Source organism: Nuphar pumila, chromosome 5 (assembly GCF_984573655.1).
Source record: "Nuphar pumila chromosome 5, dmNupPumi1.hap1.1, whole genome shotgun sequence".
Taxonomy (NCBI): Eukaryota; Viridiplantae; Streptophyta; class Magnoliopsida; order Nymphaeales; family Nymphaeaceae; genus Nuphar; species Nuphar pumila.
Window position 1 is genome coordinate 100,031,624 of NC_143253.1, and position 72,089 is coordinate 100,103,712.

Consider the following 72,089-nt stretch of genomic DNA (forward strand, 5'->3'; position numbering starts at 1 on the left):
AATCTTTTTAACAAGATTTGGCGAACAAATAAGATGCCTAATGAGTGGAGAAAGAGTACTTTGGTGCCTCTATATAAGAATAAGGGTGATATACAAGATTGCATAAACTATCGTGGTATAAAATTCATGAGTCATACTATGAAACTTTAGAAGAGGGTGATTGAGTCTAGGTTGAGGAAGGTTGTCATGATATCGGAGAATCAATTTTGTTTTATGCCTGAAAGATCAACTATGGAAGCTATACATCTTCTTAGACAACTTATTGAGAGATATAGAGAGAGGAACAAAGATTTGCATATGGTTTTTATTGATTTAGAGAAGGCATACGATAGAGTACCTAGGGACGTTCTCTGGTGGACAATGATGAAGAAAGGTATTTTTCTCAAGTACATTAGTATAATTAAAGATATGTATGAAGAAGTAGTAACCAATGTCCGCACTTATGAAGGGGTGACAACCAATTTTCCTATAACTGTTGGGTTACATCAAGGATCTGCTTTAAGCCCTTTCCTATTTGCTATAGTGATGGATGAGCTTACGAGATCTATTCAAGAAAATGTGTCATGGTGTATGTTGTTTGCTGATGATATTGTTTTGATTGATGAGTCTAGAGTTGGGGTTAATGCTAAGTTAGAATTATGAAGACAAACATTAGAAGCAAGAGGTTTTAAGTTGAGTAAGAGTAAGACATAATATATGGAATGTTGGTTTAGTAAGCAACGAAGTAGTGATGGGAGTGTAGTGAAGATTGGTGAGCAAGAAATATTGGTGGATGATTGTTTCAAATATTTGGGATCTATCATTTAAAAGTTTGGATAAATTGATGGAGATATAAATCATAGGATAAAGGTTGGGTGGATGAAATGAAAAAGTGTAACTGGAGTGTTGTGCGGTCGTAGAATTCCATTGCGGTTGAAGAGAAAGTTTTATAGGACGACTATTAGGCCCGCTTTACTATATGGTACGGACTATTGGGCTGCCAAGAGACATCATATTCAAAAAATGAGTGTAGCTAAGATGCGTATGCTTAGATGGATGTGTGGAAATACAATAAAAGATAAGATTCGGAACGAGGAGATACGTAAGAAGGTAGGCATTGCTCCCATTGAAAATAAGATGAGAGAGAATCGTTTACGGTGGTTTGGACATATTCTGTGAAGGCCTAATGATGCTTCAGTTAGAAGGATGGAGAAATGGGAAAATATATTAGTTAAAAGAGGTCGAAGTAGGCCTAGGAAGACATTGATGGAGATGATAGGAAAGGATATGAATGCTTTGAACCTCACCGAGGACATGGCATTGGATAGAAATGATTGGAGAAGGATTTATGTGGAAGACCCAAAATAATTTTCTTTTTTGGTTCATATCGCCGACCCCAATTGTTTTGGGATAAAGGTGTTGTTGTTGTTGTTGTTGTTTGTTGATGTGCACGGATGTTTGATTTGTGCTCTCTTGTGGCCTCATTTTTTTTGTGATGACCCTATCTGACCAATGCTAGTGATATCTCTTTGTTTCTCAACTTCTACACTTTTGTATCCAAGATTTCTTTGGGTTTTTCACTCATACTCAGATCATTCTGGATTTCCAATACTTACTCGACTGTATCCAATATGTGGAAGAGAGCAAGCACATACTTTTGCAATATAGAGACATAAAATATGTTGTGAATTCTAGATAAGGAAGGTGACAAATTCAATTGATACGTTGTCGGACCAACTCTTGCGAGTATCTCAAAGAATCTAATATATCTTGGACTCAATTTTTCTCTTCAACAAAAGCACATCACTCCTTTAAAGGGAGATATTTTCAAAAATACATGATCGTCTTGCATAAATTATAACTCGCAATGTCTTTGGTCAGCATAACTTTTCTGTCGACTTTGCGCTACCAGAAGACGCACTCGAATAAATCTCGCTTGGTCTGTCATGCACTCTAATTTAGGCTCTAACAATCTTGTTTCTCTGGCCTCATCCCAATGCAAGGGTGTTCAGCACCGTCGACAGTACAATATCATAAATAGAGTTATGCCTATGCTTCTGTGAAAGCTATTGTTGTAGGAAAACTCCATCAGAAGTAAAATGTCATTACATGAATCACTATACTCTAAAGTACATACTCATAAAATGTCTTCGAGCATCTAAATGGTTCACTCTGACTGTCCATCTGTCTGAGGGTGAAATGTCATGCTCATTTTTAACTGTGTCCTCAATGCCTCCTATAAGCTCTGCCAAAATTGCGATATAAACTTAGAGTCTCTATCTGAAACAATCAAATCGGGTACTCTGATATTAGTTTTTATAAAATGATTTTGAAAGATATTTTTATATGAAAACAACGTGAAAGCTAGACACCAAAAATAAAACTGGCTCGCACGAGTGGTGAAGTCCAGGTCGATCTCAGGGAACGGAGGATACTTCGTATTCAAACACACAACTAAACTATGCTTTATTGCCAAAAATAGAAAAGTATGAAAAAAGGAACTACTTAGCTATTACATCAAAATTACCCTACGCAAAGGGTTTAAAATAGTTTTATTACAATTTTAAAAATTAAATGAAAAATTAAATTTTTGATTCTAAAAGAAAAATAAAAACAATCTTCTATGCTTGTGCCTCGTGTTGGATGCACGCCACCATGTGTCTCGCTCGCTTGCCTTCACTCCATGCTATCCTGTAAAACACGAACACATAAGCAGCGAAAGACGAAAGACTAACACTATGCTAAAAATGTAAGATACGCAAAAATATGCAAAAATAAAAGATATGCAAAATGTAAAAATCAAAAATACCTAAACTACCTAAAATGCAATGCCTGAAATGTCGTGAAGATACAGAATGAAGTGTTGCTATGAAATTGAAAAAAACCACTACCGTGAAAATCAAAGGAACAAGCTGACTTGAAATTCAAACCATTGCCATGAAATTCAAAATGAAATAGCCTTGCAACTCAAAATGAAATAGCCTACCATGAAGTTTAAAATAAAACAACCATGAAACTCAAAATGATTTCACGGCAAAGAATTTTCATGGCAAGTCCAGGTAATGGATTCCGGCAGGCCTGATTCACGATGGATGATGAGGGGTTTCGACAGAAGAGAAGAGGAAATGTTGGACCGTGAAATCGTATTTTCAATTCGATTAGAGAATTTTAGAGTGAAATCCAACAGACGCAGGTTCTGATTTCACAACAAATCAGATCCAATACTGGATTTGATCTGAACTCACTGCAAAAATGGATTCACGGTAGCTGCAGAGTGGAATCCAGCAGATTCATGGCTATTTTGGCAAAAACAAAGGGCAAATATGGCGGAGCAAGAGGAATCTGGCCAGATCTATAACAACGCCAACGATCTAAAAATTTGATTCCAACGATTTTCAACGATCCTGGTCGATTTGATTCTCATGGCAACTGATTCACCATGAAATCAGATGATTTCACGGTGACTACGCAACCGATGAATATGTTGTGCATAGATGCAAATGATGTATATGCTAAATAAAGTAAAATGCAATGAAAATGTAGGAGGAAGCAAGCACATGATGCGAATGAATTACACTAAATAAATAAAAAAATTACAGAAAAAAAAACTCGTGAGATGAGAAGGGGGAAAAAGAAAGAAAAAGAGAGAGCTTACCACACGTTTCAGACTTGGTTGAGAGGAGAATGACCTCTCCCTTGCGTCGATGTCGCTCGTTGAGGAGAAGTCCATCGACAAAAGAAGGGTTGAGAGAAGAGGAGGAAGGAAGAAGGAAGAAGAAGCAACCGGTGGGGAAGAAGGGTTGAGAGAAGAGGGGCTTGGTTTCTTCAAGGGAGGACAACCCCTCTCAAACCCTATGTGACTATTTAAAGAGAGGGGGTTTTGCTCTAACTCTTACTATTTTTACAAAATTCCAAAAAGAGCTTAAAAACAAAACATTTTCTAAAAACCTCTAAAAACTTACATTTTACCTAAACTATTTAAACTTTCTAAAAACTATTGCACTAATTTATTTTTTCGAACCTAATTTGCTAAAAATCTAAATCCTAAAGAAAAATACAAATGCTAATTTCTATACAACCTAATTCGCAAAATTAACTTGCAATTTATGCTTTTTCCAAATTTTATCATTTTTGCGTGTTTTCTCAAAACTAACGATAAATGTAGGATTTTAATACAATTTCTTATTGGATCATGCATGAATTAAATGATTCAAATTCTAAAATAAATGCATGATCAAATACCCCCATACTTATTATTTGTTAGTCCTCAAGCAAACTAAAGCATAATGCAAGAATCAAAATTACTCAAACTAACTCACTTTCGTAGGAATCACGGTTGCATTTAGCACATGGAACAAGCCCTTTCAACCCCTGGGTTACCCCAGTGGATGAATAAGGTCTCGTGAGGGTTTGCAGTGATGCTATCCACAAACATCTCTATCATGTATGCATAATATTACACATCTTCACAAGCAGTAGATAGTAAAAGACTTTGTTTTCACAAATATTTCATGTTATTACATAATTAGAGTCTTTTATGTACCACCATAGAATAAAAAGATTTCTTTTACTTTTCTAGATGTCATAATTATTTATGTTTTATTCTCGAAAAATCAAATAAATACAAGTTATTATTTACTTATCCTCACTCACATGTTTTCTGCACAGGTTTTCTCAATCATACTTCTAAGCAGTGAACTTTTTCTTTTTAAGCACTTTTCTTTTTTTTAATTTTTAACTTTTCACAGTTTTTCCTTTTGCGCATTATTTTTATTTTTATGGCTTGCGTATGGTTTGCTTTTATGCCCTCTGCAATGTCAATATCTTTTATACTTATAGGATCAATATAGGGCAAAGATATTGACTAGGACACAAAAGTGACTTTCTTTATTCACCTTTTCGACATGAAACTCAAAACACTTCAACTTGTGTCTACTCCCAGCTATTAGAGATCATGAATACTTTCACTCTCCTTTTGAAAATGAAACTCAAACGCTTCAACTTGCGTGTGAGCCCAACTACTCAGGATTGTGAAATATATCCAAACAACCTAATGCATGCTCTTTTACACTTTTGAGCTCATTTTTGCAATTTTGTTTAATTGCTTAGTTTTTCAAAAGTAACATTGTGCATATTCATATTTGTGATTCAAAATAAACTCTAGCATGCATTTATCGTCATTTCTTTAAAATCCACATAAACAACCACAATTTCTAGATCCATGTCAGAAAAAAAAATTGTGGGGCTTAAAAAATCTTCTAAAAATATTAGATTTTGAATAACATTCATATAAGTTCAAACTCTTTCTTTAAAGACCTACTTTTATGACTGATATGTAAAAATATCAGGGTGTGCAAACTACATCCTCCCCCGTGCTTGAATGACATTGTCCCAGTGGCACTCCCCCATGCTTACATGAAACTAAGTGAATGCACATGAGATGCAGTAAATGAGAAAAAATAGTAGAAACAACCTGACATAAAATATGAATGCACGTTCTATGACTGCACTGAATGTAATGCGCATATGACATGACATGCAACTCATGAATGAAAATAAAAACAGAACCTAAGAAAATCTATAAATCCTAAAGGCAAATCTAATAATATACAACATATGGGCTGCCTCCCATAAAGCACTAAGTTTCACGTCCTTAGCTACACAGATCTCTGAAAAACTCTTCACTGTCCATGAGATCAATGGACGTCAAGTCATGCTCAACCAGGCTCTTTGAGAAAAAGAGTGTCATCTATGACACTGCGCACTATGTTTCCGCCCACTCTACCCCTCAAAGTGATAGCATGACTCTCGACACTGAATGACAGGAGGTTAATCTTCTCATAGAGACTACTCTCGAAAGAAGAGTCAAGGACCGATCGACTATCAAGGTATGTAACATCAAGCAAGGGATGGATGTGATCCTGCTTGACTAGGTCAAACATCTTGTGCATGTGCACCCCTTTTTTGCTATAAGCAGTCGGTTGCCCTAAGGCTTGGAAAATAGGGGCTCGGGAAGTATATGATGAAGATACGAGTTGCGGGTCTTGCCTCTTTTCCTAGGGCCTAGTGGAAGAGATCGATTGGTCAGTGGGTATGACAATGGGCTCATCAGTGGATTCCTGAATGGGGTGGCATGCCTTCTCACTCAAAAGGGATATAATAGAGTTGACATGTGTATGATCTGAATCTGTGGGGTGTAGGCCAAATGACATGGGATCCTTTCCCTTGGGGTTGACAACAAGCTGACTAGGTAGGCTCCCCTCGTTGCGCCTGCTCAAGGCCTGAGCCAACTATCCCATTTGAGTCTCTAGCTTAGCTATCGACTGTGTATGGGAACAAAGAGTGGCCTTAATGTCAGAAACTGTCTCTAACATCTTCTCTTGAAATGATGTGCTCGATGTAGGCTCCTACAGAGAAGGCAGACTAAACTGGGGGTGGACCTGTAAAAATATGGGATGCGAGTAACCTTGTGAAAAGGTACTTTGTCTATGTTGTGTTTGGGAGGGCTGATGGAGTGGGTCAAAATTGGAGTGGTTTTGCCATCTCAGGCTATATGTAGGTGCAAAAGGATCATGCATGGGTATAGCAAAACCTTGGGTAGCCTTCACCTGCTCTTGAATGAATTCAAGATATAGCGGTGTTGTCGGACACTCAGAAACAAAGTGTGCAGAGCTAGCGCATAGCTCACACACTTTTTCTACTTGACTTCTCGAAGATGAATTGGCTAGAAATTGATCTAACTTCCTAGTCAACAAGTCAACTTTGGTATACAAATTGTGCTCGAACCCTACTTCGAAAATCCCAACTTTCCTAGGACCACTAGGCACAGATGTGGTCCTATCGAGCCGTGAAGACAAGGCATGATGCATGGCATTTTCACTTAAAGTCTCAAATAAAGATCACGCCTCGTCCTCACTCTTGAGCATGAATGTGCACCCACACGACGAATCAACCATTTGTCTGTCCTTCTCGGTCAGGCCATCATAAAAATATTGCACCAGTTGCCAACGGGGCACCTGGTGGTGGGAGCACTTGCGGAGAAGATCTTTCATCTTCTCCCAAGTTTTGTGAAATTATTTTCTCTCAATCTGAAAGAAACTGGTTATAGCTTTACGAAACTGATTCATCTTACCAATTAGAAAGTAATTTTTGAGGAACTCGTGTTGCATTCCTTCCCAAGTGGTAATTTGAATCGTATCAAGAGCCTTTAGCCAGTGCTTGGCTTTGTCCTTGAGAGAGAACAAAAACAACGTTAACCTCAATATGTCATCTCCAAAGTTATTAATTTATTGTAGAGCAGATCTCAATGAATTCATCGAGATGACGGTATGGGTCTTCATTGCTAAGTCCATAAAATGATGGTAACATTTGAATGACGCTGGCCTTTATCTCAAACTGGTTTGCTTCTACATCAGGTCTCATGATACACGAGGTGGGAGTGTACTGATTTGGCATAAAATACTCTCAAAGAGGATGAATCAAAGGTTGATCGTCGGCCATGGTGATGGGACGAGGGGCTCTCCTAACGAGAGACTTGGAGTCCTCAATAGGCTCAACAAGATTGGGGATGAGTGATCGTCACCCTTGCATACACCAATGGAGTAGACTGATGCGACAAACGTGCTAAACTTTGGGGTTTTCAACCCAACTAACACGCTAGTGGCCAAACCACAAAGCGAGTAAAAAGGAAATCAATACTAGAAAGCAAGAAATGACAAGCACCACACACTTACACTGTAGAATTTTTGCGAAAAGCAAACTATGAGTACGATACCACTCATGCACAGTTACCTCTAAGGGTATCCTAATAGGTGGGTTGTGTAGGAAAAGTAAACTGGTTTCTACGTTGTGCAAAACTGAAAGTGTAGTAGGATCGAGGCAACGAGCACTAGAGGGGGGGTGAATAGTGCTTTTAAAAATTGTCTGTGAAATATTTAAGGATTTTGCAATTTGAAAAGCAAACACACAAAGAACACAGAATTTATCCTGGTTCGGTCTTTCCCGACCTACATCCAGTCCCCAAGCAAAACCAGCTTGAGATTTCCACTATCAACCTTGTGTAACTACAAGATCATACAGACCAAATTCGGTCCCACTTTCAGTAACACACCTACTGAAAGCAAACAACTCATTTAAACCAAGGAGTCCTTCCTTTTACAGAAAATAAGTAACAACTTACAATACAACCTATGAGCCCTTCTTTTGAATGCAAATGAGATGCAATTGGCTTTTGAGGTTGTTGAAATACTCTACTCACGAATTCACTATCTCTCAAAGGAATTTGAGTGAAAAACTGAAGTGAAAAATATCACGTGAGTGAGAAAAAAAATTTGAGTGAAAAGCAAAGAGTAATTGATTCAAATTGATTGAATTTTTATTGTTTTGAGTGTAAAATGCACTCAAATTTATAGTTGAAATTTTTCATACGTTGAGGGTATGAAAGGTTATCAAAATAGTCCATTTTGAACGATCAAGACGTTTGAAAAATGAAAAGACACGCCTTTTTGAAGTTTCAGGAAAAACGACAAAATTAGTCGACTGAAACAGTAGTTAGTCGACTAATAGTTAGTTATTAGTAGGCTGACAGTTATCGTCGGTCGACTGATCTGTTTATCGAGCCGTTTGAAAATCTAAACTTTTGAAACTTAGTCGACTAGAGATAAAATTAGTCGACTGATAATATCATCAGTAGACTGATAAACCTTTCAGTCGACTGCTGCTAAAATCTTCTGAAAAACATACATTCTGTCCGGTCGACTGATAAAAGCATTAGTCGATTGCTGCTAAATTTCCAGAAAACACATGTTTTGTCCAGTCGACTGATAAAACCTTCGGTCGACTAATTTGACAAAAATGACTTTTTAGAAAATATGGCGCGAAAGGATTAGTCGACTGGTGAGTCTATTGGTCGACTAATAAACACGAAAATTTAAGAAAAGAGTTTTCTAAAAAGATTTTCATGAAGGGTTCTTTTAGAAAAGTTTTTCTAAAGACTTTTTAGGTAAAATGCAACCTAAATATGCACTCTAAGTAAGGCTCTTACAAGAATCTAAGACTTTTAATGAATTTAACATTTGCACACTAGTCTTCAAAGATTCTTTATCGAATTCTTCAATGTCTTCATTGCCTTAGCTGAAATGCAGTTGATTTCACTTGCTCATCATCAAAACCTTGTACTTGGAGTATCATGTACGGCTTCAGTGTCGTAACAATCTCCCCATTTTTGATGATGACAAACTTAATCAAAGATGAAGCATTTAGATGCATAGATGGAGATTTTACTCCCCCTATCAATATGCTGCAAAACATTAAAAGTTAGTACATTCAAAGCACATATATCGCATATTGATTGGTTTGCATTTCCATCATTAGTTCATGCATTTTTAAATCTTTTTCATAAATGAAATTTTCAGTGCTTTCACATGATGTAATTTCCATGTCATAATGCAATATGCAATTCTTATCTTCTTTTTTTTTAATTTCACATTTCTCATGCAAAATGCTATCTTTTTCTCATTTCTTATGCAAAATGCTATCTTTTTCTCCCCTTTTGTCATAATCAAAAAGAGTAAGAGCAGAAATAGCATAAGCAAAATGTAAATACACGTTTAAAATATTACAACCCATAAAGTATCAAAGTTTAGTAAAGACAGAACATAAAGATCAGAAAAGTGAGTTGAGCAAGTCCTTGATTGCAGTAACATCTTTCTGAATCGAAGAAAGTTGTTGAGTCACATCTTCACGAAAAGTGCGTTGATGCAGCTCCAAAGCTTTCAGTCGTTGCAAAACTTCATCATTGTCTTGACTTATAAAAAATTTCTTTCTTTTTGCTTGAGATGAAGGTGTTGCAGAAGACGGTGAGGGTTCAGAAATTGATGGTTCAGTAGGATCAGATGGTTCAGTTTGATCAACATTTAAAAAAGGCAGATATTTGATTTTCATCCTTTTAAAAATAGTTTGATCAAAGAATTCCTTTTGCTCAATATATTTTTCATTAGTTAAGGGAACTTTGAAATGTCTGAAAATACAAGTTAGAAGACATCCATAAGGAAGAAATGGTTTTTCTTTCCATAAATTTGTTACACATTGGCCCAATTTACAGAAATATTTCCAAATAAAACATAAAGAGTCGTAGAGAGATCTGTGGAATAGTAATCAAAAGAACTAGTTTTAGGTAGAACATTGTGGGCAAGGATTCGTCCAGCAATGCGTGCATGAGTTTGAAGATTAGTATTTTTAAAAAGAGGGCAATGAGGTGCTCCTGGAAGAAGAATTTGTTCAAAAATTCTCTCATCATTCAGTTCAACAGTATTGTAAAGAGTGTCTGAAGATGTAATTTCTAGGATTTCTCCAAGTAGTTTAGAATCAAACTCGATTTCAACATCACGAACAAGAGAGGAAAGAACTCCAGTTTTTTGATCAAAATGTAAATTTGTATAAAACAAGTGAATCAGAAAAGGATAATGAAGGGTGTTTACACATGCATCAAAAAGATGTGAAATTCCTAGAAATAATTCTCTTATTTTGTAACAAGAAAATAGGTGAAACAGTATATTTCGGCCTGGTAAAATAGGTAGTGCAGAAATTGATCCAAATGTATCATATAAAAGAGGATTTCGTAGTAATCTGAGAGAAAATCCATGTCTTGAAGAAGGTGTAGGAGGAGGAGAACCTAAACCTTTTGCAGATGCAGTCTTCGAACAAGGCATGGTTAAAAAATAGATTCACCTCAAAAAATAGTTGCAGAGAATGATGTTGACTTCCAAATGGCGTTCGGCGGGAGGAAGATGTTGTCGTGCGTCGTGCAACAGAAATAGAGGAGGATACGGTGGCTGACGGCGGGTGAGAAGGCTGTCACAAGAGGATTCTGGCGAGGACCGAAGATACACCGTCACAGCAAGAGGATTCCGGCGAGATCTGAAGATGCGCCGGTTACTGCAAAAGGATTCTGGCGTTTCCCTGTCACGGCCAGAAAATTCCGGTGAGGATAGGTTCGAACGGCACTCTGAGGGTTTTTCGGAAGAGAGAGAGGAGAGATAGAGAGAGGGGGTTTCGTTTTAAGGGTTTTGTTCCTTTTAAAAAAAAAAACAAAAGGTACAAAAAGGAAACGATGCCAAAAAAACGGGTGTTAAAAAAAATCCAAGGGGTATCGGGTCCCTTCAGTTAAAATTTAAAAAAAAAAATAAAACATCAGTCAACTAGAAATTTATCGGTCGACTAATATGGTGCGATTCATTCTAAAAATTTTTAAAGCATCAGTCGACTAAATTTTATCAGTCGACTAATAATGTGCGATTTTGAGATTTTGTTCAAAAATCAGCATTTTTATAAATCCAAAAATGAGCAAATGCCTAGTTCTCTCCTAATTCTCATAAAATCTTCATTTTTAAGTGGTTTAGTGAAAATATCGGCATGTTTTTCTTTAGTGGAAATAAAATTTAATGAAATATCTTCTTTTAACACATGATCTCTTAAGAAATGATGTCTAACTTCAATATGCTTAGTTCTTGAGTGCTGAACAGGATTTTTCGAAAGATTTATAGCACTAGTGTTATCACAATAAATGGTTGTTGTGGAGTAATTCAAACCAAAATCTTTTAAGGTTTGTTTCATCCATAGTACTTGTGAACACTCTAAACTAGCCGCTATATATTCTGCTTCAGTTGTTGAGAGTGACACTGAATTTTGCTTTTTACTAAACCAAGAGACTAAGGAATTTCCTATGAAATGACAAGTTCCGCTAGTACTCTTGCGATCGGATTTACTTCCTGCAAAATCTACATCACTATATGAAACTAAATCAAAGGAAGATGATTTTGGGTAAAACAAACCAAAATCTAAAGTATCTTTCAAATATCAAAGAATTTGTTTTACTGCAGTTAAATGAGATTCCTTTGGATTAGCTTGAAATCTTGCATACATATAAACACTAAACATAATATCAGGTCGACTAGCAGTTAAGTATAATAGAGATCCGATCATACCTTTGTAGAGCTTAGTATCTACACTTTTATCATTTTCATCTTTATCAAGAGAAGTAGTTGTACTCATAGGATTCCTTCTTGATTTTGATGAGTCCATTCCAAATCTCTTGAGAAGTTCTTTTGTATACTTAGCCTGATTGATGAAGATTTCTTCTTCAGTTTGCTTTATTTAAAGTCCAAGGAAGTAGTTTAATTCGCCCATCAAGCTCATTTCAAACTCTTCCTGCATAGCTTTAGCAAATTCTTTATAAAGAAAATCATTAGTAGAACCAAATATTATGTCATTAACATAAATTTACATAATAAGAATATATGAATTAAGATTTTTAATAAATAAAGTGGAGTCTACTCGACCAATGGAAAAACCAGATTTTTCTAAAAAAAATCATAGTCTTTCATACCACGCTCTTGGTGCTTGTTTAAGTCTGTACAAAGCTCTTTTTAATTTGTAGACTTTTTCTGGATATTTCTCATTTTCAAAGCCTGGAGGTTGCTCTACATAAACTTCTTCATTGATGTGTCCATTTAAGAATGCACTCTTAACATCAATTTGATATAACTTGAAGTTCATGTAACTAGCAAAAGCAAGCATCATTCGAATTGACTCTAATCGAGCCATTGGTGCATAGGTTTCATCAAAATCTATGCCTTCTTCTTGATTATAGTCTTGTGCTACTAGTCTTGCTTTGTTTCGAATGACTTTGCCATTTTCATCCAGCTTATTTCGGAAGACCCATCTTGTTCCAATTACTAGATGATCCTTTGGTCTATCAACTAGATCCCAAACATCATTCCTAGTAAATTGGTTAAGTACTTCAGACATGGCCAAAAGCCAAAATTCATCATCACAAGCCTCATTGATATTCTTTGGTTCTATTTTAGATATGAAAGCAACATTTGCAATATATTTTTCTAATTGCCTTCTAGTTTGGACACCACTCTTTATTTCTCCAATAACTTTTTCATGTGGATGATTATGATCTTCTTTCCAAACCGGTTGAAGAGGAATATTTTCTTGAGAAGCACTCTCTATCAAGGGTTCTTCTTGAAGTATTATTTTTTCTCCTTCGCTTAGAGGTATAACTTGCTCACAATTCTCATCAAATGCAACATGTAAAGATTCTTCAATGCAAGATGTTCTTTTATTAAAAATACGCTAAACTTTATTTCTAGAAGAATATCCAAGAAATATTGATTCATCTGATTTTGAATCAAATTTATCAAGATTATCTTTGGTATTTAACAAGAAGCATTTACTACCAAAAATTTTGAAATATGAGATTTTTGGTATACAATCATAATACAATTCAAAACATGTTTTATGTAAAATTGGTAGAATAAGAACACGGTTGAAAACATAACATGTATTTATAGCTTCAGCCCAAAAGTATTTTGGTAAATTTTTATCTTGAAGCATGATTCTAGCACATTCTTGCAAAGTTCTATTCTTTCTTTCAACAACTTCATTTTGTGGAGCCGCTCTAGGAAAAGCAAAGTTATAAGATATACCATGTAAATTACAATACTTTAGAAAAGATTCATTTTCAAATTCACCACCATGATCACTACGAATTTTAATTGTAGATGTAGTTTTTTCATTTGTAATTCTTCTACAAAGTTTAGAAAATTCCGAAAAAGCATCATTTTTGCTTTTTAGAAAAATCACCCATGTAAACCGAGAATAATCATCTACTATAACAAAAGCATACTTGCTACTATTCAAACTTTGAATTCTAGATGGTCCAAATAGATCTAAATATAAAAGTTCAAGAGGACGTTTTGTTGAAACTATATCTTTTGCTTTAAAAGAACTCTTGATTTGTTTACCCCTTTGGCAAGCATCACATAAGTGATCTTTCTTAAATGGTATTTTAGGTAGGCCTCTAACAAGATCATTCTTGGATAACTTGGAAATAATTTTAAAGTTAACATGTCCAAGTCTCTTGTGCCATAACCATTGAATTTCATTTGAAACAATAAGACATTTTTCATTAAAAGTGGGTAACTCATCTAGATATAGTTCATACACATTGTTCCTTCTTTTATCTTTAAAAATGATCTTTTTAGATTGAAAATCAGAAATTAAGCATAAATCATTTTCAAAAGAAACATGAAAACCTTTATCACATAATTGACTAATAGATAATAAATTATGCATTAAACCATCTACTAAAAGAACATTTTCTATCAAGGAAAATTTTGGATTACCAATACCTATTACTTTTCCCTTGTTATTGTCACCAAAGGTGATGGTTCCTCTATCCTTATTTTAGAGGGTGAAAAATAACTTCGGCCTTCCAGTCATATGTTTGGAACAACCGTTGTCCAATATTCATTTGCTCCTTATTTTGTGTACCTACAACAAAATTAGAAGACAAAGCATTTGACCCCTTTCTATTTTTGGGTCCATGAGAGTTAGTCTTAGGAACCCATATCCATTTGGATTTTGGTTTCCTTTGATAAAAAGTATTCTTTCTATAACAAGATTTAGCATTTCTCGAATAATCATGTCTAGGCTTATAAGCATTATAAGTTCCATGATTAGATGCATTTCTATTAGAACTGGAAAATTTAGTTCTATGAACAAATGGTTGAGAATATCGTCTTTGATTCTTCACAACATAGTTTGGTCTATTTTGAGTATCAAAGAAGCTATATCCCAATCTGGTTTTATTAACCAAGCATCTTTGAGAACCAAGAAGTCTTTCTAGATTCTCTTGACCATTTGTGAATTTGGTCACTATAGAAAGAAGATCATTTGATTTTTCTTTTAGACTAGTTGTTTCTATTTATAAGAGATTGGTTCTTGTTCCAATTTCTTTTATCTTAAATGCTTGACAAGAGTTTTCCTTCTTGAGATCTTCTATCTCTTGAAGTAACACTTTGTTTTGAGAGTTAAGAGTTGAATTCTCAGTTTTTAACTCTTTGTTTTTAGAACTTAGACTCTTAAATTTAGCATATAAGTCATTAAATGCTTCTAATAAATCATCATATTCAAATTGACTTACCGAATCTTCTTGTGCTACAAAACACATGTTAGCGACTTCTTCATTTGATTCTTCATCGGAAGAGGAGTCACTATCATCCCAACATGCTTGAAATGCCTTTTTCTTCTTGAATTGGTCCTTGGGCTTGATTTTGAGAAGAGGACAATCTTTCTTGATATGTCCTGCCTTTTTGCAGTTAAAGCACTTGACTTCATTGGGATTGAAAGAATCTGCTTTCTTTACCTTTCTTTGAAATCTTTCCCTTTTGATGAATCTTTTGAATTGCCTTGTGATGAGAGCAATATCTTCATCTTTATCTTCCTCTGAATTTTCAAAGTCAGAAGTAGCCTTAAAAGCAAGAGATTTCTTCTTGGGTTCTTCTTCTTGTCTGTCTTGAAGTTGAACTTCATATGTCATTAAGTTACCAACCAAATCTTCAAGAGTGAGAGTGTTTAAATCATTTGCCTCTTCAATAGCAGTGGTTTTTCTCTCCCATTCAGGAGTTAAACACCTTAGGATCTTTCTGACTAAATCCACTTGTAAATATTCTTTTCCAAGGGATTTCAGAGTGTTAGTTATATCGGTCATTCTTGTTACCATGTCCGATATAGATTCATTTTGCTTCATTTTAAACAATTCAAATTTATGAACCAAAGAGGCGATTTTAGATTCTTTTACCTTTGACGTACCTTCGTGAGTCACGAGAAGAGTATGCCAGATTTCATTTGCTGTAGAGCATTGGGAGATGCAATTGAACTTTACCTTGTCAACAGCACAATATAATGCATTCATTGCCTTGGCATTAAGTGAAGCAGTCTTCTTTTCTTCATCAGTCCATCGGCTGAAATCAATTGATGGAGTTTGGTATTTATCTGAAACAACTCTCCAAATATCGAGATCCATGGATTGCAAGAATATTGTCATTCTCACTTTCTAGTATCCATAGTTTGTTCCATCAAAGAGAGGAGGACGAACAGAGGAGCATCCTTCTTTGTGTTGAGATATTGTAGTTGCCATGCTAGATGATGATCAAATCAAAAGAATAGCAAACCGGCTTTGATACCAAATGAAAGTGCAGTAGGATCGAGGCAACAAGCACTAAAGGGGGGTTAATAGTGCTTTTAAAAATTGTCTGCGGAATATTTAAGGATTTTGCAATTTGAAAAGCAAACACACAAAGAACACAGAATTTATCCTGGTTCGGTCTTTCCCGACCTACATCCAGTCCCCAAGCAAAACCAGCTTGAGATTTCCACTATCAACCTTGTGTAACTACAAGATCATACATACCAAATTTGGTCTCACTTTCAGTAACACACCTACTGAAAGCAAACAACTCCTTTAAACCAAGGAGTCCTTTCTTTTACAGAAAATAAGTAACAACTTACAATACAACCTATGAGTCCTTCTTTTGAATGCAAATGAGATGCAATTGGCTTTTGAGGTTGTTGAAATACTCTACTCACGAATTCACTATCTCTCAAAGGAATTTGAGTGAAAAATTGAAGTAAAAAATATCACGTGAGTGAGAAAATGATTATGAGTGAAAAGCAAAGAGTAATTGATTCAAATTGATTGAATTTTTGTTGTTTTGAGTGTAAAATACAGTCATATTTATAGTTGAAAGTTTTCATACGTTGAGGGTATGAAAGGTTGTCAAAACAGTCTATTTTGAACGATCAAAACGTTTGAAAAATGAAAAGACACGCCTTTTTGAAGTTTCAGGAAAAACGGCAAAATTAGTCGACTAATAGTTAGTTATTAGTAGACTGACAGTTATCGTCGGTCGATTGATCTGTTTATCAAGCCGTTTGAAAATCTGAACTTTTGAAACTTAGTCGACTAAAGATAAAATTAGTCGACTGATAATATCATCAGTAGACTGAAAAACCTTTCAATCGACTGCTGCTAAAATCTTCTGAAAAACATACATTTTGTCTGGTCGACTGATAAAAGCATTAGTCGACTGCTGCTAAATTTCCAGAAAACACATGTTCTGTCCAGTCGACTGATAAAACCTTCGGTCGACTAATTTGACAAAAATGATTTTTTAGAAAATATGGCGCGAAAGGATTAGTCGACTGGTGAGTTTATTGGTCGACTAATAAACACGGAAATTTAATAAAAGAGTTTTCTAAAAAGATTTTCATGAAGGGTTCTTTTAGAAAAGTTTTTCTAAAGACTTTTTAGGTAAAAAACAACTTAAATATGCACTCTAAGTAAGGCTCTTACAAGAATCTAAGACTTATAATGAATTTAACATTTGCACACTAGTCTTCAAAGATTCTTCTTCAAATTCTTCAATGTCTTTATTGTCTTAGCTGAAATGCAGTTGATTTCACTTGCTCATCATCAAAACCTTGTACTTGAAGTATCATGTACGACTTCAGTGTCGTAACAAAAACATGTGGTTCTAATCTTAAGTATGAAAAGAAAACTAAACAATCCTAATTAATCAACAGAAAAGTAAACTAAGCAATCCTAATTAATGAACTAAATTAAACTAGTAACCTAAATTATGAGAAAAAACACAAGACAATAAAGTAAATATTCGTATTTTGTTGTTCCCCGACAACGACGCCAAAATTTGATGTCAGTTTTTATAAAATAATTTTGAAAGATATTTTTACATGAAAACAACGTGAAAGCCAGACAATAAAAATAAAACCGGCTTGCACGAGTGGTGGAGTCCAGGTCGATCTCAGGGGACGGAGGATACTTCCTATTCAAACACGCAACTAAACTATTCTTTATTGCCAAAAATAGAAAAGTATGAAAAAGGAAACTACTTAGCTATTACATCAAAATTACCTTATGTAGAGGGTTTAAAATGGTTTTATTACAAACCCAAAAATTAAATGAAAATTAAATTCCTAATTCTAAAAGAAAAGTAAAAACAATCTTCTATGCTCATGTCTCGTGTCTCATGTCGGATGCACGCCACCACGTGTCTTGCTCGCTTGCCTTCACTCCACGCTATCCTGCAAAACGCGAACACACAAGTAGCGAAAGACGAAAAACTAACATTGTGCTAAAAATGTAAGATACACAAAAATATGCAAAAATAAACGATATGCAAAATGTAAAAATCAAAAATACCTAAAATACCTAAAATGCAATGCCTAAAATGTCGCAAAGATGTAGAATGAAATGTTGTTATGAAATTGAAAAAAACCATTGCTGTGAAAATCAAAGGAACAAGCTGCCGTGAAATTCAAAGCAGCCGATGAAGTGGTTGTCGTGAATTATAAAATGAAACAACCGTGAAGTTGCAAAACCACTACCGTGAAATTCAAAATGAAATAGCCATGAAGCTCAAAATGAAATGGCCTGCCGTGAAGTTTAAAATGAAACAGCCATGAAACTCAAAATGATTTCATGGCAGAGCATTTTCATAACAAGTCCAGATGATGGATTCCGGCAGGCCTGATTCACGGCGGATGATGAGGGTTTTTGACAGAAGAGAAGAGGAAAAGTTGGATCGTGAAATCGTATTTTCAAGTCGATTAGGGAAATTCAAAGTGAAATACAACAGATGCAGGTTCTGGTTTCACAATAAATCAAATCCAATATTGGATCTGATCTGAACTCACTCAGAGATGGATTCACGGCAACTGTAGAGTGGAATCCAGCAGATTCATAGCTATTTCGGCATAAACATAGGGCGAATCTGGTGGAGCAAGAGGAATCAGGCCAAATCTGTAACAATGTTGGTGATCTAAAAATCTGATTCCAATGATTCTCAATGATCCTAGTCGATTTGATTTTGACGGCAGCTAATTCACCATGAAATCAGATGATTTCATGGTGACTACGCAACCGATGAATATGATGTGCATAGATGCAAATGATGCATATGCTAAATGAAGTAAAATGCAATGAAAATGCAGGAGGAAGCAAGCACACGATGCAAATGAATTACACTAAAAAAAACTCGTGAGATGAGAAGGGGGAAGAAGAAAGAAGAAGAGGGAGCTTACCACACGTTTAAGACTTGGTTGAGAGGAGAATGGCCTCTCCCTTGCGTTAACGTCGCCCGTTGAGGAGAAGTCCACTAACGAAAGAAAGGTTGAGAGAAGAGGAGGAAGGAAGAAGGAAAAATAAGCAACCGGTGGGGAAGAAGGGTTGAGAGAAGAGGTGCTTGGTTTCTTCAAGGGAGGACAACCCCTCTGAAACCCTACATGAACTATTTAAAGAGAGGGGGTTTTGCTCTAACTCTTACTATTCTTACAAAATTCCAAAAGGAGCTTAAAAACAAAACATTTTCTAAAAAACTCTAAAAACTTACAATTTACCTAAACTATTTAAACTTTCTAAAAACTATTACGCTAATTTATTTTTTCAAACCTAATTTGCTAAAAATCTAAATCCTAAAGAAAAATATGAATGCTAATTTCTAAACAACCTAATTCGCAAAATTAACTTGCAATTTATGTTTTTTCCAAATTTTATCTTTTCGCGTGTTTTCTCGAAACTAATGATAAACGTGAGATTTTTAAATCAATTTCTTATTGGATCATCCATGAATTAAATGATTTAAATGCTAAAATAAATGCATGATCATACTCCATGAAGTTTGACTATCTCTCTTATAAAAAGTTGGGCCAACTGGTTACAAGTGTCAGTCGTCTTACAAGCCAAGAAGTGAGTCGACCTAGTTAGCCTATCTACAATCACCCATACTGAATCCATCACATTCTTAGTCTTTGGAAGTCCTGAGACAAAGTCCATAGTAACATATGCCCATTTCTATTTAGGTATGGGAAGTGGTTGTAATAGTCCTCTGGATCGTTGGTGCTTAATCTTCACTTGTTGGCTTACTAGACATTTGCTTACAAACTCAGAAATGTCTCTCTTCATTTCGCTCTACCAAAATGTATCTTTAAGATCTTGATATATTTTGGTAATACTGGGGTGAATGAGATATCTAAAGTGGTGTGCCTCATCCAACAGTTGATTCCTGAGCTCATCGTCTTTAGGAATGCACACTCTATGACGAAATCTAAGAAGATCCTGATCGTCAACCTTGAAGTCTGACTTCTCACTTTCTAAAATTCTTTTTCTAACTTGGGCCAACTCTGAATCTAAGGGTTACTTTTCCTTAATTTGCTCTCACAATTCCAGCCTTAATGTGGTTTGCAAAAATAATAATCGACCTGACAAGTATCGAGCTTCTGCTTTTTGATGAGCGATTAGAGAAAACAAATCTCAATCTATGAGTTTGGCCAATGCTCTTGACTTTCTGTTAAGAGCGTCAACGACTATATTAACCTTTTTTGGGTGATATTTTAGCTTGAAGTCATAATCTTTTAAAAATATAAATCATTTCCTCTGTCTCAAGTTCAAGTCTCTTTGTGAAAACAAGTATTTGAGGCTTTGATGATCAGTAAAAATTTTAAATTATTCACCGTATAGGTAGTGTCTTCATATCTTAAGGGTGAATATCACCATTGCAAGCTTTAAGTCATGCATTGGATAGTTAACTTCATGTGTTTTTAGTTGACGAGATGCATAAGCTATTACCTTACCATACTGCAGCAGAACGCAACCCAATCCCTTATAAGAAGCTTCATTGTAAATAGTGAAGCCTCTAGATCCAGAATGTATGACCAAAATAGGAGCAGTGGTCAAACGCTTTTTTATCTCTTGAAAACTTCGCTCACACTTGTTATTTCACTCAAACTTTATATGCTTCTTAGTGAGTTTCGTAATTGAAGTTGTCAACATAGAACATCCTTCTATAAATCGACGATAATACCCAGCAAATCTCAAAAAACTATGAATCTTTGAAGGATTCTTAGGTCTAGCCTAATTGGTGACTGCTTTAATCTTCTCAAGGTCTAACATAATTCCCTCTTTAGATACAATATGTCCAAGGAAGGTGACCTGCTCTAACCAAAACACATACTTTAAAAAATTTTCATAGAGCAGATGTTTTGTGAGTGTCTGCAGAACAATCATCAGGTGTTCCTCGTGTTGTGCCCCTCGTGGTTGAATTAAGGATGTCATCGATAAATACTACTACGAACTTATCTAAATATATTCTGAAAACTTTATTCATCATATCCATAGAGGTTGTTGGTGCATTAGTCAGACTAAAATGCATGACCAAAAATTCATAATAGTTGTATCTTGATTTGAACGTTGTCTTAACCATATCTTCTTCCTTAATCTTCAGTTGATGATAATTCGATCTCAGATCCAACTTCGAAAAATATGCAGCTCTTTGAAGTTAATCGAATAAGTCAGCAATCTGAGACAAAGGATATTTATTCTTTATGGTCACTGCATTCAATTACCGATAATCTATACACATTTGCAGTGATCGGTCCTTCTTCTTGACCAACAAAATTGGAGCACCCCAAAGAGATATTAATGGTCGTATAAAACCTTTCTTCAATAATTCTTACAGTTGCTCCTTGAGTTCCTTAAGTTTTACAGGTCATATCCAATAATGAGCTTTTTAAATGTGTGTTATTCCTGAGATGAGATCGATTTGGAACTCAATCTCTTGATCAGAAAAGAGATATCGTAGTTTTTTTTAAAAAAATATCTGCATATTCTTGAACTATGTCCACATTTGATATGGTGAGGTTCTCTCTCCTGTCGATCTTCATGTAAGCCAGAAATCCAATTTATCCTTCTTGAATGTATTTATTGGCCTTCAAGCATGATATGATTGTTGGCCTAGATAGTTTTCTAACACCTTGACATGTGAAAGTTGGAGTCTGGGGGTTTTTGAAAACTAACACACTTCTTTCTGCAATCAATAATAGCATTGTGGTCCGACAACCAGTCCATACCTAGGACAACGTCTATATCTTTAAAATCAAGTTGCAACAAGTTTATCGACAACTCACGGTTCTCTATTTTCACTAAACTGTTGTTGTACACAGTATCCACTATAGTGGACTCGTCTATAAGTATTTCTATCAAGTAAGAAATAGTGAATCGTAAAGATGCAACTCGTAATCGTTTTCTAAAGGTTAAGGTGGTAACATTATGCGTAGTTGTAGAGTCAAACAACACATGTGCTACATTAAAATTATCACGTAATTAATTTATCATTATTTGAGTCAATTAGGTTATATTTGCATGAAATTCCATCACATGCAAGCAATTATGACTTATTTAGTACATTATTTTTTTCATTAATCATCCTAGTACAAATAAAGAAAATAATATTAGACAAGTAAGAAAGAAACAAAGCAAAACAAGAGATAATTGAAATAGACCAAATAAAACTAAGCATTACTAAATGTGACATCATATCACTTTTCAATCCAACTAAAACTTGCTTCTCTCCCTGAACTCCTTTGCGTCTGCTGAGGGTGAGGCATAGAAAGAACATTCAAGTTATATGGGGGCGAAGCATGAGTGTAGGTATGTGACGCGAAATTAATAGTGAGATCTTCAGGCACAGGAAGAGTACCCACATTGTATAGAGGAGAAGCGTGAGTGTAGGTAGGTGAGGTAGGCGTAAGAGTGTGATCTTCATTCTCGCCTCCTTGTTGTTCATCCATGTACTAGTCCTGGGCCACTTTCATTCACTTGTGGATCATGCCATGCTGCTACTGTGGCTTGTATTGTCACTCTCTTGGTTTTTTCAGCAAAAAACTCCATAGTCGAATTTAAAAATCTTTGATTTGTTGTGCTCATGATAGCCATATGGCTGGTTCAGGACTTATGTCATCCTTGTACACTAGTCATTCTACACCCTCCCTAAGACATAGAGTTCACACTGGGAGATGCTCTTCTTGAGACTCTTCCTCGAGCCACCATCCAATCCCTCATCATTCACCCATGCACTGATCGAGCTCTCTAACAGTGGGACTAGTGAGTCCCTCACCTGTAGGGCTAGGGCTGTCACCTGCAAGACTATGATCGTCACCTTTAAATAGTGCCAGGGTAGTCCTATTGGTATTCATCTCTTTCCTCTGCTATTATATAAATCGGTGGGGGTTGTGGTGTTAATTCTCTAACTATTTGATTTATACTCGACATGACTCTAGTACCCATTGTCATTGCAGTGACAAACTGATCTCACCCTAGGACTGAAAGCTCAGAAGATACTTGTGCCCTAGGGTCTCTCTTATTATCACTTGTGCTAGCCATTTCTAATCATAAAGCAACTTAATCACTAATGTGTATTTAGCGAGCAATGAGTTATATCATATTCTATGTCATTGAACTTGTTATGAATGATAAACTTTTTTGTGTGAACCTAGCTGTGATACCATTTTGTAATACCCCGATCTGAGACCTCAAGAATCCGAGTCTGGTTGGTATTACTTCCCAAAGAGAAAGCATACAAAGTTCACATAGAAAAGACATGTCTATAATTTTTTTTATTCTTTTTCCAATAACTCACTTTCTTTTACAAAGTTCGTTATTCATAACATAAGAAAATAACAAGTACATGAATGTTAAATGATAAGAAAATGAAAACTGCCAAGCACTCTGCTAAAGTAGTCGATCACGTCCTTCGTGGGCTAGTGTGCTTGTAACCTATAGTTGTAATTATATAAGGGGGGAGCCTACAACCTAGTAAAGAATAATTATAAGCAAATAAAGACTTTAACTTACAACTGTAGTGGGCTCTAAGCCCCTAATCTGAGTTTAGCTTTCTACACACTACACAAGGTTTGTATATTTTAATTATCTCCCTTTAAACTCTCTAAATACTCACTCACACCAAAGTAAAATATTAGGCCAGCCATATCGATCATAGTTGTCTATGGGTATAGCAACCCGTGTAGAACACTTCAATTATATATGTTGACCAGACTATGAACCATATACTATCAGTGATCCCCGGACCATCAGGCACTACAGTGCAACAAAAAGGGGACCCACCGATAGTTGGCTAAGAGGTCAGGCTTAATCTAAATCTCGTCATGGGTCACGATACATCCTAACTATGATGGCTTTCAACCATTCATGGTTGTCTAGAGTCTCAAACACTGTATGAATATAACCCTAAGTGATATCTTAAGTTCATGTATTAAATTATATTCTCAAACTTGTGTTTCACTCATTCTCTCATGAGTGATATCATGAAATGATTACGACAGATCTTACTCTCAATTTTATAATGACATTAGGGTTCACACTTATCTCATACTAAGCACGCAACGATATAGAGTTTCTACATTATTAAATCTATCACGACCCACTCTCCATGGTGGTTGCACTCTCACTGCGAACTAGGTAGCTATTTCTACAGGTCACCACTTTTGAGATTTAAGGGGTTATACATGCTAATCTCAATGTAAAAGACACATAATATGATTAGATTAAAGGGACTCAAGTCTAATCACAATCTTACCATGATGCATGTTATTTGTAATTTATAATATAGATATGCTATCACAAAAATAATATCTTTCTAATATGTATGATATATCAAGACTAACATGTGTATGTAATCATCTCATAATTTTATGCATGGTCATTTTATGCATATTATGTTTACACTCAAGAGCTATCTTTCTAATCATGCTAATACACAACACCAGCAATAACATGCAACGCAAAAATATTCATGCACAACTAAAATTTTTTATAATATCCCTTACCTCAAATACGAATGATGTGCACTTATTGTAATCGAGTCTCGTGAGGCTCTAATACTAGGATCTGATCATCATAAAAGCATGTTCATATTAATATAGATAACTTCTCATATTTTGATAAAATTACCAAAATACTCTCAAGTTGACTCATCAAACCTCAATTTTTGTGCCTCTAATTTGATCAGAACCAAAGGACACAAATATTTTTCTCTATGATATGAGTCCAATACACCAAACCTCACTCAATTATGAGTTCAGAGTGCAAAGTTATGCCCATTTTACTTAATCGGATCTTGGGTACACACAAGGATAATTTAGTTATTTTGACTCCTATGATTTGACCCAACTCATCCTAAGTTAAAACAGGTTCGATCTGAGCTTAGAGCACTAGGTTTACCAAACCTATTCTTGACTCATCTAGGTTAGGTTAGAAACTCAATTGGATTATTAAAATTCATAATTACTCACAAATTGGATCCAAAACTATCAGATTGGATCCAGACTTAGTCCTGATCTGAATCCTGAACTGATCAATCCAGTTTGGATCTGAATCTAACTCTGATTCAGATCCAGAACTATTAGACTGGATCCAGACCCAATTCTGATCTGGATCCAAAACTGATCCATTAGTTGGATCTGTATCCAAGTTATGATATGGATTCACTACTGATTCGAATCAGATCCAGTTTTGATCCAAACTAGATCTAGTTTTGATTTGGATTCAGATCCAAATCCAAACCCAACTCTGTCTGGATCTAGTTCAATTTGGATCAGTCTAGGCTGACTAGATCAAACTGGATCTAGATTCGGACTGATCCAGATCAAACTAGATCTAAACTAAGAACCGAGACCCAGTCAGACCCGACTTGGTCGGGTTCACACCCATACTGGTTCGGTCTGTATCGGTTCAACCTCGTACATAATATATATATATATATATATATATATATATATATATATATATATATATATATATATATATATATATATATATATATATATATATATATTCTTACCTGATTCGGTCTGGTCGTCCATATAAAAAAAATATGATGGAAGGGGCACCACCCCTTTTGTCCTTCCTTTTCTTCTCAAACATAGGGGGGTCGGCTACCGGAGCTGACTCTCTCTTTGTTGTAGAGGGGCCAGCCACTGGCGACTGTCATCTCTCTCTCTCTCTCTCTCTCTCTCTCTCTCTCTTTGCAGCTCTGTTGGGGTTTTCCCCATTTTTTTCTACACCTGTAACCTGCCGGCAGCCATGGCTACTGGCCCTATGTTTGATTGGAAAAAGAAAGGAAGAAAAACCATACCCGATATAGCCAATGGAGTTCCTATAAGCTTCCCTCCTCTTTGCTACTCCTCTCAATTTTTTTTTGTGCCTCTCTCTCTCTCTGTCGCTCAATGTTGATCATCGAGTGGAGGATCAGGCCCTCACAGTGGGTGAGGATAACCTCACCCCCCCCCCCATCCATTATGGGGGTGAGGTTTACTCTCATCCCCCCGACACTTACAGGGAAGGCAATTTCTCAAATGGGGGAACTGTCTCCCCTTACCTTTCTATTTTTTATTAAACTTCTCCCCCCCCCCCCCCCCCCCTCTGATGATTTCGTCGGGAGTGGTTTTATAATGGTGGTGGTCGGGTGTTCGATGACATCAGAAGATCGCAGTCGGCCATCAGGGTGAGGTGAGGGGGAGGTCCATCTGAGGAGAGATCAAGCGATGGCATGGGCCCCGAGAGTGTGGTGGTGGACTGATGAGCGAAGACATCAAAAGATCGTCGTCGAGCCAAACTAAGGGGGAGGTCCATTCAAGAAAAGATCCATCGAGCGAACTAAAAAACCTTAGTTCCATTGTTCGAAAAGTGGTAAAGGGGTGGGGCGGGTCCAAAAAGCCTGTAAAATGAAGAGAGTCTTATTGAGATCAATAGGCCGATCAAGCTCGGCTCGTTTGCTCATATGAGCTAAGCTAGTACAAGTTTGACTCATTTATGACATGGACAAGCCACAAGCCGAGCCCAAGCTGACTCAGTTGATTGTGCATTCCTTATGAGAGTCTTTTAGACTAATAAATGCTTAGAGATCATTCAAAAATTTAGGCATCATGTTCCAATATATTGACCTTAAAAGAAAAAAAAATTAAGCCCTTTTTTTTAGGGAAACAGAAAAAATTATTGTCGAACCACAAATTGTTGACGTTTCATACATTATTGTTTTTTGCTTTTTTGTTTTTAAAAACTAGCTGGCGTTAGGTAGACCCCTACCAGTTAAACAACTATACCATTAGGTTTTGAATCTGCAACGTCCCAATACAAGGTGATGTGCACTATTTATTCCTACCAGACAAAGCCAGTGCGGTGCGAAGGAGTTCATGTTGATATATTATTGTTATCACCATTGTCACAGGCTTACTTTTTTTAATAAGCTAATGCGGCACGATGGTCCTTCCTTACCGCCACAAGCCTTTCTATCGTTTTATCACAAGTATAGAATGCATCGCAAACCCGCGATGTGTCAAACTACTCAAGCTGGCTAGCCTAACGGCCAAAGGCCGCGTACCAACATCTTTTCATGTGTTGAATCATTTTCATTGGCCTTGTGCACCACCCTATGCGCAGTTGCCTAGCAGAAGCTGATCAAGCGCATTTTCAAATGTGCATTCCATGTAGTCCATGCCGCTTAGTGCATACCTGTCTCATACCCAGCTATCACTTCTGAAAGAGGCACAAACTTTGCCTTAGCTTTGCTTGCCATGAACTGTATTGCAGCTCCATATGCACGACATAGCACAACCTCATCACTGAAGGAACATGACCTTGCGGCCCCCAGTCCGAAGACCAGTTGATGATTGAACACCATAGCGAGGAGCACCACCCAGACTCATTCATCGATGCCTAGGCATTCACTCGCCTAGCCTCGAGTCATCATACTTAGTTGGAATCACCTAATGTGATCCTTGAGGGAATTAGCCCTAAGCCACACGCACTCACGTGCATCCAACCACTACTCGTGGGAAAATCCTGCAAGCCAAGAGGTCCTTAACCAAATCTCCAAAGGCAACATCCTTTGATCCACTGACATTGCTTAACGAACAATGTTTCATGTCTGTGTCGCCACACAACGATGATACTGATGCCTATCGCATGTCGTGCTACCACCGCATGTCACCGATCAAGCGAACGCATACTGCATGTTTCTACACTCGATGCATTTTCCACTCAGTAGAGCTTCGCATTGCACAAGCTCCATTTCGAAGGATCGGCCCGAGACAACCACGATGATGAAGCAAATACAATTTGACTAGATCTAGAGTTATTGGGTCCAAACTCAGATATTGGACCCAAGTTCGGTGAGGTTTAGCTAAGATCCGATCATTTTTTTTTCTGTGTAGATAGAAAACCGAAAGGCTCTCTATCTGGTCCATTTAACTAATTGGACCTAGAAGGTCAGAACTGAAACCAACTCATGTTGTTGGATCTGGGTTATGCATATCTAAACCTGAGTAGGATACAGTCGGGTCTAGTCGGGTCCATGTGAGATTTTTGTGAAAATATGGTTAAACACGAGTCAAGATTGGGTCTAATCTAATTGAGTTACCTTTTAACATGAAAATTGATAGATTTTACTCATTTTCAGCAGATCCAGTATCACAAGGCCTAAAATGTCTTTATTATGAATTTAGCTTTCATTGGTTCATGCCCCCACAACTTACCTAGAGAATGTCCAGTCAAAGTTCTTTGGAAAATTTGGTTTCTCCGTTAAGGATGTAAAGGATCTGGCTCCCGTCAGATATCCAACCAGATCAAATTCTGTTTAGTCGGATTTGGGGCGAGAAAGTCAAGTATGATAACTTAACCAACTCGAATTTGGTTCTAGTATTTTCACATCCGAACACAAATCCTGAGTTCAAGCCCAACTCAAAGCCTGACATGACATGTAAATAAGGATACAAATGGACTGGATTAGTATGCCACTTTTATGATTTTTTACTGTTCTGACCTGATCCTGATCCTGATCCGACTTTTGTATGTATTTAGCTGATCTGGATCTTGCATCCCTACATGTAAATTATACCTCACTAGCACTACAAGAAAATCGTGGATTAGCGACAGCTTATATCCATCGTTAATTCGTCGCTAAACTGTTTAGCGACGAATTAGCAATGGATAGAGACCATCGCGAATTTTTGCTCGCTAATTAGCGGAAAAAACTTATATGTCGTTAAGTCTGTCGCTAATTTGCAACAGATTAGCGACGAACATTATCCGTCGCTAAATTTAAAAAAAAAAAAAAAAATGATCCCTGTCGGGCGGTATTCCGGCAGCAATAAGCTGGACTTATACCGCACCCGACAGGCATTGCACAGAATGATCGCTCTGCCTCGTCGCCAGACTTATATCGTCCTCTGTGAACCGGTGCTCTCCGGCATCGCCGTCCTCCGTGAACCGGCGTTGTCGTCCTTCGTGAACCGGCGTCGTCGTCTTCCGTGAACCGGCGTCACCGTCCTCCGTGAACCGATGCTCTCCGGCGCCGTCCTCCATGAACCAGCGCCGTCATCTTCCGTGAACCAGCGTCGCCGTCATCTTCCGTGAACCAGCGTCGCCGTCCTCCGTGAACCAGCATCGTCGTCCTCCGTGAACCGGCGCCGACGTCCTCCAGCGATTGCCGACCGTCCTCCGGCGTCGCTGTCCTCCGTGAACCGGTGCTCTCCGGCGTCGGCGTCCTCCATGAACTGGCACCGTCATCTTCCGTGAACCAGCGTCGCCATCATCCTCCGTGAACCAGCGTCGCCGTCCTCCGTGAACCGGCGTCGTCGTCCTCCGTGAACCGGCGCCGACATCCTCCAGCGATCGCTGACCGTCTTCCGGCATCGCCGTCCTCCACTCTCCAACGCGCTCTCCGACGTCGCCGTCCTCCGAAGAAGTCGGTTTAAATCAAGCACGATCGATTTAAATTTTGAACGGGGAGAGAAGGAAAATTTCGCGCTCGGTTTAAATCGAAAATTAGCAAGGGATTTAGCGAGGGAATTTTTCTGTCACTAATCCATCGCTAATTAGCGACGGATTAGCGACAGAAAAATTTCCTCGCTAAAATATTTTTCTTGTATTGAGAATTAGTGACGAAACAATTGTTGTCGTTAATCCGTCGCTAATTAGCGACAGATTAGCTAGATAAAACTTTCATCGCTAATCTGTCGCTACATAGCGACGGATTCATGAAGAAAGTTTTCTCTAGCTAATCCGTCGCTAATTTGCGACGGAAAAAATCTCTCGCAAATTTCCATCGCTAATTAACAATTTTCTTGTAGTGTAGGTTATATATCCTAATTGGATCCAGATTTGTTGTAGCTTCTCTATGTCCGAGTCTGAATCTTTCTCCAAACCTGTTACCTTAGCACCCGCTATATACAACCTGCTTGCATCCTTAAATTGGCCGTTAATAACTGGATCTGGAACTTTACTATAAGATCTGATCGGGTTCCGAATCACACTCACTCTGCAAATACAATGTGGTGTCAAGCATGACCCGACGCAAACCCTTTCGCGTCATTAGCTAAGTGTTGACTTGAGGAGAGAATAACTGCAAATCTAAAGAATGCAAGGGTTCGAGCATAATTTGGAAGCTGGGAGGGACTCACCAGGAAAAAAACAAAAAAATAATGTCTTTGGTCTTCCTTGTATGCGAAGGAAAAACCGAGGCCTTGTTTGTGGCCCCATGTAAAAGATCGATCCGAGACGTCGTTTGCTTGTTGTTTCTCATTCGATCCTTCTTCGAGCACTCGATTTGTTCTTCTGAACTGGGTGTCAATTTTGTTGAAAGAAGTTCTTGGTAGTGCTTCTTTTTGGGGGCAAAACTTGAGGGTTTTACAATAAAAAAGATGAGGAGGATCTTTGGTTCGAAGAAGGAAAAGGAGCCCCCTCCTTCTATCCATGATGCTTCTGATAGGGTGAGCCTCTATTCCTTGTGTTTCATTATCATTCATTCTTTCTTTGTTTTCTTATTGGATAGGTTGGTTTGGTTATTGGTAGTCTAGCGATTAGATTTGAAGACATGTAGTTTTGAGATTAGTGGTACTTGTTTTTGATAGATGTGGGTATAATAAAAATCTTAGTGGGGAGCGTAATTAGGCAATTTGGAATTTTACCCATGTAAGATTTCATGTGGGTTTGCTTTTCCCTCACTCCCTCATTTGGAATTTGTTTTGTTTTTTAAGCTATTATACCGAATCATTGCATCAAACATCAATTCATGGCGTCAAAATTTTTGTGGGCTTGAAATTAGGTTAAGTTGAGGTGTGAGGGCATAGCTTAGCCCCTGTTGGCTCAATTAGTTGCACCAGAGATTTCACTTCACGCTGAACGTTGGTGGAATGGTAGAGTAGTGAGCGATGATTAGTTTCCTTTGTATTTGAGGAAGAGATGTTGACATGATACAAGTGGAAGGAATTAGGAAAAGAGGAAGACCATTGAAAACTTGGTAGGAGGTGGTCAGAGGCGGTAAGGAGTGTAAATTGACCGGAGTTGTAGCTCTAGATAGAAAGCGATGGAAAAATAGAACTCATAAAGCTGACTCCATGTAGTTGGGATAAGGCATGATGATGATCATATACTGTATCCAATTAAACATTAATCAAGCATTCAGTGCAGTATCATCTGTCAAAAACATAACCATATGGAGTCAACATGGGTTTCTTGTGTTTGGAGTAGATGATGTTTTGGTTATGAAAAAACAAGGGAGTTGACCATGGCAGGGTAGAGGTGCTGGTACTCTAGTCCCTGAATAGATTATTTTTCGCTTTATTACTGGAAGGCTGGTTTTGTGGGATAGGCATGCCATTTAGCATTTATCAGAAAATATCTTCAGAATGCAATTCTCCTCATGATGGTTCACAAGCTTGATCCTTTTTACTGTAAGAGAAAACAAGCAAGAATAAAATATTCAAGGTATTCAACTAAAAAAACTGCAGATATAATTTTACGCTATCTACAAATCAAGAGACATGTCTATGATTCCTCTTTGATACCTATTGTAAGTCAGATTGATGTGTTAGAAAGACAAACAGCTTTGGGTACCCGGCAAGGCTAAACCTTCATGAATGCATATTGTTCTTAGCGAGGTTGATGTTCTGGAAATTAGGTGAGTGGCCTTGAGTTCCCAGCATGGCTAAAACTCCAACAGTGAACCTAATTTGTGTTAGATATTGGTATGGAGACATTATCTTGTCTTGGGGATAAGTCCTTGGTATAATTGTTGCTTTCCTGATCCATGTCATAAAGTCGCTGTCACACATGGATATGAAGTCATCAGTACGGGTGCACATGAGCCAAGCTGAAGCCACTGTTTGAGCTCAAGTCGATGAGCTAAGGCTCTACTCAGACTTGACTTGAAATTTACAATCTATGCACGAGCTCGGCTTGTCAAGTTATGAGAAGCTCAAGCTTGGCTCTGCTTGGATACTTCTTTATTTTTGAAGTGTCCATACACTGCACATGAAGTGTCTAACACTTGACACGCTGTGTCTATCATATCGAACAATGTTGGATACTTTGAAGTTCAAAAATAGCTGCTGGACCTCTAGGAGTGTCCAGGTAATATAGTTTGTGGGCGTCCTTGTTATGCTGCATGTTTATATTTTTAGCAGGTGTGTTGCCATCATTTGTTACTTGTTGAGAAAATTGTTCTATCTATGGATATACAAACTAGTTGACTTTAGGTTTAGGGCATGCTACTAGGTGTTTGCAAAGTCACCTAGCCGTAGTTGAGAGCAGTGATGGGGGATTCATGAAATCCCCATCAACTCCATCGGTTGGGAACAACGTTTTGGGAGGGGAGACGTAGTTGAGAGCTGCATTGGGAGGGGAGGCTACACTAAAAAATAGCATATTTCAACAATATCCTTGCAAGGATGTTGTTGCCAAATCCATCAATTTGGTCACCCCTCCCAATAACGGCTCAACAGATCCTTAGAATCATTTCTAAATCTAAATCTCATAGAATCAGAGTCACAGGATCAATCCGTGTCTCCCTTTCTCCAGGAGTTGGAGAATCGTTTTCTGTTTCGCAATCCCCACATTGCATATTCCTGTGTACTTTTTCAAATTCTAATAGGAAGCATTGGCATATTATTAGCAGTTAGGACTTTGCCGATCATCCATTTTATTGGCGGGTTAGGACTGTATGCTTTTATGAATTATTCACTTCAAATGAAAAAGCAGTATGGTTTATTGTAGGATTTATGGAAGCTGTGAATAACTCGTTGATTTTGCGGTATGAGATGGTGAAGCCACAGTCATAAGATTTGAAATTATTTTTTAAATAATATGCTAATAGTTGCCCCTGTAAAAGATTGCTATGGTTCATGTTTTTGATGATTTCTGGAACATGTTGGGTCTAGGAAATATTTTCGACTTCCATTCTATGTGAGAAGATCAAATGTGCATCAAATAATACTTTGCATTGTTCTCTACATATGTTGCATCCTTAAAATTTATGGATATGACTGGTACCAGTAGTTCAGAACTTGGATTTATATCCGCCAAATTCTACCTTGGATTGTATTTTCTGTTTATATGGTACATTGTTTTCAGATTATTGTTAGGTATTGTGTTCTTATTAACAGATTTTTCTAATGCTATGCATGTGATTTCCCATTGGTCAATAAATGTTTTCTTGTCAACTGATGCTGTCGCACCTTGGTTCTTGTTCTAGTTTCTAAGAAAAGTAATATATTTTGCTTTTTCTGGCAGATAACAAAAAGAGGAGAAAATGTTGATGAGAAAATAAAAAGACTTGATACAGAGCTAGCTAGATACAAAGAGCAGATCAAGAATACAAGGCCTGGTCCTGCTCAAGCGGCTGTTAAAGCTCGTGCCATGAGGGTTCTCAAGCAAAAACGAATGTAAGTTTCTTCATGCATGCACTCTTCCCCAAAAATATGTTCTGTCCTTTAGTATGACACAAGTTTGATGTAAATATTTTGGTTTAGTCAGGCATCACTTTTCAGTTCATGAATTAATTAAGTGGGAAATATTTAACATCTTATTCATCACTTTCACAACTTCTAATTAGTAACTTAAGATCAAAGTCAATTGTGCCAGGATATTCAGCAGCATTGTTAAAACCATTTATCTTCAAATGTATGCCAAATGAATATATCATTTATTTATTAGTATTTTAATTAATCAATGCTTAAGGAGAATATATGATACTGTTGTAGAGGACACAGATTTCTATCAGCTTGAAGTGGCTTTGTATAGTTGATGGTTGAAACCAAGGTTGTATCATACGATATGATATGTATCGTTACTGTGAAGAAAATCGATACGATACACACTCGTATCGCGATATGAGTACATATTGTATCTGTATCGTAGTACTGTATCATACGATACAACCATGTATCGTACTGTATCATACGATACAGGGTTTAAAGACCTCTTAAGAGCTGACTTCTTTATTTGTGTAGAGGCCATTAGAGGGGTATCCACGCACCCTAGGAGTCGTGAGAGCGATTTGGGGACCGAACCGTGTGCAAGGGAGAGGGCTTTTGCGGTTTTCTCTAGTAAGAGTGCATTTCTACCATTTTTTCACTCAAGTGGATTAAGGTAAAAAATCTCTACTATAAGTAAAATTGCAAAACTACCTTACAAAAATCAGATGATTAAATGACATCAAATGATCCAACATGGCGATCAGAAGTTGGATCTGTGAAAATCAGGGATTTATATTAAATTAGAAATTAGGCTCCACACTCCTTTAACAAAGATGGCATCAGATGATCCGGCATGGCAATGGGGCACTCAAGTAATGAGTGAAAACCAATTGAAAATCGAGTGCAATTATTGCCATAATATTTTTATTTACGTAATATGAAATTATGAGTCCTGTGGCATGTTCTTAATTGTTCTTGTTAGATAGTTGATGATGTCTTATGCAGCTCATAGAGACATAAATGTTTCATATGTGATTTTATGGTTGTATTTTGTGCAATTCATTATTGTTTTATGTGTTATGATTTTTTTATAATTTTTGCTAATCTTTTGTGTTTTTTCATGATTTTTTTTGGAATGTTTAAAAAAAATTATTCAAAAATTATGATTTTTTATAATACGATATGATATTTATCTTATTTTGGGCCCGACCAATACGGGTAACAGTACGATGCTTACAACCTTGGTTGGAACCACGTAAACCCGATGTGTTTGATCAAATTGGATCTCTTCTTTTCAAGTTTTAGATTTCTCCCCTTTACAAAATAATTTGATGTTGAGGTATATTACTTTGGGTTATCATAAGGTTGTTGTAAGCCTTCATGTGAATCAAAGTTGTTCCTGGATAAATGCCAATTGGACCAGCATTATCAGTTTGGCTTTGCAGTACTTTGCTATGTGTGAAAGACAGAGACACGAACTGCGACTCAATATGAGTTTGAGATGCATGTTCACAATTCTTTTAAAAAATAGGACATGAAGACATGGATTTTTATTATTTAATTGATTAAAAATATATTCTGATATTTTAAAATATATATAATAGATTTATTATTATATGAAATGTGAAAATTCTTACTGGTAAACTATATCAGTACATTTCATGGGATTGTCATGTACTGTGTCACGTCAACACTGGGCCCAAAAAGGGGTGTCCCTGTACATAGCTTCTGTGGATTAGAGACAATGCTTGTACATCTCTTTTATGAACTAATATGTTATGCTGACAAGGATAGTATTTGATCCCTAAATCTGTTGTTTCATCTCTTTTTGAAAATTAATCTTTCGTTTTCTCTTTTTCTCACAATTAGTGCCACATTCTAATACTCCCCCCAGGTATGAAGGACAGCGTGACATGCTTTACAATCAAACGTTTAACCTAGACCAGGTTTCTTTTGCAGCTGAAGGATTGAAAGATGCTCAACAAACTGTAAGATTTTTCTCATTTGATTGATGATAGATGAATTTGCCTGGCCAGCCTCCAGCTAATTGCTTTATCTATTCTTCAGATGTCAGCTTTGAAGTCTGCAAACAAGGAGTTGAAGGGCATGATGAAGACAGTGAAGATTGAAGACGTAGATGTATGACTCTCTTTCTAAAAGATTTTCTCCTTAAGCTCTATTTGGGATCTGGGCACTAGAGAGACTTTGAGAATTGTGGAGTAACTACCTCACTAACTTTTTCAATCCCTAAAATGCTCCCTCACTGCCTTCTTCTGAACAACTATCATGAGGAGTTTGACTGAACTCCAACCAAAATTCTCACTTCCTGCTCAAAATGCTGGTTCCCAAAGAAAGACTTGCATTTGTTGTGTATGAAATGATGATGCTTTTGGGGACTTAGTCTGATGTTTGGAATAATAACTAGTTTTACAATTTTATCAGGTATATGTTTTTCTCATTTCAGTTATGTTGATGTCATACTGACTGCAGAGCATGCAAGATGAAATGATAGATTTAATGGATGTGAGCACAGAAATTCAGGAAACACTTGGTAGAAGCTACAATGTGCCTGATGACATTGATGAGGAAGAGCTTATGGGCGGTAATATGAATGATTGATCCTCAGTGATCCCATTTTTCCAAAATAAACTGTTGTGTTGGCTTATTATGTATTCAACTGTTGATTTTTATAATGTGTCTTACTCTGTTCTGCCTTGTGAAAACACAATACCAGAGCTGGATGCTTTGGAAGCTGATATGGGTACGGAGACTGAGGCTGTGCCAAGTTATCTTCAACCTGATCTGGAGGCTGAACTTGATCTACCAGCAGCTCCATCAGGTCATGCAGCAGTGCCGCCTAGAGCAAATCCTCAGGTATGTTCATCATTCTTGGCTCACCAGCAAATTTGTCTTATCCGAGGTTCTAAAGGCTCGACTTTTCATCAGTAAATTAAAGCAAAAGTTCCAAAATCTTTCATGACTTTGGAAAACAATTAAGTAATTAACAATCTCCTTCAAGAGGAGTAGAAGACCAAAACTGCAGTTTTGTCCTTGAAAACTATAAAAACAGATGACATTTTCCTCGTAACACTGACTTTCGTATATGAGTTGACTGCCAAGTATGGAACTTTTTGATTATTTTCTGCATGTCGATGATCTTCATCTACATCACATGGATAGGGTGTTTTTTTATGATGATTCCAATATAACATGGCTTCTATATAAGGGGATACAGAATGGGAGTGAAAATGGAGTATCCATGTGACAGATCTTCATGAACTATAGAAAATGCCTTCTTCATTGTATACCTGCGTCTCATTTTGTGGGCTAGCAAAATCTGCCTACTCTTTTGTTGAAGCAACACTGTCACGCTCCACATGAGATGCCATTGGTATTGTTGCTACCTACTTTTGCATTTGATGGATCTGTTGATTAATGGAACCTGCTAGGTAATTTCATGAAATAATGTTGGTGCACTTAAGTTGATGTTTTCATCGACTGCCGTTTCTTTTTTCTTTTTCCGTTTCTTTCGGAAGGCTCTATAGTTTCAGCAAGTAATAGCATATAGAGTTTTGATGTTGAGTACTTGCTTTCACTCTGCAGGCTGAGGATGAAATGGGTCTGCCTGCTGTTCCCCGAGCTTCACTTCGTGGATAGTAGTATGTCATCCTGTAATGGTTTTCCGTTTCCTTCCTCATGTTCATAATTTTATTCAGGTGGGAATAATTTCAATGGCAAAATGATAAAGTGAGAGTTTTGAATTCGAGGGGTGAAATGTGGGCTGATTGGTTCTTGTATAAAATACAAAAATGTTGAACACTTGATTATCTTTACTTTGAGTCTGTTCTTGTGGACACTCTTGTGTATCATCTACATTTCATTTGAGAAAAGGAAAAAATGGTTGACATTGCTTTGAGTGATCTCTACATATAAATGCTGTTTATTTAGCTTCCATCCTGTGTTATAGAATTTTGGAATTCTAACGGAACCAAACGCAAGTTTTGCTTGAGTGGACTTATTTGTTTGTGCACGTCATTGTAAGGCATTGATTATTTCTGATTATGTATTTTTCTTTTTTCTTGTAAAATCGAAAGTGTCCCTTTGATTTAGCGATTGAGAGTGTGGTTGCACCACAACTGTATGACGATGCATTCAACTGTATGATGTTACGATTTTTTTGGATAATCGAGAAATATAGCTTCACTCAACTGAGTTCATTGAGGGTACAACCCCTTCTCCCCCTGGCCACCAGAGAATAAACTGAGTGTCAGCCTGACAGCAAAGGATGCACACACTTGTGCCTTGAACTCATAATGTCCTGTCAACTTGGTGACATCCACAAGTTGCCCCTACCAATGACGGAGCCCGTATTAGATGAGGTGTTGCAATTCAATTCAAGTTTATTAGCCCAAATTTATATTCACTCAGGGATGTGACGAAGGAAATTTATGTTTCACGTTTTGGAAAATAACTTTCTTGTGGCAAATTATAGGCCTTGGTTGGGAGTAGGGATGGCAGTGGACCGGGGCGGGGGACAAGGTCTCCACCCCTGCCCCGTCTCAAAAATTTAACTTTCATCCTTGGTCCATCCCCGTGGCAGGGGAGACTTTGGACCTCCACTCTCGCCCCGTCTCAAAATAATAATCCCTATCTCCGTCCCCGCCCCCATCCCTGCCTCGTCCCCGCCCCACCAATGAGGCTTGATGTAAAACTATATCTATACACCATCTTTTTCACTTCTTTTCTTGTTTTATTAGCATTACCAGACAAAAGTCAGTGACTGCTAAACAAGTGTCTGTTCAGTTCAATGGTGCAATTGCCATCAAAACAATGAAAAAGTTGTCCACTCAATCGAGATACATGAAACAAGATTGGTTATAAACGATTGCAAGTCTATTGGCATTCGTATGTCCATACACATTCAATTTGGAAACCAGACTTGCCACCTTAAACAAAATTTGAAAGTATATTCTTGAAAAAAAAAAACTAGTATCTTTGTGCTCATTTCAGAACTGAAATAAGTCACTCATTTACAAGTAGGCTTCATATCCCTTTTATAATGGCTAAGGGATCTCATACCTTTCAAAGCAGGACAAAATACCAACATAATGAGAGGAGAAAAAAGATAAAAAGGATGAACTTGACTTGCACTTGAAAAATAAATGACAGCCATTTATTGGCATGGTCCACTATAGATGTTCACACAAAACTTGCTGGAAGAGGTGGATCAACATTGAGAAATTAAACAATGACTCAGACAAACAATGATATTTGCCATATCGCTGACAATAGAAACCATGAAATCATGCCTGAAAAATGTTATCACAAGTTCATTCATGAAAAAACCACAAAATCTACTGGTGAGAATGAACAATTGAGAGATACTAAAAGAGTTAAACTGGTAAAATAATAAAGTGCCCCTTCAAGTGTTCTTGCAACTGTTGCACATTTAAGAGGGTCCTTCAAGTGTTCCTAGTAACACTGCATGCATGCAGCTTAATGTGGCTTCTTAAATGGAGCTGAAACTTTTGTTGTGGATTCAAGGTCCTACAAAATTCACAAGATTTTTTAAATCCATAATGATCAACCATACTAAGAGAATATTCATGTAGACTAATCATTATAGCACGATCCCTTCTCCCAGCATCTTGAACAAATTACCAAATTTCTATTATTTTTTCGGCATTCACTGTAGTTTTGTTTGTAGCCAAAATATATTGCTTAATATTATTGTACTTAAGCGTAGGACATATCTTAATATGATCATGCAAATGAGTAGTTTCAGCCTTGGCACCACCAGCAAGACATTTATGACAATGATTACACTCTGACTTATCTTTTCCACCAATCTTTTTTCTAGTGAAATGTTTTCATACAACTGATTTATGCCTACTTGTATGTTTAAGTGTCAATGTACCTCAATTAGTTGATTGATCTTGATTATCTTTTATTGAAACATGATTGTTATCAACTGGTGTTATCGGAGCTTGAGGCATACTATATGAACTTCAAGGTTGAGAAATTAAATTATTGGTTATTGGTTCTTCCTCTTCCATATCAAATTACTGCCCATCAACTTATAGATCTATAAAACATTCACAAAAAATTGACATACATATAACTATTTTACTAAAATATGCTTCAAAATAAAAATAATAAAAGTATGGTAATGAGACAAAATAAAATTTTAGACAACCAGAATGATGCAATAAGAGATGAAAATTTGAACGTTAGCAACAGGAGAAAATGAAACACATCAACCATGTGGATGTGTTCAGCAAAAAGAAACATGACATGCATTTCCAATTCTTCAACCATGAAGATGTGTTCTTTTCCTTTGAAGTAACTTAGTTTACACGAGTGGATCACTATCAAGATCTGTTGAAATCTCTACTATGTTTAATCTAATAATCTATTGGAGGTCCATTTAATCACTGAAAGTCACCATAACAATGAACCTTTGATAAAAGACCAACACCATAACCTAAACTAGCAAAAAGTGACCACTGAAAATAAATTTATTATCTCTTACCATGAGATTTTGCAACACCTCCAAAATTTCGTTATCATTCCACAACCTAGTACAATTTGTCTACCCATGTCTCAAATCTGATCATGCATTTCAAACTAATCCTCATTGTCAACAATTCTAGTAAGAGATTTGTGCAATAAGACTTTAATTCTGATACTCAAAAAGAAATTACAATCCTTACACATGAAGATTGCATTTTCCTTGCCATTTCTAATAAAAAACATGCAATGTCCAAAAATATTTGTTTCTTTATTTGATCAAGTCCATCATAACTTATTAGACTCTGATGAATATATTTATGTTGATTCTTTAAGGTATTCAAGATGTTTTTCCATTCCTCTATATTGTTTTTATCAAAAAACAGTGAGCCTAATACTTCAAGTGTTAATGGTAGCCCACCGATACTCTGCACAACTTTCTCAGATAATTTTTTCAAAAAAATTGAGTTTATTTTTAATCAAACGCTATAATATTTGCTAATTGAGAGTAGAAAATAAATTTTAAATAATGTGATCATGATTGTATGAAAGCTTTTTAAGATTTTCAATGAAAAACTGCCTACAAAATAGCATAATTTCATTACTTGAAAAATTGTATATTTATGTCAAGAAAAAGATGATCTAATAAACTATACAGACCTGCTTGAAGTAGTTAACGGGAAAAGCAAAACAGTAGTAGTTCCACCATAATCTGAACCTAGAACATATAAAAATCAGATCCAAGAGAAAAGATTTTTTATGTGCAACCTCACCTGAAAGATGGTGAATGGTTAATGAATAATCATTGTCACGCTCGGTAACAAAATTCGATGTCATCATTGATTACACCAACATAAAATTCAGACAAGAAAACTTTAGGTTGTAGTTGGTTGCACACATTTATCGTACCAACAAATAGAAATATCGATCCAATGCAATTTTAAAGAAAATGGGCGCACCCAGATAGACCCTTCAAAATCCCATAGAAGCAACAAAAACAAATTAACGCAAAGAGAGAGATCAGATGGTAGTGCATGTTATAGATTCATCACTCTGTTACAGATTTGATTGGGTTTAACCATCATCACGTCTTCCCAATTCAGTACCCCAAATTGAAAAAAGATTTAACGTACGAAATGAAGAAACTCACACAAAGAAACAGAAAAGGGCGAAACAAAAATAGAGTGAGATACGCTAATCCTTTCAAATGTACAAAACTCAGGGCTAGATTTTCTACTTCTACAAAACAAAAAGGGCTTTTGGTTGCAACTTTTCAAAGATGGTATAAAAGAAGAAAATAAAAATTTACCTTCTCTCTCCTCTGGGCAGCGACGGTGAGTAGGGATGATACAATATTTTGTCTAATAAGATTTAGGGTTAGGTTTAGTAAGTTAGTAGTATATATAAACGTGGTTGTTTTGTAATTTTATTACTTAACTTAAGGTATTTTAGTAATATTATTAATAGGGGTAGGGCAAGGCGGGGTGGGGAAAAGTGTAAGTCCATCCCGGCCTCTGTCCATGCACGAGGATGAATTTTAACCTTCATCCCCATTTCATGCCTTTCATCCCCGGTCCAAACGGGAAGAGGCAGGGTGGGGACCCATTTTCCCCCGGTCCACTGCCCTCCCTAGTTGGGAGCTCGTAGCTGGGATGGGAGTTTTGTGTTGACTTGGGTTAAACTATTATGGTGGCAGTTTTTTTAGGAGAATGACGTTGAGAAGGTGGTTTAAGAGAAAGGAGGTGAGACAGTCTCTCCTTTGTATTTGCACTCCAAACAGGATTTGATAAAACCACCACTTTCTAGAGGTAGTAGCTGCCAATTCCAGAAATTGATAGCTTTCAATTTACCAAATACATAAACTCTCTCCAACTCCCAACTCCCAACTCCCAAACAGAGCGTTAGGCGAAATGCAATTGGTAAAGCAATAGATGAGCGATCCATGTTGCATAAGTTGCTTTGCATTTGGAACTGAATCTGTCTCAACACTATCTTGGTAGATTGGCAAACAGTGCAAGTGGAAGACGCCTCAAATTTCTTTTTGGCAACCACATGTACAGAGAACCGAGATTTTTCTCTTTTCTGATCTTCTAACGTCCGTGGAAACTGTTCTCTTTTGTTGGAAGAGAAAGATGCAATACTAATGCAGCTACAAAGAAGATGGTACCTGTTTGCTGGTACATCAGTCATTTTTCTTGCAACACAAGTTTCACTTTCTCTATGACAGTACTCTGCATCAGTTTAGTCGACTGGAGAAGAACCTCAGCTGACTAAGGAATAATGTTGTATGTTCTAGGGTCTATTCAATCCGGATAGGCTTACTTGAGTCAATTTTGACAACACTGCAATAGGTATGCAAATGGGTCTTACACTACAACAAAGCAGTAGATTAGCGACGACCACATTCCGTCGCTAATCCGTCGCTACACATGTTAGCGACGGATTAGCGACAATAAGGCGACGGTATGCTTACGGCGCGAATATTTCGATGCTAACTGGCGACAGAATTATTCCGTCGCCAGGTCCGTCGCTAATTGCGACGGACTAACGAGCGCTATATTCCGTCGCCAATCCGCCGGTACTAAACGGCGACCACGGCTTGGCGACAGATTTACTTCCGTCGCTATGCCGTCGCTAGATTTATATGAATAGCGACGGATGGTTCCGTCGCTAATCCGTCGCAAACACGAAAAAAATTAAAAAAAAAAATATTTGAAAATTAAATACCGAGAACTGTACAATTTATATTTCCTGTATAATTTATATTTCCTGTAAATAAAAAACAAACCACACAAAAAATTTCATATAACAAGAATCTACAACAATTAATCGTTCCACCTTAAAATTAACAAGTTTAATTATTTACAATTCAACAATTACAATTAGGAAACATAAAAAAATAGAACTTCTTCAACACAGTTCTCTAATCATCGCCAAGATTTTGTGCGTCTTCTTGTTCATTGTCTTTATCTGTCCCTTCAGCTCCACTACGCTGATTATCTCTAGCAGCCTACACAAGAAAAGAACAATCAGTATTCATAAACAAAATATAATGAAATAAATTACACACTATATGTGATTCTATCATGTGCTCATGTGTGATCTAAGGCAATAAAAAAACTCTATATGAGATTCTATCATGCTCATATGTGCTCTAAGGCAGACAAAAAGTTATATATATATATATATATATATATATATATATATATATATATATATATGTGATTCTATCATGCTCATATATGTGCTAAGGCAGTCAAAAAATTGAATATGTGATTATAGCATGTTCATATGTGTTCTAAGGCATCTAGAAAAACTCTATATGTGATTCTACCATTCTCAGATGTGCTTTAAGGCAGACAAAAAACTATATATGTGATTCTACCATTCTCAGATGTGCTTTAAGGCAGACAAAAAACTATATATGTGATTCAATCATGCTCGTATGTGTGCTAAGGCAGTCAAAAAATTGAATATGTGATTATAGCATGCTCATATGTGCTCTAAGGCAGGCAAAGCAAAAAAATTTATATGTGATTCTATCATAAATGATATATAGCATGTTCATATGTGTTCTAAGGCAGTAAAAAAACTCTATATGTGATTTGTGCATGCTCATATGTGTGCTAAGGCAGTCAAAAAACTGAATATGTATTCTTAGGCAGTCAAAAAATGGAATATGTGATTATAGCATGCTCATATGTGTTCTAATGCAGTCAAAAAAACTTTATATGTGATTCTATCATGCTCATATGTGTTCTTAGGCAGTCAAAAAACTGAATATGTGATTATAACATGCTCTTATGTGCTCTAAGGCAGGCAAAAAAATTTATATGTGATTATAGCATGCTCATATGTGGTCTAAGGCAATAAAAAAACTCTATATGTTATTATAGCATGCTCATATGTGTTCTAAGGCAGGCAAAAAACTCTATATGTGATTCTATCATGCTCATATGTGCTCTAAGGCAGACAAAAAGTTATATATGTGATTCGATTATGCTCATATGTGTTCTAAGGCAAGCAAAAAAATTTATATGTGATTCTATCATAAATGATATATGTTCTAAGACAGTAAAAACTCTATATGTGATTTGTGCATGCTCATATGTGTTTTAAGGTAGTCAAAAAACTAAATATGTGATTAGAACATGCTCATATGTGTTCTTAGGCAGTCAAAAAACTGAATATGTGATTATGGCATGCTCATATGTGCTCTAAGGCAGGCAAAAAACTTTATATGTGATTATAGCGTGCTCATATGTGCTATAAGGCAATAAAAAAACTTTATATGTGATTATAGCATGCTCATATGTGCTATAAGGCAATAAAAAACTCTATATGTTATTATAGCATGCTCATATGTGTGCTAAGGCAGTCAAAAAACTGAATATGTGATTATAATATGCTCATATGTGTTCTTAGGCAGTCAAAAAAATGAATATGTGATTATAGCATGCTCATATGTGTTCTAATGCAGTCAAAAAAACTTTATATGTGATTCTATCATGCTCATATGTGTTCTTAGGCAGCCAAAAAAATTTTATATGTGATTATAGCATGCTCATATGTGCTCTAAGGCAATAAAAAAACTCTATATGTGATTATAGCATGCTCATATGTGCTCTAAGGCAGGCAAAGCAAAAAAATTTATATGTGATTCTATCATAAAAGATATATAGCATGTTCATATGTGTTCTAAGGCAGTAAAAAAACTCTATATGTGATTTGTGCATGCTCATATGTGTGCTAAGGCAATCAAAAAACTGAATATGTGATTATAACATGCTCATATGTGTTCTTAGGCAGTCAAAAAACTGAATATGTGATTATAGCATGCTCATATGTGTTCTAATGCAGTCAAAAAAACTTTATATGTGATTCTATCATGCTCATATGTGTTCTTAGGCAGTCAAAAAACTGAATATGTGATTATAACATGCTCATATGTGCTCTAAGGCAGGCAAAAAAATTTATATGTGATTATAGCATGCTCATATGTGGTCTAAGGCAATAAAAAAACTCTATATGTTATTATAGCATGCTCATATGTGCTCTAAGGCAGGCAAAAAACTCTATATGTGATTCTATCATGCTCATATGTGCTCTAAGGCAGGCAAAAAGTTATATATGTGATTCTAGCATGCTCATATGTGCTCTAAGGCAGGCAAAAAAACTTTATATGTGATTATAGCATGCTCATATGTGCTCTAAGGCAATAAAAAAACTCTATATGTTATTATAGCATGCTCATATGTGCTCTAAGGCAGTCAAAAAACTGAATATGTGATTATAATATGCTCATATGTGTTCTTAGGCAGGCAAAAAGTTATATATGTGATTCGATTATGCTCATATGTGTTCTAAGGCAGACAAAAAACTGAATATGTGATTATACCTGAGAGGGACCTGGAATCGAAGATCCCCTATCCAGAACAGCGGCCTTGATCTCATTTCGGAAAAAGGGGGCGACAGTGTATTGAAAGTAGTTATTCAGTGATTCATTAATGATCTGGCGTACATCATCACCGGAAAGAATAATCGGCTGCTTGGAGCTTATGTCGGCGCAAGAAGTCGGTGAGCCGTAACTGGAAGAACCAATAACTGGTGAAGTGTTCATATTACTCCCAAACCCGAACACGCGACCTTTTTTGGGTTCACATGCTGCAGTCACCCATGCTGTAGGATCAAATGATGGATGCTGAGTAGCGTCATCGCCATATCGCTCTACCATATGTTGCTCATATGCCTCCTACAAAATAATGTTTAAAGTATTCATTAATAATTAATGATAACATTATGATAACTTACATATATATTGCAATGATTATTAATAGAATTAATACATACCATTGTCGTTCTCGCCTTCTCTGATACAAAGAATTCCGTGGTCTTCCGTTTATGTGTTTCTACAAACACATCCTTATATGGTACACTGCCTCCTTTTTCTGCTTCTTGCGAAGTTAAATAACAAAAGATTTAGTAGACAAGTTTGCAACAATACTTATAAAATTAATATTATATATTAATGAGTTACCATTTTCTTCAAGTGGCTCCCAAATGTCCTAGATCCACCTGTGTGTAGATGGGTTTCGGGCATCTTTGATCGATTTTGTGCAGCCTTCGCAGAGCGATTTCTAAATGCATCTCCCGCCCACTTATCGCACATTTCATCCCAATAATCTCTCCTGATAGTAATAGGACCATGGCCCTTCCACAGTAATGGATCATCTACTACGCCAGATGCTTTTTTTGCTGCAGTCTTCATAGTGTGCAGCATGTCTGCAAATCGATTGGCAGCCACCTTCTGCCACACCTTCCTTGCATCATTTTCTTCCACCGTAGTTGCGAAGCGATTCGAAGCCTATAAATATTTTCAGAAAGTTAGTAGACATTGCTTAAATAAATTAAATATGAAACACATTAACTATGAGGAACAACTGTATACCATGAATGAGGACCACAATCTGTCTAACACCTCCTTTGGGTACTCTTTCCATTGAGCAACTGGTCCTTGTAGATGTTGAAGAAGTGAATTCCTAATCTCCCGTACTACTTCTTGTGGCTCAAACCTCGTGCTGCACATGAATTGTTACACAGTAAATATCAATATAAAATATTTAAAAGATATGCAATAATTGAAAACAAAATACTTACGGTCGATTATCGATATACACTATTCGAATGAGTCTTCTTGTGCCAGCCTGAGAAGACCCTGTTTCCTGTGTTGGCTGTTGACTTGTGTGATCAACTGGTGTTGGTGGGTCGTGTACAGGCGCAACATCATCTGTAAAAAAATAAATTAGAAATTCTCAGAATGCGCATTTGAACTAATCAAGCATCCAATTAGTTATATGATATACCTATCACAGGAGCCCGTGAAGATGAAGGCTGAGCCTGGCTACTACTGGATGAGCGACCACTATAACCTCCACGAACCATATTCTAACAAATAACATATGCCATACAATACATTCAAATAATTCACATCAAGTATTACAATGCATTCAAGTCATTCACATCAAGCATTGCAATGCATTCAAATAATTCAAATCATTCACATCAAGTATTGCACTAATTCAAATCATTCGTTGCATAAATTATAATACATTCAAATAATTGAAATCATTCACATCAAGTATTACAATGCATTTGAATCATTCGTATCAAGTATTACAATACATTCAAATAAAATTTTTAATCATTTACACCAAGTATTGCAATACAACTCACATCAAGTACTGCAATGCATTTAAATAGAGGTTTGTAGTATAAGATTTTGCTCACTAGCTTGAGAATTCTTCCTCTTCACTAGTTTGAATTTCTTCTTCTTCTTCTTCATTGTTTGCCCATCCACTTGGTACATCATTTGGATCACATTCTTCTATGAATGTTTCATCGGCCAATGGAGATATGACATGCATATCATGCGCAACATCGTGACCATACGCGAAGTCATAGACATCATCTGATTGATAGTAATCGCTGTCTTCAGCTAACTCATCTTCCTGTAACTGATCATACTCTGGGTATAGTTTGGATTTCACCTTGCAAACTGCCCACCATTCATTTCTATCTGACTTTTTTATACTCGGATATGAAGTATAATAAACTTGTTGAGCTTGCGAGGCTAATATGAATGGTTCATATGTTCCAAACCTGGATTTATGATTCACCTCCACAATGTCTGAAGCTTTGTCGAGTCTTGTTGCAGTTGGATCAAACCAATGACACTTGAATATCGTAACCCTGTTATTCATGCCTAAGTAAGTCAACTCCATTATTTTCTCTATAACACCGTAGTAATCATGTTCATTTTCACCGTAGCTACTACCCTTGACACGCACGCCACTATTTATCGTTGATTTATTTATACCGTAGTCTTTTGTATGGAATCGATAACCATTTACGATATACCCGTTGTAGCATTGCACAACTTTGGTCGGACCATTTTCTAAATCACATATTCCTTGATCTTTAACATCACCATGGCGAACCTACGCACAGACATAAACAATGATTGTGATCACGATCAATTAAGTAACTTAGTGTTGTTTATAAGTACAAAATTTATGTTAGCTTCTTTACCAACTGTTTCAACCACTCCACAAACTTAGTTTCACGTTCTTTTTGAACTTCTGCATCAGTGAGATGTGAAACTTTACTTTGCAACTCCAGATCAAATCGTCTGCAAACCACAAATACTTATATTACCGAGTCATGTATCCACATATAGAACATAAAAGGATTTATAATTGAGTTGCATATACATATACTTACTCGATGTATGGGTCGATCGCTGAGCAATTAAAAAGAATATAGATGTGTGTTGCATCTTGCTCTCGATCTGTCAATAGCCTTGATCGGCAACTACCAAATGCATGCCCAAGTGGTTGAAATATCGCCAGCTTGTCAGCTACAGTTACTTGTTCTCCATCATCGTTACGGGGCGGGCATGTGTAACGTGTTGGAATATGAGGTTCGAAGTACATAGATTAGAAATTTGAAATCTCTTCTAAAGTGTACGCCTCACAAATAGAGCCTTCTACTCTGGCTTTATTAAGAACCTTTTTTTTTAGGTCGAACATGCATCTGACAATAATATATATTTCAAATTTTAAATATCTGTCATTAAAAAGACAAATATAAAAAAACATATACCTTTCAAATGGGTACATCCATCGATATTGCACAGGGCCACCAACCCTTAGTTCATATGGCAGATGTATGATCAAATGTTTCATAACATCGAAAAATGTTGGCGGAAATATCTTTTCTAGCAGACAAACAGTGGTGATGACAAAGTCCTTGAGATTCTTTACATCTGATACAACGACCTCCGATGCGCACAATGTTCTGAAAAATTCGCTCAACTCAGACAATACCCCCCATATAGGTTTGTCTAACATATCATGGAATGCTAGGGGTTTCAATCGTTGCATAAAGATATGACAATCATGGCTCTTCAACCCATATAACTATCCATCGTCAATCTTCAAAGTCCGAGCAATGTTAGAGACATATCCATCAGGAAATCTCAGTTGTCTCAACCATTGACATACATGTTTTATTTGATCAGGTCCGAGCACGTACTTCGCCTTTGGTTTCAGTACTTTGCCATTATACTCTTTGAGTTCCAAATCTGGTCTTTTACATATTAATTTTAAATCCATACGGGCCTTCGGATTATCATTCATTTTTCCTTTAATATTCATTACTGTATTGAACACATTATCAAACACATTTTTCTCTACATGCATCACATCAAAATTATGTCGTATCAATAGGGTCGGCCAATACGGTAGTTCCCAAAAAATAGATTTTTTTGTACAATTGTGATCCTTCCCAAATCCACGGAAGGGTGTAGGACTGCGGGCATCTGTTAATACATCTGGAAAGTATCGCAATCTTCTTAGAATCTCTATGCTGGACAATCTTGAGGATGGACCTTCCGTTTCAGTTGTGCCTGCTTTAAATGCATTCTTTTGACGTCGGAACGGATGATCATTGGGTAGAAATCGACGATGGCACTCAAACCAGCAAGACTTCCTTCCATGCCTCAATCTAAAAGCTTTGGAATCCTCCATGCAGTACGGACAAGCCAACCTCCCATGTGTGCTCCAACCAGATAACATACCATATGCAGGGAAATCACTGATTGTCCATAGAACAACGACCTTCATGTTGAAATTTTGTTTTTTGTGGGCATCATACGTGGTAACACCGTCATCCCACAGTACTTTTAATTCATCAATTAATGGCCTTAGATATACATCAAGATTTTGGCCAGGTGAGGTCGGACCAGGGATCAACAAAGACAAGAAAAGATTTGGACGTTTCATACACAAGCTTGGTGGAAGGTTGTATGGAGTTACAAATACTAGCCAGCATGAGTATGGAGTTGATCTACCCCCAAATGGATTAAATACATTTGTACATAGACCGAGTCTAACATTTCACACTTCCATTGTGAAGTTCTGATGAGTACGATCAAAGTGCTTCCAAGCTTCAGCGTCAACAGGATGCGTGATCTTATTTTCATCGTGTCGAACTTTATTTGCATGCCATCTCATGTGTTTAGCTGTCCTTGAAGACATATACAATCGCTGCAATCTAGGAGTGATAGGAAAGTAGCGGAGCGACTTGTATGAAACTTCCTTTGATCTCGTGCTACCATTGCCTCTTGTCTTTGGCTTGAACCGAGGATGCCCACATGACGGGCATGATATGTTGTTTTCCTGATCCTTGAAATACAACATGCAGTGATTTGGACAAGCATCAATCTTTTTGTAACCCATACCTAGAGCGTTGACCATAACTTTCGCACGATAGAAATTTTGTGGCAATTTCTCATCTTTGGGCAACATACTCTTCACAATCATACACAAACGGTCAAAACATGATTGACTCAAATTATACTCGGACTTCAAATTCATTAGTTGAAGAACTGCATACAAGATAGTGTGACTCTCACAACCGTTCCAAAGTGGCTCATCAGCATCTTTAAGTAAATCATAAAATCTACTAGCTGCATCGTTTGGTGATTTTTCATCTACGGCAGTTCTTACATCACTAGAACTCATAGCAGAACCCAGTTCTGTTCCTGCGGCATCAAATATCAAATCCGTATATGGATTATCGTGCACCACATTCACCCATGCATCAAAATCATTTCTAAATTCTTCTCCATGAAACATCCAGTTCTGATAATCACTCACAAAACCCTTCCTGTATAGGTGATGTCTAACGCTATAAGGTTCTACAAATCGATTATTCTTACAAATCTTGCAGGGACACCTAATCTGACCTGTAGGATCCACTGTACTGACACTTGCCGTTGCAAATTCAATAAAACTATCAACACCATCCATATATTCATGCGATAACTCATTGTCCACTATCCTACGGTACATCCATTCACGGTTTGCAGTCATTCTGTCGTATGATGTTACGAATAGTATCCTAACGAATTAAAAGAGAACAATCAGAATGCTACGATGAAGAAAATATCAAATTTATCATGCAATATACTATGTCAAACAATAACAAGAATTTTGATCCATGCATTGATAACTTAATATTTTTATGTGCAAACTATTAATGACACGATACAATCATTTGAAGCATGCTTTTATTATAAAATTTCACATGGAAGTCAAAATCAAATTGAAAGTAACTACATGCAAGCATGAATACAATTACATCAAACATTGTAATACATCGTAATCATTCATATCAAACAAATGGCAAACATGTACCTGCAGCAAACACACTTCAATATCTCACTAACTACTACCATGCTTAGCATGGACTCCGTACTCCAAAAATAAGAACACTTCCATATTCATACATTAAAATCATGCTCAGCATGATCTCCAAACTCCAACAAAGCAACCCTAAATATCAACAACTAAGTGAGTGTGTGAACAATAAAGTGTTACATCTAATAAATTAAATAACATGTGATACGCTTGCATCACTTACTCACCACGGGTATTTACCCGATTTGCATTGTTTTTGTCACTTACTTACTACGGGTGGCGGGGCACAAGCGAGTTTCGTTGAAAAATCTGCACAAAAAAACACTGTTTTAAAATGAAGTCACCACGGAAAAAAAAACTGTTCTGGCAAGGGGTCGACTCCCTTACGGAACATAGGGGGTTAACCCCCTTACGGAACGTAGGGAGTTAATTGACCCCCTGTTCGGGCAGCGGGTCGACCCCTAGCCTGTTACGGCAGGTGGTTAACCCCTTGCCGGAAAGGCTGCCGAAAAACGCAGGGGGTTAGCTCTCTGCAAGAAACGCAGGGGGTTAACTCCCTGCCGGAAAACGCGACGGTTAACCCCCCGTCGGAAAACGCGGGGGTTAACCCCCTCCGTTTTCCGGAAGGGGGTTAACCCCCTGCCGGAAACGGCAGGGGACGCAGGGGGTTAATCCCTTGCATTTTTTGGCAGGGGGTTAACCCCCTGCGTGAAAATGGGGGTTAACCCCCTGCCAGAAACGGCAGGGGACGTAGGGGGTTAATCCCTTGCGTTTTCCGGCAGGGGGTTAACCCCCTGCGTGAACCGGGAGGGGGTTAACCCCCCTGCCGGAAACGGTAGGGGGTTAACCCCCTACGTGAAAACGGGGGTTAACCCCCTGCTGGAAACGGCAGGGGGTTAACCCCCTGCGTGAACCGGGAGGGGGTTAACCCCCTACCGGAAACGGCAGGGGGTTAACCCTATGCGTGAAAATGGGGGTTAACCCCCTGCGTGAACCGGGAGGAGGTTAACCCTCTGCCGGAACCGGGAGGGCGTTAACCCCCTGCCGGAAACGGCATGGGGGCGTCGGGCGTCCTTTACCTTTCTCCGGGCGGCGAACGTTGGGACCGGCGGACGACGGGAGCGGGACCGGCGAACGACAAACGGCGAACGGCGGGAGCGGCGAACGACAGGAGCAGCGAAAGAAGAAAAGGAAAAGCTGCCTGGGATTAGGGTTATTCGAAAGTTAGCGACGGCTTAGCGACAGATTATTTCCGTCGCTAAGCCAACGTAAAATCAAATTTACAAAAATAGCGGCGGATTATATTTTTTCGCCACATCCGTCGCTAAATAGCGACGGACTAGATTCTGTCGCTAACGTCGTCGGTAAATGGTGCGATCGTAACGACAAAACAATCTGTCGCCTAGTCCGTCGCTAATTAGCGACGGACTGGGCGACGGACTATCTTCCGTCGCTATTTTCATAAGATTCATTAATTATAGCGACGAATATTTGTCGCTCGCTAATCCATCGCTAACTAGCGACGAAATCTTTCTGTCGCTAACAATGTATTTTCTTGTAGTGTTAGGCGAAACATCTAAACGGGGATTTGAATCCAAATCGGATCCGGAATAGCAAAACTTGCATCCTGAATCGGACCCATTTGCATCCCTACATTGCAATTCTTATAAATGCATGTCTTCGACTACATTTTTTTAACCAAACTGGGTGATAACCCCAGTCGGATTTCAAACTTAATTATGATAGTGCAACCTAGCCATCAAGCATTCTCATCGGGGCCTCACCTTGATGACTATATTTGGATTGAACTACCAAAAAAAACATTCATGTTATGTTCCATAGTGCCTAATAAAGCACTTTGGCAGGCCCATGCAAAAAAGCCTGCGAGTTAGACATTAGGGTCACAAGTTCTTTTATTGAAATATTGACAGTGACCGTCAATGGATCGGATATGGCTGTGGCCGGCCAGGATATCTTTTCTTGCTATTTTAATCCAATATCCAAAAAAAATCAGTGTGGTCTAGATCCTGAAACAAACACAAATTGGGTCCGGAACCTGTTCATCTCTACAACTTAATGACGGGATCCAAGATCTTGATTTCTTCTATCTAATCTGCCCAGTGACATGATACAGAGAAAGATGTATGTTCTCAGAACTCCCGTACCTATCACTGAACATGCCATCTTAGTGCATGGTCAAATTAAGGGCCCATTTGTTTCATTCGGATGGAAATTAAGGGTCTTTAATGATAAAAAGGGCACGGATTTTTCTAAAAAAATGTTATTTGGCTAAACCTTCTCACGGAAGTTCATATGTAAAGGGAGGTAAAGGATTTAGGTTAGGTGCTGGAATAAACTAAGGCCTCATTTGTTTTATGCAACTTAGATAGAAAGTGCTACCCTGTCAGCCATGATGTAAATCCTTTTTCACCATAAATAAAACAAACCTCAAATTAATATGGTGACCACCTACCACTTTAAATTCATTCTTACCTCCCATATCAAAGCTTTTACATGGGCTAAGCTAGCAGGATTTTTTAAAAAAACCGTGCTCGTTCCCATGTAAAGCCTTTCCTTTACCTGAAAATGAAACAAACAATATAGCACTTTTTCATCATGATGCTTGTTCCCCATATGGTGGTAGGAAGAGAAATGTGTGAAGTCTCCAGGGTCCCTGGCCCTCCCCCAAGAATTTCTTAAAAATTCCATGCATGATACTTGGACTTACGTGCCCAACCCTTAAAGCGAGAGATTTTGCACCTGCAGCAAACAATTGCCAACACAGAAACCCAACTTGTGAAAGTCTGCATGAGAAGGTAGCTTTTGGGTCGAGATTGTATTAGTAGATCCCATTGGGCCTTCGTTAGACCCAATAACTATCCTGAATCATGCATGCATATGTATAGAAAGCAGCTGAGGCTATGGAAACGTCTTTAAACCCTTCTGCAGATTTACCTTCTATTGTTCTCCCCAGTGGAAGGTCTCAGCATGCAGGAAGCCCTTGCTGAGTTGCGACCAACGCTTAGATAATCTGTCTGTTAATTCCAACATATCTAAATGTGATCACAATGTTGTGATTCAATATTCTTCTGGTTGTTAACACGAATCTGCTCAAGAAATTCACAAAACTCATTGAGTGGTCAAGGTCCAGCAATTCACGGGTGATAGACTTAATTAGGGAATGGACTTTGCAGCTGCAACAAATTAGGCCTCTACAAGCTATATTAGTTCTATTTCAGATGATCCGCATTCAAATGCGTCAGTAAAAGAAGTGAATATTTTATCCCCTCGGTTTCTGAATACACAAGCTGCTGCCTTACTAATGCCCTCGATTGGAATCAGATGCAGGTGTTGCACCAAAGTGGCGTGAAAAAAAGACAAAGATAGCCCCTATGAGAAAATATTTAGACGTGAATTTTTACTTCTTTCCAATTTTTGTTTTCAATTATTATGAAATTCATGAAAATTCTGTTATAGAGTTAAGGAGTGAGAAAGAGGATGATGAAGGAAGACATCTTCATGGTTTTTGGTGTCCTAATAGTTGTGCCGCTTTTCTTCATTTTTTTCAAAAATAATACTTCTTTCAATTTTTTATTGTTATAAGTTTTTCTTTTTGAGATTAACTAAAAATAATATAATTGACTTCTCTCTCGTTGCATAGTAGCCGTGGCATCACGCATTCTTCTCGGTTGTATTTTTCTCTTTTTTTACACATTTTCAAATTTTTATAGTTAATCTTATATATATATAGAAGGTCCCCTCCTAATAATTTTTCTGGTTCCGCCCCTGGCCTTCTAGATAAGTTGTTATGAAACCTGCATGAAACCATAGTGACAAATATAGTGAGATTTATGAAAAAAATCTTGAGAAAATATCATGAGAAATTAAATAAAAGTTAAAACGGCTATTTCTCCATGATATTTTTGTCAAAAACATAGATATCATGTTTTAAACATGATATTTATATTTTTATTAGTTATTTATCATAAAAACATGTTTTTTTTTAATTTTTTAGTATTTTTTATTTTTATTTTTTAATAAAAATTATTTTTTATATTTTTAATTGATTTTTTGTGCCAAAAATGCAAGATTTACAAAATCAAATTATTTATAACTGAATTTTTGGCTGCCGAGATTTTTACAGTTTTTTTACTTTTGTCACTATGCATGAAACTGGTTCTTATGCTTACAGATTCAGTTTTTTTTTTCGAAATAAGATAATATTAGTCAGCAAATTGAGTCACAATAGGTGCGGTGCATAGTCGGGTGCGATGAGGTGTCGCGCCCACTATGGCATGAATACAGAGAAAGGTCCAGAACCACACTTCAAAGCAAGATCACTCGATTACCCGCAATCCATGTGATCGAGGGTGCCCAGGATATTTAGAACAGGCCCTTTCTGAAACTTCTCACCTCAAGTGGTTTTGCAGTCTCCTTGTATTCCCCTAAAGATGTGTTGTTTGTGCTTGGTCCATACAAGCTCCCACGCGGTGAGCAACCAGACACACGTCAGTCAAATGAATTTCTAGTGCTTTCCTTGTTAGGAAAGTTTTAAAATATTAATGATTACTACCAAAAGAGTTTTGAAAAAGTTTAGTCCCATATCTAAGAAAGAAAAAGTTTTTCAAGAGGTTTAAATAGAGAGTTTGTTATCTATTCTTTACTTTGGTAAGCCTTGATTCTTTAGGTGGATTGCGGATGTTGCTGCACATCGTGCAGCAACAGACGCGCCGTTTGCGCACACGTGCGCGCGCGCGCGTGCGCAAGGGCGCTTGAGGCGCAATGTGGTGTTTTGATGGCGCACTTTGCACGCTCGCAGCGGTGCGAGGTGCTTATGAGGTGAAAATATCCATTTTGCTTTTCGATTTGAGCCGACTCTCCAAAATCTTCTTCTTCCTTCTTCTCGATTTGGCTTGTAAAGTACAAGTGTGGTAGAGATCATATGTCCTTGCAAAGCAGTGACTCTCTAGAGGTTCAAGCCTAGTTGTATCCTGGGAACTCAGTCGCATCAAACCCCTTTTCGCATCTTCGGACTTCCCGGAGTGGGGCGATTGAAGTTCTAAAGATAGCGATCTTAAGAACGTGCCTCTAGGCTTGACATTTCTTTTCTGAAATACATTTTCAAAATGTTGGAATAACAATTTTAGAACTTCAATATGGCCTCTGGTTCGACATCCAACTCCATCAATCTGCTTAGCCGTGACCTTGAAAAACTCGATCGATTTGATGGGTCAAACTTCAAGCGGTGGCAATCAAAGGTCTCTTTCTTGCTATCCGAGCTGCATATTGACTATGTTCTCAAAAAGCCCTATCCCACTGTCCCTGCTGGAGAAGTTGAGACAGAAGAACAGAAGAAAGAGAGAGAGAAGTGGTTTACTGACAACTACCGATGCAAAGGGCATATCCTGAACACTTTAACCAATTCTCTCTTTGACTTGTATTCACCATTGGAGTCGGCTGGAGAGTTGTGGAATGCTCTCGAGATCAAGTACAATGCAGAAGATGCTGGTAACAAAAGGTTTATCGTAGATCAGTATGTTAATTTTTCTATTGTTGATGATAAGCCTATACTTGCTCAAATTCATGAGATGCAAATACTGGCCTATAAGATCAAAGGAGAAGGTATGTATCTTGATGATGACTTCCAAGTTGCTGTCATCATTGGGAAGCTGTCGGATTCCTGAAAAGAATATAGGAATCACCTAAAACATAAAAATGAGAAAATCACTTTAGATGGCCTTCTTAAGGATATCCGAATTGAGGAGAAGACTCGTCTTCGTGACAAAAAGAATTCGAGTCCTAAAGAAGGTTATCCTAAAGTGAATTTTGTTAGTAACAAGGGTGGCAAAATCATGAAAACCCAGAAAATCAAAAAGAATTTTGTGAAAGGGAAAAAGTCAACTGATAAAAAGAAAATTAGTTGCTATGTTTGTGGCAAGTTTGACCATTTTGCTAAAGAATGCAGAGAACGGAAGAGGACTGGTCCTAAGCCAAATGAGTCAGAGGAGAGGCTTGTTGTTGTAATCTCTGAAACCTTTATGGTTGCTGCAAATAAGGACTGGTACCTGGATACTGGAAGCACTGTTCATGTGGCAAACGACAGAAACCTGTTCAAGTCATATGAAGTAGTGGGGGAGGGATGCAATCTCTTTATGGAAAACTCTTCCTCAACTAAAGTGCTGGGAAAAGGGAGTGTGGAAATTAAGTTCACCTCCGGGAAAGTCCTAACACTTGAGAATGTCCACTATGCTCCAGAAGTTCGAAAAAATTTAATCTCTGCAGATCTTCTGTCACGAAATGGTTTTAAGATTGTTATTGAGTCTGGGATTGTAACTGTGACCAAAGGAAAAATCTTTGTAGGAAAAGGGTTTGCCACTGGTGGTATGTTCAAGATGAGCATAAATGAAGCTACTACTTATGTTTATATGGTTGACTCCTATTTTCTTTGGCATTCACGATTAGGACATATAAATTCTCGTTGCATTCATAATATGAATAACTTTGGTCTTCTTCCGTGTCATGTGAGAATAGAATATAAACATAAGTGTGAGACATGCATTCAAACTAAGCTAACTAGACTCTTGTTTCCTAGTGTAGAAAAGAATTATAAATTGCTTGAATTAGTGCATTCTGATGTGTGTACGATGGATAATGTTTTGAGTCGTGATGGCAATAGGTACTCTATTACCTTTATAGATGATTACTCAAAATTTTGTTATGTTTATTTGTTGAAACATAAATCTGAAGCATTTTCCAAATTTCTTCTTTATCTAGCTGAAGTACAAAATAGGTTTAAAACAAAGATTGTACATTTAAGAACAGATAGAGGAGGTGAATACTTAGGTGGAGAATTTGATAAATTCTGTGAAGATGATGGTATTATCCATCAAACGTCAACTCCTAGAACTCCTGAACAGAATGTAGTAGCATAAAGGAAAAACAGAACACTTGTAGAAATGATGAATGCTATGCTGCTTAATACGGGTTTGCATTCCAACTTATGGGGAGAGGCTATACTTTCTACTTGTTATATTCTTAATCGAGTTCCTTATTCCAAATCTGATAAATCACCTTATGAATTGTGTTTTGGTAAGAAACCTAATCTTAGTTATTTTCGTGTTTGGGGTTGTTTAGCATATGTTAAAATTCCAGAAAATAAAAGGAAACAGGTTGGACCTAAAGCATTTAAATGTGAATTTTTTGGGTATGCTGAACATAGTAAAGCATATAGATTTTTGGACATTGTTAATGATGTTATTGTAGAATCTAGAGATGCATCTTTCATAGAACATAAAAATGCATTTGATTCTCTTCTTGATGGCAGCCGGATTATAGTAGATGAACTTCCTGTCAATGACATGATTAAATATTCTAATGATTGTGTTGATGAACCAGAAACTGAAATTAGACTCAGTAAACGCATTAGAAAACCAACTAATTTTGGTTCTGACTTTTATACATTTCTAATTGAGAATGATCCTATGTCTTTTCAAGAGGCTATGTCTTCTCAAGATGCTGCCTTTTGGAGAGAAGCTATTAATGATGAAATAGAATCAATGATGTCTAATAATGTTTGGAAATTAGTGGATTTACCTGTTGGTTGCAAAACTATTGGCTGCAAATGGATTTTCAAAAAGAAATTAAAAGTTGATGGTACAATCGATAAATTTAAAGCACGTTTGGTTGCAAAAGGCTTTAAACAAAAAGACGATATTGATTATTTTGATACTTTTGCTCATGTAACAAGAATATCTACTATTAGAATTCTGATTGTCATGGCTGCCATATATAAGCTTCAAATCCATCAAATGGACGTGAAAACGGCCTTTTTGAATGGAGAATTAGATGAAGAGATATATATGGAGCAACCTGAAGGTTTTGTAGTGCTAGGGCAAGAGCGCAAAGTTTGCAAACTTGAGAAATCCTTATATGGATTAAAGCAAGCCCCTAAGCAATGGCATGAAAAATTTGATAGTTCTCTGGTGCATAATGGTTTTAAAATTCATGATGCAGACAAATGTGTCTACAGTAAAGTAGATAGTAGCTCAATTATTATTATTTGTTTATATGTTGATGATATGCTTATTTTGGGTAACAATAGTGAATGCGTAAATCAAACAAAAAGATTTTTATCTTCCTTGTTTTGTATGAAAGACTTGGGTGTTGCAGATGTTATTTTAGGAATCAAAATTATAAGAAATAAAAATGGCATTGTATTATGTCAATCACATTATATTGAGAAAATTCTTACAAAGTATGGATATCTTAATAGTTCACCAGCATGCACCCCATATGATCCAAATATGAAATTGACTCTTAATGATGGTGCTAGTGTTGAACAATTAAAATATGCCAGTGTTGTAGGTAGCCTTATGTATGCAATGAACTGCACAAGGCCTGACATTGCCTATGCAATGAGTAAAGTGTGTAGATACACTAATAATCCTGGTCATCAACACTGGAATGCAGTGAACAAGATTCTTAGATATCTAAAGCATACTTTAGACTATGGAATTCACTATACCGAGTTTCCTGCTGTTATTGAAGGGTATAGTGATGCAAGTTGGAATACTGACTTTGAAGATTCCAAGTCTACGAGTGGTTGGGTTTTTACCCTTGGAGGAGGAGCAGTTGCATGGGGGTCTAAGAAACAGACCTGTATAACTCATTCTACAATGGAATCTGAGTTTATTGCTTTGGCATCTGCTTCTAGAGAAGCTGAATGGCTTAAGAATATGCTAGTGGATATTCCACTAGGTGAGAAGCCTATACCTGCTATTTCAATGTTTTGTGATAGCCAATCAGCTATATGTAAAGCAGGTAATATGAAATACAATGGGAAGTCTAGACATATTAGTCTAAGACATAGTTTTATAAGACAAATGATTGATGACAATATTATTTCATTGAAATATGTGAAGTCATGTCAAAATTTGGCAGACCTATTTACGAAAGGCCTTTCGAGAGATGTCATCAATAAAACATCGAGGGGAATGGAAATTAAGCCAATTAAGTCATCACCTAAGGATACCCAACCTAGAGTGCTGGAGATCCCACATGCATAGGTTCAATGGGAAACGAATTTGTGAATGACAGATATTGAGCATATTTATGTAAGCTCATTACTGATGTGTGCTCATGAGCTGTAACTAATATGAGAGTTAAGCTAATAGCTCTTAATGAGTTTGTAGGCCTTAAGGCTAAGGTGTGTGTTACAGTACACCTAGACAAACTCACCTATATGAGTATAGAAATATGAGCCGTTTCTTATGAGAATTGACAATTCTCTAGAGCACTCATGAATCCAGGAAAGCACAAGACTCTAAATGTGCCAACATGAAATCCACACAATCGAACTTTTGAAAGCCTATGTATGATTGAAAACTCCGTTAACAATATAAGGAGCTAAGTTCAAGGTAAGTCCACTTAGCACCTTGGTTAATTTAGGTTTTCTTTCAAATAGTGGGGGTTCAAGTCATGCAGACACTCTCACTAATGCATAAGTTTCTATGCAAGCCAAATATATTTTAAAACTAGTGGGGGATTGTTAGGAAAGTTTTAAAATATTAATGATTACTACCAAAAGAGTTTTGAAAAAATTTAGTCCCATATCTAAGAGAGAAAAGTTTTTCAAGAGGTTTAAATAGAGAGTTTGTTATCTATTCTTTACTTTGGTAAGCCTTGATTCTTTAGGTGGATTGCGGACGTTGTTGCGCATCGTGCAGCAACGGACGCGCCGTTCGCGCACACGCGCGCGCGCGTGCGTGCGCAAGGGCGCTTGAGGCGCAATGTGGCGTTTTGATGGCGCACTTTGCACTTCGCACGCTCGCAGCGGTGCGAGGTGCTTATGAGGTAAAAATATTCATTTTGCTTTTCGGTTTGAGTTATCTGGCCGTTTGAAAAGCTTTACGTTGCATGCATATCGAGTTAATGTTGCATTGTGACTGTTGGGCAGATTTGGAGGCCTTTGATTGACAGTCAAAGGTGGGTGACCGTTCAGGTACTTTTTTGTCATATTTTCAAACCGTCAGATTTATGGCCATTAATCTCATTTATCGCAAAACGTTTTGGCCTCTCTAAAAGTCTATAAATATCTTCTATTTTCGTCTTTTAAAAAACACAAGAATTTTCTGACTCTCCAAAATCTTCTTCTTCCTTCTTCTCGATTTGGCTTACAGAGTACAAGTGTGGTAGAGATCATCTGTCCTTGCGAAGCAGTGACTCTCTGGAGGTTCAAGCCTAGTTGTATCCTGGGAACTCAATCGCATCAAACCCCTTTTCGCATCTTCGGACTTCCCAGAGTGGGGCGATTGAAGTTCTAAAGATAGCGATCTTAAGAACGTGCCTCTAGGCTTGACATCTCTTTTCTGAAATACATTTTCACAAGGTTGGAATAACATTCCTCTCCCATTCATATGTGATGCAATGAGAATGATCTCAGTAAAGGAAACACCTTCCCAATCGAGATGAAGATGGGCCTCAAGCACGATCCAGCAGGTGTCTCGTGTAACCGCATTCCCAAAACAGGTGGAAAATTGACTCCTCCGCGTGATGGCATAAGTTGCAGCAACCAGCCAGCCAGAGAACCCTCGCCTCTTCAATCTGATTTTTGTATTGAGTTTTTCTATTAAGAATTTGCCAACCCATGAGGGAATCTCTAAGAGGAAGCCCCCACACCCCCAATGCTTTTTTGGGGAGACATTGTGGAAGCGGGGGTCCCAAGGCTTTATAGAAAGAGGAAACAACAAAAGAGCCATCGCTTGAAAGCATCCACTCAAGCCAATTCTTGCCTTGTGAAAGCGAGAAATGGGAGAGTTGATTAATGAGAGTCGTTAACCATTGTTAAAAAACCAAATCCGAGGAGTTTCAACATAGCACTATGTCCCAAGTGCCCATGGAAGATGACCAAACATCCTTGACCTTTGAGAATTGCCCCTAGTCATGTTGTAGAGGCAAGAAAAAGTATCTTGAAGGTCACCCTCGCCCCACCACCTATCCTGCCAAAAGAGTGTGGTGCAGCCATTCCTGACGACCACTCGAATCCCTGACAAAAGTCAGCAAGAACCGAAGCCCACCCCTTACAAATCCCAGAGCCCCTCTTCCATTTTTTGATTTTCGGACCAACTTGAAGGTCATCCATGAAGATGATACTTTTCAATGAAGATAACCACAATTTGATCCTCCTTTTTGCAGATTATCCACAACCATTTTGCAAGAAAATCCTTATTCGAGATGCACAAGTTATGGATTCCCAAGCCCCCCTAAAGTCAGTGGTTTGAAAACAGTGGACCAACCCACCAAAGAGATGCATAAGCCCTCGGATTTACTAGACCATATAAATTTTTGAAAGATAATAATGGTGTTTTTTAACCTTTTTGGCAATGTGAAAATTTGCAAGAAATGAAACACCATAAGGGTAATTTTAAACCTCACCATATTTATATGAATCGTTGTGGACCGTTGGACTTTTTGATAGATCGAATATCTAAAGCATTTCTAGGTTGTGGATTAATATCAAATAGCTTAAAGATTGGCTCCACGTCTTGCCAAAGGTGGCCTTTCAATTGCACACACTGTTGCGGATCCTGTAGCTGCGCATAACAAAATCAGAGTGGAGGGATACCTGAAGAAGCCATTGAAGAACCGGATGATGGCTGGTGGTTGGTGTTGTTGGTTGGAACGGGATTAGCTTCGTTCCTCAGCCGGATTGCAGCCCTCCAATGAGCGCAGACTCCTTTAGCAATAGGTGAGCATGATCCCTCTTTTCATCTCTTTATGAAAAATGCTTCAGAAAAAGGTAATTTCTACCTTAACCCTTTTTCTCTTGATTTCGCTTATACAGGGTCTCTCATGGATACCCTTTTATAGTGGTAGCAGGGGATCGGTTAGCGTAACCGTTCCCACCCTGTATGTTTATCGGATGAAACACCAGAAAGAAAAGTTATCAAAAAAGTGGGTAACTGCCACATATCGTGGCTTATCCTAACATTCTCCCACTTGTTCCAACGATAAACCAATAAACTTGATGGGAATTGCTTGATGAATAGATTGGCCTTTAAAAAATCTATTCTATATAACCTTAGTTAAATCTTTAATCCTTATGAGATTAACAACAACTATAATGAGAATAAATAAATTGTATGTAATCACTTTATTCATATGCATATGTCAAAATAAAGAGTTTAACAAGTTCATCCTCAATACATGTTCGAAATATAATCTCGGTGTTAGCCCTTTAGTAAGAGGATCATCAATCATCTCTTTAGTACCAATATTAATAATATGCACTAGATGATTCTTTGTCATTTCTTTAACAACAAAGTATTTTAATTTTATATGCTTACATGATATAGTACTTTTATTGTTATTCGAAAAGGACACCACAACTTCATTATCACAGTAGACCTTCAGTGGATTCTCGATAGAATCAACCACCTTTAATTGTAATATAAAGTTCTTCAATCATATGGCCTCTGAAGTAGTCTCGTACAATGCTATAAATTCTGCCTTCATGGTGTGAGCAGCAATGGTCGCTTGCTTCCCACTCCTCTAAAAGATCCCGCCCCCAACAAGTAAGAAGACATACCGAGTAGTAGACTTTCTACTATCAAGGCACCCTCCTAAGTCCGCATCTAAGTAGCCAGTGACCTAGAGGTGATCAATTTTATGATATGTCAACATATAGTCTTTTGTCTCTTACAGATACCATAAGACTTTCTTAGCAGTCTTTCAATGGGATATGCCTGGGTTAGACTGTAATCTACCAAACATCCTTACTGCGAAGAAAATATCTGGACATGAACAAGTTTATGCATATTGCAAGCTGCCAACAACTGATGCATATGAATATGCACTCATTTGTGCTTTGTCAATTTTGTTCTGTGGACAATCCTTTAGGTTCAATTTGTCACATTTTGATATGGGTGTTGTAGCAGGAGAATAATTCTCCAGCCCATATTGCTTTAATACCTTATTTATGTAGGATCTTTCGGAGAAGCCTAAAAAGCCTTTTGCTCTGTCTCGGCAGATCTCTATGCCAAGTACATAAGCAGTCTCACCCATACCTTTCATATCAAAATATGATGCAAGAAATTATTTTGTCAGTGTAAGTAACTTTATATCGTTAGTTGTCAGCAAAATGTCATCCACATACAACATCAATATAATGAACTTACTCCCACTTTCCTTAAGGTATATACATTGATCAGTAATATTTTCTGTAAACCCGAAAGTCACAATAACTTGGAAAATTTTAATATACCACTGTCGGGAGGCCTGTTTAAGTCAACATATTGATTTGTTAAGCTTGTAAACTAAACGATCATCTTCAGAGAAACCAAGAGGTTGTTTCATGTATACCTCTTCATTCAGATCTCCATTGAGAAACGTTGTTTTCACATCCATCTGATGTAGCTCTAAGTCATAATGAGCTACGAGGGCCAAAATTATCTTCATTGACTTCTTAGTTGAGACTGGAGAAAATGTTTCATTATAGTCAATGCCCTCTATCTGGGTGAACCCTTTAGCAACCAATCTTGTCTTATGTCTCTCTATGTTATCTTTGAAGTACTTTTTGGTCTTAAAGACCCATTTATACCCCACGGGTTTTACTCTATTAGGTAACTCGACAAGATTTCACACTTGATTATTAGTCATAGAGTCCAACTTTTCTTTCATGGCTTTTATCCAGTGTGAAGATGGTTTGCTTTTAACAGCTTCCAAAAAAGTCAACGGGTCATCATCTATATCTATGAAATCATCAGGCTCCTGAAGATACACCACATAATCAGAATATATGGTAGATTTTCTAACTCTTGTGGATCTCCAAACAGGTCGTTCTTCAGGCTCAGATTGAACATGTTCATCATGTTCGTGCTCTTCTACATTGTCCACAATAGGTTCACTTTTGATTTGTGTATCAACAATCGGGTGATCAACCACATCATCATTAGGGATAACAATGCGTATCTTTCGATGTTTTCCTTAACAGGTGGTGAGAGTGGATCCTGTATTTCCTCAAAACTAAGGTTTTGAAGTGCACTTAATCCTACTGAACCATCTTCAAAGAATTTAGCCTTATTCGTTTCAACAATTTGTGGTGAATGAGATGGACAATAAAACATGTATCCTTTTGATCTCTCTTGATAACCAATGAAATATCCAATGGTTGTTCTTAGATCAAAAGCTTTAATGTGGGGGTTATACAGCTTAGCCTCTGCAGGACATTCCCATATATGCATATAAGACATTGATGGTTTTCTACCTGTCCATAACTCGTAGAGAGATTTAGGCATAGATTTTATAGGAACCTAATTCAAAATATGCACAACAGTTCTTAAGGCTTTATCCTACAACTTCATGGAAAGTGTTGAATAATTCAACATGGCCCTGACCATTTTTTTAAGTATACAGTTTCTCCTTTTAGCTACACCATTCTGGTAGGCACTACCAGGCATGGTATATTGAGGCACAATGCCTTTCTCTTTGAGAAATCATGCTAATGGTCATTCTTTTTGCCCCATCTTAGTAAACCTATCATAATATTCATCACCTCTATCGGACTTTACTATTTTAATAACTTTATCGATTTGTTTCTCTACTTCTTTCTTAAATTTTTTGAATATTTGAAAAATATCAGATTTTTCAAAAATCAGGTAGAGATACATATACTGTGAATAGTCATCAATAAAAGTGACAATATTTCTCGCATATGTAACAAGAGGTAAATGATCTACATACATTTGTATGCACTATCTCTAATATCTCACTACTATGTTTGGCACCCTCTTTATATATGTTTGTATGCTTAACCTTTATGCAATCAATACACGGGTCATTGTCAGTAAAATCTAGAGATTTCAAGATCCCTTCATTTACAAGTCTCTTTATTCTCTTTTCAAAGATATGACTTAACATTTGATGCCACAACATGTAAGATTTATCATTAATCATGCTACGTTTATTCCTAACCAATGTTATTCAGAAGTCAAAGATTCCTGAGTTTGGATCTTCATGTTTAATTTGTACAAACCATCATAAACTAATGCAAAACCAATTTCAATTGAATTTCTGTATATGAATAACTTAGAGTTTTTAAATTTAAAGCAATATCCAAATTTATCCAATCTTGAAATTGAAATTAAGTTTCTACTATATGATGAAACATAAAAGACATCATGAAGATCCAAATCTATGCATGTATCTAAAGTGATTCTGCAAGTCTCAACACCCTTCACATGTGAACGCATCTTGTTCCCCAAATAGATGCTCTTCTCATGCATTATTGGTTCTCTTCTGCTCAAGAACAACTGTAGATAGTTGAAAATATAAACAGTAGCACCAGAGTCAATCCACCAATTATTTTCAAGAAATTATGATAAATTACATTCATGAAAAATAAATGACAAATTACCTTTCTTTTCTAATCATTTCTTGTACTTTACGTAATTCGTCTTTCTGTGTCCCTTCTTCTTGTAAAAGAAGCACTTCATAGGAGCAAAATTAGGTTGTTTGCTTTGAGATGTCTTATCTCCTGCTGACTTTTTCCTAGCATTTTTCTTGAATGCATTCTTCTTTGGTCCTACTTTGGAGTCATGAGAAGCCATATGTGCACTTTGCACCTTCTTTTCTTTCAATCTTTCTTCTTCTTTAACACACTTGGACATAAGTTTATTGAATGTGCATTCATCATTATATGTGTTGTAAGAGATTTTGAAAGGTCCATACTCCAAAGGTAAGGATGCTAGAATCAAATGCACTAGGAATGAGTCGAAAATGGTCAGCTTCATGTCATTCAGCTGAGACGCTATGTTCCTCATTTTCAAAATGTGCTGACGAATATTACCCCCTCCAGAATATTTCATAGTTATGAGCTTTGACATTAAGGTACTGGCTCTGGCCTTATTTGAACTCACAAATCGTGCTTCAATAGCACTCAGAAATTTTCTCATTGTTCTGCACTATGGGATAGCACTACGAATATTCTTAGCCACTTTAGATTGCAAAAGCAACAGGCTAAGCCTATTCAAGCGCTCCCACTTCTCAAAAGCATTCTTTTGATCAACAATACTTTGATCAGTCAGGGCAGCAGGTTCATCTATCCTTAGCGACAAATCTAAATCCATATACCCTAATGTAAAAAGAACAGTTTTTTTTTCAATCACTAAAATTAGATCCATTAAGAAAATGTATAGAACTTGAGTCATCTAAAATCACATAACTAGAAACTGCATGACAAAAGACATGTATCAAAAGAAAACATATACGAGACAAACCTGATGAAAAAAGCAATAAATAAAATGCCCTAAATATGCTTATTTCTGGGCGAGTTAGGGGGGCATCCGAGTCTTACTTTGGTAAGAGTTGTGACACGCGTAATCGCTATGCCTACCGACCATAGTTGGTAAAACTAAGGTTCATGTGAAGCTAGACCATCAACACATGGTACCTTTGGATACACATGTGCGATGTATCTCAACACATTTGCCTCATTTTACCCTACCTACATTTCAAACATGATAAAACTACCTTTGGGTCGTTTATCGTTTCATGAATCTAAGTACAACAATAATATTAGCTAAATCTATATATTAAGTCACTTTGGTGACATAAATTCACTAAGTCATCTAGTTATCCTTGATGCAAATGGTATATATTCATTTATGCATGCATAATTACAAATAAAATGCATGAACAATAATAAAAACCAAGCTTAAATGGGTAAAACCTCTGAAAGCACTCTGAACCGGTCTGAAACAGCCCCGAACTAGTCATCCAAGGGTCTGAACCGGTTTTGAACCTTATAAATCGGTGCTAAGTATGAAAAAAAGTTCATAAAACCCTATAATCGTATGCCAAAATCCATGTATCTTCTTATATTTACAAAAACAGGGTCTTAGCATCTCAAAATCGGTAAAAAATTAGAAAGAACCAGTCAAAATGGCTTTGAACCGGTCCCGTAAGGGGGGCCGAATCAGTCCCTGATCCAGTTCAGGTCAAATAGTGCATGAACCCTTACAGGATCTAGGTTTGACCCAATTATAACTGGATTCAGGTCTGACTCGGTTACTAACCAGATCCAGGTTTGACCTGGTTGTAACTGGATCTGGGTCTGACCTAGTTACTAACCAGGTCTAGTTCTGACCTAGTTATAACTGGACCCAGGTCTAACCTGGTTATAATTGGACCCGGGTCTGACCCGGTTATAACCAAATTTGGGTTCGACTCGGCATGAACCAGATCTGGGTCTGACCCAGTATGAACCGAAATCGGGTCTGACCTGGTTATTTTTGGATCAGACCCATACCCGAAACTCAATCCAGTTTCAATGATAAAAATAAAAAAAATAGAAACTTGAGGGTTTCTATTTACAAAATCAGTGAAACCCAAAAGGGGGGTTTTCCCATCCAGCCTGCCAGCGATCGATGTCACCTGCTGATGACCAACGTCATTTGTCGATGACCCACATCGCTCGTCGACGACCCTCACAGAGCCTAGCCAACGACGCTTTTCCGACAAAGCCTGTCGCCCGACACAACCCCACGACTGAAAGAAGAAACCCCGACCGACTGAAAAAAGGGGATTCAATGTCTCGGATGTTGCAAGTCGTCGGACGACCCCTGACACCAAATAATTGGCCGTCGAAAAGCTCTCATTTCCCGATGACACACCCTCATGGCAATCCCCATCGCCCGACGGTAGAGGGGAAGCCAAAAAAGGGGGGTTTCGTCGCCCTGGATATCGCGTGATGCCGAACGGTCCATGGTGCCGGTGAAGTGGCTGGCAAAGGCCGACTCTTCCTGATGATGCACCCACGGTGTGATCTGTAGACGACGTCGAGAAAGCCCCACTGCCCGACGATAGATGAAACAGGGCAAAGGGGAGGGGTTTTTTAAAACCCTTTCCGAAGGCTGACGAAAGACACTGGCATTGAAAACGCGATGACCCCGACGATGGCTAATCACCCTGCAACCCGATGGCCACAGGTAAATCAGAACCTGATGCGGGTTTTTTTTTTTACTCTGTCGCCCCACGGCGAAGGTCGCCGTCTACCATCGACACCATGTCGCCCCACGACGACCTGTTGTCGACTACCAACAACGTCGCCCCACAGCGACTCTGCTTTGTCAGAAAAACATTATCGCCCCATGGTGACAGTCTTCAGAAAAAAACACTAATGAGCCCTCACAACAGAGGCGATGTGTGGGCCCATAACCCAATGTTGGGGATCTTGTAGCTGCGGATAACAAAATCAGAGTGGAGGGGTACCTGAAGAAGCCATTGAGGAACCGGATGATGGTGGGTGGGTGGTGTTGTTGACTGGAACGGGATGAGCTTCGCTCCTCAGCCGGATTGCAACCCTCCAATGAGCGCAGGCTCTTTCAACAATCGGTAAGCATGATCCCTCTTTTCCTCTTTTTATGAAAAATGCTTTAGAAAAATGTAATTTCTACCTTAACCCTTTTTCTGTGTTTTTCTCTTGATTTCGCTTATACAGGGTCATTCATGGATACCCTTTTATAGTGGTAGCAGGGAATCGGCGTAACCGTTTCCACCCCGTATGTTTATCGGATGAAACACCAAAAAGAAAAGTGATAAAAAAAGTAGGTAACTGCCAACACACACCTCACTAGCAAGGGCATCCCGTCCTCCCGACAAACCATGAAATTCAGATTCAAGAAGTGGTCCTTTAGGGGAAATTTAGAGCACAGGTTGGCGTCTCTGGGCTGGCGCCAGTGAAGGCGTCCAACCTATGCTCGATGTCATCCGAAGATTCGTTCTGAAACAGCCACAGTTGTACAGGCTTTGTTGCAGATCGGTTCCACCAAATCCTCCGAGCACCAGCTGAATGGGTGATAGCATCCACCCCCTCTGATATCGCAATGGTTGCCTGTACAAACCACATCTGCAAAGCTTCTGGGACATTTTCCCGCGAGAGCTGGATCACCATAAACCTCAGCTGTGGGTCTCACAGTGGTCTGTCCCTGCACCATTGATACTATACGACGGGACCACCATGGAGTAGCAGGTTCAACGAGCTCCACCTCCCAGTTCACACCCCTCACCTTCCCTGTTGCACCATCACTCTCTCTGTCTCTTTTGCTCGCCATTCCCAACTCCGACTAAACTCCAGTAGAACCGATTCTATGACAGAGTTCCAACGTGGGAACCTCTCTCTCTACAGATTCAGTTATTCATCCAACTAAGTCCCTTTTACTAATAAACCATTTAAATCTGCTTGAAATGTGAACCTGACAGAAGGTCGTTCTGTGGGTCAATCCACATTTAGCAGATGAACCCAATCACAGCTACCTACTATTGACGAATTGTTGTAGGTATTTCTCAAATAGGGCATTAATTTGATCAGTCTCCCCTTAGTCTTCGGATGAGAAGTATAGTTCTGACCCCATTAAGTGGAACACTTTCTGTTTAAGAATCTGGGGCCGCAATACTTTCAGAAAGCCACTAATGCATAAGTAGGAAATAGGTTTTGAATCATGCAAGTGTGACATGTAAGCAGGTTTTTTATGTGCTTCAAAAATCAATGGTCAACAATTTTCCAAAATTTTACTACTCGAAAAATGGTGTGTTTACATAGGACAAAACATGACCAAAGGTCCTATCCTTAGCAAATAAATCATGTCAAACACATCTATGTGGTTAGATTACCTATGAATTTCAACTCAATAGTTTTGTACGTTCATTATTACCAAACTGTAGCCCATATATATAGTCTAGTTTGAATCTCATGACGTGAGTTGTTTTGATATAATCCAACCTGCATGCTCGATTTAGTAGATATCGACTATTGGATCATGATTTTTCGGTAAAAAAAAACATGTTTTTATAAGCCAAAAAATTGATGCCTTCATATCCGTTGATCTTTTTATCACCGGAGAACCTGTATTCAGGTCTAAATGTTTGTTTTATGTATACAAACTCTTGGATCATTCGATTACGGTGCATAATAAAGATCTTTTAAGGCTTGAAAGTCAATGGCTTAGAATTTTCATAAATATTCAAGCATCCAAAAATCACATCTTCTCATCAAAAATAATAATCCAAAATTCTTAGAAAATGGTCCATGCTGAATGCATCGGCAGGGTTGGATTTGCAAAAAAAAATTGTTGGAAATGCCTAGTTCACACTCAAGTCCCCATATTTCTAGTTATTATATTCTAGTTATATATATATATATATATATATATATATATATATATATATATATATATATATATATACATATACACACACACTACAACAAAGCAGTAGATTAGCGACGACCACATGCCGTCGCTAATCCGTCGCTAACCATGTTAGCGACGGATTAACGACAACGAGGCGACAGTATGCTTACGTCGCGAATATTTCGACGCTAACTGGCGACGGAATTATTCCGTCGCCAGGTCCGTCGCTAATTGCGACGGAATAACGAGCGCTATATTCCGTCGCCAATCTGCCGGTACTCAACGTCGACCACCGCTTGGTGACGGATTTAATTCCGTCGCTAGATTAATATGAATAGCGACGGATGGTTCCGTCGCTAATCCGTCGCAAACACGAAAAAAAATTAAAAAAAAATTATTTGAAAATTAATTACCAGGAACTGTACAATTTCTATTTCCTGTATAATTTATATTTCCTGTAAATAAAAAACAAACCACACAAAAAAATTCATATAACAAGAATCTACAACAATTAATCGTTCCACCTTAAAATTAAGAAGTTTAATTATTTACAATTCAACAATTACAATTAGAAAAAATAAAAAAAATAGAACTTCTTCAACACAGTCCTCTAATCATCGCCAAGATTTTGTGCGTCTTCTTGTTCATTGTCTTTATCTGTCCCTTCAGCTCCACTACC

General features: G+C 37.5%; 1 protein-coding gene, 1 long non-coding RNA gene and 1 other non-coding gene across 3 annotated transcripts in view; 1 reads left to right on the plus strand and 2 right to left on the minus strand.

Moving 5' to 3' along the window:
* The first annotated feature begins 30,234 nt into the window (after positions 1-30,234).
* LOC149837911 (vacuolar protein sorting-associated protein 60.1-like) lies at positions 30,235-37,282 on the plus strand. The gene is made up of 7 exons (XM_090006268.1): positions 30,235-30,468; positions 33,269-33,420; positions 35,348-35,441; positions 35,521-35,592; positions 35,944-36,055; positions 36,188-36,327; positions 37,057-37,282. The coding sequence occupies exons 1-7, from the start codon at positions 30,400-30,402 to the stop codon at positions 37,108-37,110; spliced, it is 693 nt and encodes a 230-aa protein (XP_089862394.1). The 5' UTR covers positions 30,235-30,399; the 3' UTR covers positions 37,111-37,282.
* A 3,695-nt stretch (positions 37,283-40,977) lies between these two features.
* Positions 40,978-41,058, minus strand: LOC149837912 (small nucleolar RNA Z195/SNORD33/SNORD32 family). Its single transcript, XR_016432275.1, has one exon. It is a non-coding gene; the product is annotated as a small nucleolar RNA Z195/SNORD33/SNORD32 family (small nucleolar RNA).
* Positions 41,059-71,913: 30,855 nt separating this feature from the next.
* LOC149837913 (uncharacterized) overlaps positions 71,914-72,089 on the minus strand; it is a 7,665-nt gene continuing 7,489 nt past the window's right edge. Inside the window, exon 2 of the long non-coding RNA XR_016432135.1 lies at positions 71,914-72,089. This exon is cut by the window's right edge and continues 18 nt beyond it. This is a non-coding gene — a long non-coding RNA (uncharacterized LOC149837913).

Coding starts and splice junctions, on each gene's coding strand:
- LOC149837911 (XM_090006268.1), top strand. CDS start 30,400: ATGAGGAGGATCTTTGGTTCGAAGAAGGAAAAGGAGCCCCCTCCTTCT. Junction 35,442..35,520: donor TGAAAGATGCTCAACAAACT/GTAAGATTTTTC, acceptor TCTATTCTTCAG/ATGTCAGCTTTGAAGTCTGC. Junction 36,056..36,187: donor TGAGGAAGAGCTTATGGGCG/GTAATATGAATG, acceptor ACACAATACCAG/AGCTGGATGCTTTGGAAGCT.